The sequence below is a fragment of the Lactuca saligna genome, chromosome 8, assembly GCF_052625555.1.
Source record: "Lactuca saligna cultivar CGN05327 chromosome 8, ASM5262555v1, whole genome shotgun sequence".
NCBI classification, from domain to species: domain Eukaryota; kingdom Viridiplantae; phylum Streptophyta; class Magnoliopsida; order Asterales; family Asteraceae; genus Lactuca; species Lactuca saligna.
This window is the reverse complement of record NC_136424.1, coordinates 205,673,261-205,745,349: the sequence shown is the minus strand read 5'-3', so window position 1 is coordinate 205,745,349 and position 72,089 is coordinate 205,673,261. Positions and strand designations below refer to the sequence as shown.

The window sequence follows — 72,089 nt, the reverse complement described above, 5'->3', positions numbered from 1 at the left end:
TTCGTTTAGTTAGATGAAACCTAAAACTATGAGTTAGTGTCTTACTTTATGGATTATATGAATTTGTTTTATGCATGTGTTTGATTATCATTACCTAGCATGTTAAAGTTTGTAACTTTGTTGCTTAATTTCAAGTGTAGTGTAGCTTAGTGACCATTAAATTACATGAACTTGATTACGTAGTGATTTAGTGACCATTAAATTGCTAGAGCTAGGATCGACCAAATCTTAGATAAGTAATAAAAATAACAAATTTAGATGTGTTAGAGAACATAATTGTGACCATAATGGTGTTTGTTTAGATAATCTTACATAACCCATCTATAATGAATAACTGATTTTGTGTTTTGCTTATGTATGAACATACAAGGTAGTTTATGAATTGATGAAAATGTTAGTAAATTTGGACTTGAATTGCTAACTACAATAACCTGGTAACCAACTTCATTAGTCTATAAATAAGAACTAAGCATAGGAAAAGGGTGGATTCGAAACTAAACGGAAGTGTTTTAGTATATTGATTACAATCGTTTTTATTTGAGTGCTTAAGTTTTTCTAAACTTGTAAAATCAGATAAAACCCCCACTTTTAGTTGTTTTATTAGTTTAGTTTTTAGTAATTATTTTATTAATTGAATATCGTTCCCTGTGACCAACACCCGACTTACCCAAGCTATACTATAATCTGACTAGGTACACTGCCTATAGGTGCATAGTTAGTATAAGTTTGTTAGGTTATAAATTTAAAAGTTGATAGGTATATTTTGTGCACATCACTTATTTGAGTTAAGATGCTCTTAACTCATTTTTAGGGGCTCAAAAGCCCAAGTCTACTCCTTCCCAACGTCTTGATGCATAAATTTCCCATCTTTATTAATTAAGACACTCCATTAAGACAAGATCTCAACACCTAGGTCTTAAAGGCTCTTTAAGATGTACAATTTATCCATTAAGTCCTTAATCACATGAGATGCAAACCCAAACTATCTAGAAAGCTATAAAGGGTTATATTGGTCTCTACAAATGTAAACATTATGGAAATGCATACCCCATGCATGCCCTTCCTCAAATCTAGGTCAAAATAGGAAAAATAGACCCAAATCTCATGAAATACACCTAAATAGCAATACAATCTCATATCTATGAGCTATAAGGTTGTTGGGACTCCCAACAGTCATAAGGATGTAAACTTTATCTCTTTGCTCCACCTAAAATCCAATGAACGAGCTTATTTAGCAAAATAACCATAGATCTTTAACAAAAAGATAAAATATTGGATCAAGATCATTACAAATGATCCAACAAGATGCTTATGGAGGTTGGGGAGAGTTACTTGTTGGTCTCTCACACAAGATCTTCCTTTACTTCCTTCAAAATCATGAAAAACAAGCAAATGAGCTCCAAAAAGTTCAAAGAGGTGATAGTTAGGGTTTCTGAGGGTTTGAGAGTGATGGAGGTTGAGGGTGAATAAACCATAGTGTAACGACCCAAATTTTACGTCCGAAAATTTCGTTTTAAAACATTACTTTAGAGAACATTAATAAATAAAACATTGTTTGATCAAATCGCAACATCACGCAAATCATGTTTAAAAGCCAAACCATACAACCCATCAAAATATCAGAGTACAAATCCCAGTGAATCTCGTAAATGCGGAACCCAGAGTGTGTGCATGATGTGCCACTACCGCGCCAGCTCCTTCCCCTTCGGTGAAGAGGTACCTGAACACAAAACTGAAAAACGTAAGCACAAAGCTTAGTGAGTTCCCCCACTGTACCACATACCACATAATCACATAACATACATAAATTTGTCAGGCATATCTGGGTGCCCGACCTACCCCTTCGGTCCTTTCGACCGGATACTGCCTAGCATATCTGGGTGTTGGCCTCCCCTTCAGTTCTTTCGACCGGATACTGCCTAGCATATCTGGGTGCTGGCCTCCCCTTCAGTCCTTTCGACCGGATACTGCCTAGAATATCTGGGTGCTGGCTTCCCCTTCGGTCCTTTCGACCGGATACTGCCTAGCATATCTGGGTGCTGGCCTCCCCTTCGGTCCTTTCGACCGGATACTGCCTAGCATATCTGGGTGCTGGCCTCCCCTTCGGTCCTTTCGACCGGATACTGCCTAGCATATCTGGGTGCTGGCCTCCCCTTCGGTCCTTTCGACTGGATACTGGGGACTATTTCACCCCCTACTACTACCACATAACACATATATCACATAGTCTAGCAACCCTAGATGAATATCACAAAGACAATCATCTAATCACACATCTCCTACTGGTGGGCCGACATTGTGGCCTTAGACCCACCGCTACTGGAAGGCAACTCACCTCAAAGTAGTTGCTGAACTGATCGGGAATTGACTGACCGCTGCTGCTGCCCCGGAACTCCTCCGACTGCAATTCCCACAACATACTCAATCACACATCGCTAACTGTCCTTTGGGTAAAATAACCATTTTACCCCTGGTCTAGCCCTAAGTCAAAGTCAGAGTCAACTTTCAGTTGACCCGACTCGCCGAGTTAGCTCACCAACTCGCCGAGTTCCTATCCAGACGATTGTCCTGAGTCCCTGATTGTACTCGTCGAGTTAGGCTAAGACTCGATGAGTTCTTCTTCTAAACTGACATTGAAGTTCTTCGTCCTACTCGCCGAGTTGTATGAACAACTCGTCGAGTTCATCTTCATCCGATGAACACTCATGCTTAGACTCGCCGAGTTGTATGAACAACTCGCCGAGTCTGTTCTTAATCTATGAAGATTGCCTTGGACTCGCCGAGTCAGGGCATTGACTCGCCGAGTCCTAACATGGGTGAGTTCAGCTTCCAACTCACCGAGTCACCCCCTGTGACTCACGGATCAAACTCGATACATCATAAAGGGACCAATTTGGTGACTCGTGAGCGGACTCGCCGAGTCACATAAACGACTCGCCGAGTCGTCGCCATGCATCCATCAAATACACCGATTTGCTCGATTCCAGTCCATGCCATTCACAGATCTGGGCTTCTAGGACACGAATCACACGTAAAGTTTCCAACTTTACGTGTAGATATTCACCAATATGGATTTTAGGGCTCAAAGTGCACCAAAAGAGGTAGATCTAGGGCTTTCATGCAATATGACCCCATAAAGGCATTAGATCCAAGCTCCAGAGACTAAATCATGCCTAGATCTAAAGGCTAACAACTTATTACAACCCACAATGCACAAACAAGCTTGGGGAAAAGCTCAAGAAGGACTTCCATGAAGCTAAAAGAGACTACAAGCTTGAAAACAGAGGGGAAACGAGCTATACCTCAAGGAAAATGTTGAGATGACTTAAAGATGCCTGGCCTCCTTCTCCTCTTCTTGATCTACTCTTCTTTCTCCTCAAAATCTTCAAGAACACACCAAAACACTTCAATCTCTCAAGGAAATAAGGGTATAAATGATGTTGGGAGCTCTGAGGGTGAATGGGGGCGAGTTTGGGGCGGAAATGAGGGTTTAAATAGGGTGCAAACCCTTGAAATTTAGGGTTTCATCTAGCAGCGGTGACTCACGTGTCCTGAGTCTCGTCCCTAGTCGGCGAGTCGGACGTATGACTCACCGAGTCCAAGGGTAAAATGGGAAAATACTCAAATAAGATTTACATACTGGGAACCAGGTGCTACAAATCTCCCCCACTTATTTTAGACTTCGTCCTCGAAGTCTGCTGCTCGATCCTGAAACAGCTCGGGGTAATGCTCCATCATCTCGTCTATCGGCTCCCAAGTCCACTCCGAACCCTTGCGGTGCTGCCATTGCACCTTCACTAGTTCTACCCTCTTGTTCCTCAAGTCCTTCGACTTCCTGTCGTGTATTGCGACTGGGCGCTCAATGTAGTTCAAGCTCTCATTGACCTGAATATCCTCTAACGGTACTACCGCTGAATCGTCCACCAGGCACTTCTGCAGCTGAGAAACATGGAAAGTGCTGTGGATCTGACTGAGCTCGGCTGGCAGATCCAGCCAGTACGCCACCTTGCCCACCCGGGCTACAACCCTAAACGACCCGATGAATCTTGGGCCCAATTTGCCCCGCTTCCTGAATCGAATGACGCCCTTCCAAGGCGACACTTTCAGGAGAACCATATCCCCGCCTTGGAACTCCAAGTCGGATCGACGCTTGTCGGCGTAACTCTTCTGCCGACTCTGAGCAGTCTGAAGTCTGCTCCGAACCTGCTAGATCCTCTCGATCATCTCGAGCACCACATCGGTGCTTCCCATGACTCTCTGGCCAACTTCACCCCAACATATCGGGGTTCTGTACCTCCGCCCGTACAACATCTCGAATGGTGGTCGGTCAATACTCGCGTGGTAGCTGTTGTTGTATGAGAACTCAGCCAAGGGAAGATAGGTATCCCAGCTACCACCGAAATCTAACACACACGCCTGCAACATGTCCTCCAAAGTCTGGATGGTCCGCTCACTCTGACCATCCGTCTGCGGGTGAAAGGTGGTGCTAAAATGCAATCGAGTGCCCAATTCGTCATGAAACTTCTTCCAAAATCTGGAAGTGAAACGCACATCCCTGTCCGAGATCACCGATACCGGCACCTCGTGCTGCGCCACGATCTCCCTGATATAGATATCGGCCAATTTCTCAGCCGATATGCTCTCCTGAATCGGAATAAAGTGAGCACTCTTGGTCAGTCGGTCCACGATGACCCAAATCGAATCCACTCCACGCACGGTCCTGGGAAACTTTGTAATAAAGTCCATGGTGATATCTTCCCATTTCCACAGTGGAATGTCCAACGGCTGCATCTTACCATGTGGTCTCTGATGTTCGGCCTTGACCTTCCTGCAAGTCAAGCACCGCTCAACGTACCATGCCACATCCCGCTTCGTGCAGGGCCACCAATAGTTCAGACGGAGATCCCTATACATCTTCGTCGCCCCGGGATGAATAGAGAATCGGGACTTGTGCGCCTCATCCATCAAAATCTGGCAGACGCCCCCGTGATATGGCACCCACACCCTATGGTGTAGTGTCAATAGACCCCGGATATCATAATCAAAGGAGGACGCTTGACCCACCACGCGCTCGCTCTTCCGATGCTCCTCCTTGATAGCCTCCTGTTGAGCCTCCCGAATTCGCTCCAGTAGGGGAGTCACTACGGTCATCCTCATGCATACGTACCTGATCGACGCCGCCTTGCAGCTAAGCGCATCGGCCACCATGTTGGCCTTCCCCGGGTGGTAAAGGATCTCGCAATCATAATCCTTCACCACATCCAACCACCTTCGCTGCCTCATGTTCAGATTCGGCTGGTCCATGAGATACCTCAGGCTCTTGTGGTCCGTGTAGATGGTACAACGAAGCCCGTAGAGGTAATGTTGCCAAATCTTGAGGGCAAAGACCACAGCTCCCAACTCCAAATCGTGCGTCGGGTAGTTCGCCTCGTGAGGCTTGAGCTGCCTCGAAGCGTAGGCAATGACATGCCCCCTCTGCATCAGAACTACGCCCAACCCTGAAATGGACGCATCACAGTAAACCACAAAATCCTCTACACCCTCTGGCAGGGCTAGGATCAGCGCCTCACACAATCTCTGTCTCAGCATCTCAAATCCAGCCTGCTGCTCGGGTCCCCACCGAAAGACCACGGCTTTCTTCGTCAGCCGCGTCAGGGGTACGACTATCTTGGAGAAATCCTGGATAAATCTCCGATAGTAGCCCGCTAATCCCAGGAAGCTCCGAATCTCGGATGGAGACTTCGGGACCTCCCATCTCATCACAGCCTCGACCTTGGCCGGATTGACTAGAATCCCGTTCTGGTTGACGAGGTGCCCAAGAAATTGCACCTCGCGCAGCCAGAACTCATACTTGGAGAACATGGCATACACGCTCTCCCTCCTCAGGGTCTCCAACACCTCCCTCAGATGCTCCTCATGCTCCTCCTAAGTCTTGGAATAAACCAAGATGTCATCGATAAAGACTATCACAGACTGATCCAGAATCGGTCTGCAAACACGGTTCATGAGATCCATGAACGCGACAGGAGCATTGGTGAGCCCAAACGGCATCACCACAAACTCGTAGTGGCCATAACGTGTCTGAAACGCGGTCTTCTACGTATCCTCCTCCCTGACTCTCATCTGATGATAACCCGAACGCAAGTCAATCTTAGAGAACCAAGATGCTCCCTGAAGCTGGTCAAAGAGGTCATCAATCCTCGGGAGTGGGTAACGGTTCTTCACCGTCACCTTGTTCAACTCCCAGTAATCTATACGCATCCGATGCGACCCATCCTTCTTCTTCAAAAATAGAATCGGGGCTCCCCAAGGCGAACTGCTCGGACGAATGAATCCCTTGTCTAGCAGCTCTTGCAGCTGCGTAGACAACTCCTGCATCTCGGGAGGAGCCAACCGGTATGGTGCTTTGGCTATCAGAGCCGCACCGGGAATAAGGTCAATCCTGAACTCCACCTGTCGCTCCGGAGGTATCCCAGGTAGTTCCTCCGGGAAAACATCTGCAAAATCTCGAACCACCGGAACCTCGCTCACGGTTGCCTTACCCGCCTCCCGGGTATCCATCACATACACGACATATCCCGTGCATCCCTGCTGAAGATAGCGCCTAGCCCTTGCTGCTGAACACACAGTGGGTCCACACTGCGGCCTTTCACCATGAATCACTAACTCTCCCCCGCTCGGGGTCCTGACTCGCACCAGCTGCTGCGCACAGTCTATCACCGCCCCATTAGGGCTCAACCAATCCATGCCAATAATCACCTTGTTCCCGCGCAATGGAATGGGAACCAAGTCTACCAAGTAACGCTCCTCAAACAGTCGCAGAACGCAATCTCGAAACACCATCAATGCTTGCACCGATCGACCGTCAACAATCTCTACCTCTAACGGGCAATCCAACTCGCCTGAAGTATCATGAAACCTCTTGCTAAGCGCAAGAGAAACGAACGATCGGGATGCACCCGAGTCGAACAATACCTGAACTGGGATGCCGTTCACATGGAACGATCCTAATGCATATATATACACATGGAGCACATATCAATATCATAACATCATAAAACAAAAGATAGAAGGAAAGAATCATACCCGTCACCACATCGGGCGCGGCGCGTGCCTCCTCGGTAGTCAGCTGGAATGCTCGGCTCCTCATCACCGGAGCCTCTGCCTTGCCCTATCGGCCATCCGTGATCCGCAGGGTCGCTGGAGCTGGCGCCTTCACCGGCGCTGAAACTGACAACAGGGGACAATTGGCCTTCTTGTGGCCCCTCTGGTTGTAGTGGAAACACAGCAACTCCGATGTCTGAATAACTGCCGCAGGAGCAGTGCAATCCCTGCTGATGTGCCCAAACTTGCCGCACTTGTAGCAGCCCAAGGATCCCATCCTGCACGCCCCCTCGTGTGCCTTGCCGCATTTCCGGCAGCGTCCCCGTCCCTGTTGGCCTTTCGGCCCCATATCTGATCCCTTGGGCTTCTTTCCCGAAGCCCCTCCTGTCTGTCCCTCCTCTAATTTCCATTTCCGGATGTGCTCCAAATCTATCTCCCTCTCCCTTGACCTGGCAATCATAGAGTCTAAGGTAGGGCAAGCCGAAAAGCTAACATGCTCCCGGATGTCAGCTCGAAGCATATCGTGATAACGAGTCCTCCTCATATCCTCGTCACCAGCATACTGGGGCACTAACAAAGCCCTCTCCCAGAACTTGGCGGTGATTTCCGCCACAGTCTCTGTCGTCTGTCTCATATCCAGAAACTCCCTGGGCAGCTGCTGAAGCTCGATAGCCGGTGCAAACTCCGCCCTGAACCTGGTCACAAAGTCCGACTAGGTCATAGTCTCGATAGCTGAGGCTCCCAACGAGTCACCCACTGACTCCCACCAATCCCGGGCTCGGTCCCGTAAACACCCCGCTGCATATCGCACCTTCGACCCCTCGGGGCAGAAGCTAGTCAACTGTGCAGACTCGATGTCTGCAATCCATCGCCTGGCAGCAATGGGGTCCTTTACCCCATGGAAATCCGGAGCACCACTGCCCCTGAAGTCCTTGAAGGACAGTGTGCGTGACCCCGACTGGCCAGATGCCAAATCGCTCCTGAATGCCCGCAGGCGATCCTCCATCAACTCCATGATCTCTTCCTTGATCGACCCGAAGATAATGGGAGTCGACTCAAGGATACCCCTGGTGATCTCTGACGCGATGAACTCATGTAGCCCCTCATCTACCGGCTCAGAACCCGATCCCGAACCCGATCCCTCTCCGCCATCCACCGGCCTCGATCGAAGTACCACCATTCTGCAATACATCACAACAATCATTAGATATACTGATGCTCCTTGAGGGATCATAGCTACTTACAAGTTCCCTGGTCTTGTCTTGGCCTTCCTTGGTTCGGGTACGGATCCTCTGCTTTCAGTAGTACGGGCCCATACTACCTTCCACATCTATCCGTACCTTTTTCAAGGACTGCCTTGACTCCACCAGATCCCTTACACTAAGGCTGGTTATTACTATACTCATCCCAGGCTCGCCCTATGGAAATCTCCGGCTCCACTCGATTCAATCCTCAGCTACTGCAGGCCTCCTTGTAATACCAATTAGCCATCACCCGAACACCATCACATGTGACGAGACTCAGATAATCCTTCGAGTACTCGACTCGTCCCTACAACGGTTGGACTCAAACAAGAGCTGCGCAGTAGGATCAAATCCGGTACTCTAAGATTATTCAACTCTGATCACATGTGGTGTGACGTATTCGCCTAATGGCTAATTCCCATTACTCGGAGTCCCACTTAGCACGAAGCAAGTAGCATTCGGACAAGGGAAACGACTTCAAACAATTCCGCTCTCATAGAGAGGAACTGAACTAGCACACCGTGTTAGCTTATACTACCAGACATACCCTAACAGGATACCCTACCGCTGTCTACACTACACAAGCATGCAATTCACATATAGGTGGAACACGTAAGACAGGCACATAAGGCATCATTCCTAGATCCTTAGTCCTATTCTAGCATGCTGTTCTACAAAAGCTGATAAACATAACATAAACTGGTATGGGTACTTTGGGGAATACTTACTTGAGCTCGGCCGGTCGCGCACATCACACACACTTTCGTTCTTTCTTAAACTCTTTTCTCCTTGTTAGAAAACATTTTCTTTTAAAAATCTTTTAATCCCTCGATTTGAGTTCAGACACCCCTGAAGGTGAGTCCGAATCCCTCAAACCAGGGCTCTGATACCAACTTGTACCGACCCAAATTTTACGTCCGAAAATTTCGTTTTAAAACATTACTTTAGAAAACATTAATAAATAAAACATTGTTTGATCAAACCACAACACCACGCAAATCATGTTTAAAAGCCAAACCATTCAACCCATCAAAATATCAGAGTACAAATCCTAGTGAATCTCGTAAATGCGGAACCCAGAGTGTGTGCATGATGTGCCGCTACCGCGCCAGCTCCTTCCCCTTCGGTGAAGAGGTACCTGAACACAAAACTGAAAAACGTAAGCACAAAGCTTAGTGAGTTCCCCCACTGTACCACATACCACATAATCACATAACATACATAAATTTGTCAGGCATATCTGGGTGCCCGACCTACCCCTTCGGTCCTTTCGACTGGATACTGCCTAGCATATCTGGGTGCTGGCATCCCCTTCAGTCCTTTCGACCGGATACTGCCTAGCATATCTGGGTGCTGGCCTCCCTTCGGTCCTTTCGACCGGATACTGCCTAGCATATCTGGGTGCTGGCCTCCCCTTCGGTCCTTTCGACCGGATACTGCCTAGCATATCTGGGCGCTGGTCTCCCCTTCGGTCCTTTCGACTGGATACTGGGGACTATTTCACCCCTACTACTACCACATAACACATATATCACATAGTCTAGCAACCCTAGATGAATATCACAAAGACAATAATCTAATCACACATCTCCTACTGGTGGGCCGACATTGTGGCCTTAGACCCACCGTTACTGGAAGGCAACTCACCTCAAAGTAGATGCTGAACTGATCGGGAACTGACTGACCGCTGCTGCTGCCCCGGAACTCCTCCGACTGCAATTCCCACAAAATACTAACCCACACACTGCTAACTGTCCTTTGGGTAAAATAACCATTTTACCCCTGGTCTAGCCCTAAGTCAAAGTCAGAGTCAACTTTCAGTTGACCCGACTCGCCGAGTTAGCTCACCAACTCGCCGAGTTCCTATCCAGATGATTGTCCTGAGTCCCTGATTCTACTCGTCGAGTTAGGCTAAGACTTGACGAGTTCTTCTTCTAAACTGACATTGAAGTTCTTCGTCCTACTCGCCGAGTTGTATGAACAACTCATCGAGTTCATCTTCATCCGATGAACACTCATGCTTAGACTCGCCGAGTTGTATGAACAACTCGCCGAGTCTGTTCTTAATCTATGAAGATTGCCTTGGATTCGCCGAGTCAGGGCATTGACTCGCCGAGTCCTAACATGGGTGAGTTCAGCTTCCAACTCACCGAGTCACCCCCTGTGACTCACGGCTCAAACTCGATACATCATAAAGGGACCAATTCGGTGACTCGCGAGCGGACTCGCCGAGTCACATAAACGACTCGCCGAGTCGTCGCCATGCATCCATCAAATACACCGATTTGCTCGATTCCAGTCCATGCCATTCACAGATCTGGGCTTCTAGGACACGAATCACACGTAAAGTTTCCAACTTTACGTGTAGATATTCACCAATATGGATTTTAGGGCTCAAAGTGCACCAAAAGAGGTAGATCTAGGGATTTCATGCAATATGACCCCATAAAGGCATTAGATCCAAGCTCCAGGGACTAAATCATGCCTAGATCTACAGGCTAACAACTTATTACAACCCACAATGCACAAACAAGCTTGGGGAAAAGCTCAGGAAGGACTTCCATGAAGCTAAAAGAGACTACAAGCTTGAAAACAGAGGGGAAACGAGCTATACCTCAAGGAAAACGTTGAGATGACACAAAGATGCCTAGCCTGCTTCTCCTCTTCTTGATCTACTCTTGTTTCTCCTCAAAATCTTCAAGAACACACCAAAACACTTCAATCTCTCAAGGAAATAAGGGTATAAACGATGTTGGGAGCTCTGAGGGTGAATGGGGACGAGTTTGGGGCGGAAATGAGGGTTTAAATAGGGTGCAAACCCTTGAAATTTAGGGTTTCATCCAGCAGCGGTGACTCGTCGAGTCGCCAACTTAAACGTGTCCTGAGTCTCGTCCCTACTCGGCGAGTCGGACCTATGACTTGCCGAGTCCAAGGCTAAAATGGGAAAAATACTCAAATAAGATTTACATACCGGGAACCAGGTGCTACACATAGCCTCATAATTCCTTTAAATAGGGTGTAAAGCCCATAAATTATGGTTTCATTAAAATTAGATGTCACGTTGTGGCCCTTATGGCCATGCCATGGCGGGTCATTTTAATCACGCAATCAAGAAAACATTTGCCACGCCGTGGTGATGCCTCACCACACTATGGCCACCCAGAACAGAGACTTATATTGAGGATGGACTAGATCAAACCTAAAATGGGTGTCACTTAGATAGATAGATAGATAGATAGATATAGATCTTTTTTGGGGTTAATAAGTCATATGTACATTATGTAAAACAACGTTCTTTTAATTTCTTTAATAATTACTCTACAATGTGTATATGTTGATGTTAACTCCAACAAATTTAATGGAGAAAAACGTGATATGTAACGTAAACCATATCCCCCAAGACAATATTATACAAAATTTGCTTATGAAAGATGTAAATGAAAGATGTTGTCGACAAACAAAACGAATATAAGTACGAACTAGGCTCAAATTGAAATCTTCAAGTAGTTGTTACCTTTTCGTTATTACCAATGGATCTTGAGTATGAATTTTCCTCATAAATAAATAAAACATACTTCTGCATTAAAAAATGTCTCCTTCATCATTGCTATACATAAGCATATCTCCTTACTCAATTAAATGGGACAATGTTGTTTTCTACAAGTTCTAGTTCAAGTTTCAAGAAAACTGGAAAGTATCTGCGACAAAGTAAACCATAACCAAAGATAACGGATAGAGAGAGAACGCAATGATTAATATCCAGTTCGGAAACTTTGATTTGAAAGATGCTAGAAGTCCCATTATGATGCACACACTTGCAACAACTAGAATCTCAGCAGAGAAATGCCATGTCAATCCACGACAATATATGACCGATACCAGAACAGAAAAACCAAGGATATTGTTCATGAAGACTTTGTGGTATATCTGCACAAGTTCAATTGAGCATGTCAATAACGAGTTACATGTAAGTATTCTGTAAGTATTGATGCTGTAAACAAACATATAATAAAGGCAGGGTATTAAGGATATATCTCATATATACCTTTTGATAATGATATATTTGGTAGTTCATAATTCAGGATAGTCATTAATTGTTGTTATCTTTTCCCTATTTTCTATATTCATATATCACATATACATAACAACATCTATATGGCGAGTTCAATGAGAAAGTTGCATGAGGTTGCAAATATAGTTTTCATTTCATGAATGAAACTCTATCATTATGAGATGCCACTATTTGGTGTTCAATGCACATTGAACTCTTTGATGGGAAAATGAAAGTTTCATAATTCTTAAATATATATTATATATTAGCTTTTGTAATGTTCTATTGAACTTTATAGAGTTCAATACACTGTAGGAAAAAAATGATAGAGTTGTATAACCCATTGGAGTTCAATGCATTATAATTGCCCTAATAAGACATCCTCCAAAATATATGGTGATTCTATGAAACTATAGATAAGGACAAACCTCAGAGAAGGTTAAAGAGGTTATTTGATGTTTCTTCTGCATTGCAGCTCTAATGGGAGCAATGGCTGTTCTAGCATTTGTAGCCAATGGTACCAAGATGAATGACACATAGAAAGGCTCTATTTTTACAGATTCTGAAAACCGTCGAATGCTCTCGACCAAAGGCTCAGCCAAGACTGTTAGCATAATGATTCCGACTATCAGTATCGCCATTCCCTTGTACTTTTCCTCTGTTTTCGCCTTTGCCTCATTCTGATGGTACCTGTCCGTTTCCTACACAACATACTCAATTGCATTATCCTCCAATACCATAGAACAAGGTAGTGTTCTTGAATACTTATCATGACGTTTCTTACTTGGTTGTTATTCTGTGATGGATTTTCTTTGTTGCAAAAAGTATCGAGCCACCCCTTAATCTCGGATTTGAATTTTTGGTGATTAATGTCTCCATTTCCATCAATGTCTAAACCTCTCATTATGATCTCTATTATCTCTTCGTCCATCGGAATCCCATTGTTCACTTCCATGATATAGTTTTTGAGCTCAAGTCGTCTAATAGATTTATCACCATTGGCATCAATGCGCTTAAAGAATCTAACATTTTAACACTAAATCAGACACTCCGGCATCACGCCATTATCAAGTATGCATACTAACATAGCCCAGCCATACCTATCTATGGAAGATTCATCTCGAGCTCCATCTTGTATATGCAATTCCTCTCCTAGACCGTATATTAGTTGTATCATTTTGATTTTATCTTCAAGCAATAGTTCAGCAACCTGAAAAATATAATAAAAAACAATCAATCACTCAATGATAGCTCAATAGCTCAAACTGATGCATGTATATCATGTGATGCTCACTTGATTGTATTCTGTCCCTAATTGATCCATTGAGTACGGATCATCCATTAACTGTCTCGTCTCATCAAGCCAATTATGGAACAAATCATAGAAATTTTCACTGGTCATTAATGTTTTGTCTTCGCTAAGCTCGGGACGTGTCAAAATTTTCTCCATTTCTTTTTGCTTTGTCATAAGATGTTTTTCCCTTTCAAGCATAAGCGCTTGTACTTTGTAAAATGGTACATGCATTTCAATTTTTCCTAAAACTTCTGCATACTCCAGTCTTCTTTTCCGAATCCGTGGATCAGAAGTCTGCAAAAACGGAAAATCATGAGCTAAATCTGCTAACCTACGTATCTTCTTGCAATATTCTATTAAGGAACTGATGTATACCTGATAGTAGAAGTAAGAGAGTAAGCATATAACCGAAACCGAAAGTGACACAAGAAGGACAATCTTGTCTTCTTCATCAGAATACGATAACCCAAACACACTAGGTAACAGAATGACTACAAATGGTATGAGCGAAAAGAATATAACTTTGGCATGATATTTAGTTTCTGCATCGGTAACGACACCAAAACCTATAGTAGTGTACACACATTAAGCTCGCAAGACAAGCCATCAATTTTCAAACGGTCATAAATTGTTACATAATTATCAAAACTGTTAAAAGATACAAAGAATGCAAACCTGTTAATAGTTTTATCCCTTTATTTTTTACTTTCAGCAAAATCAACTTAAACTTTAACATCAGTTTCGGCATGTGTATAACGACCAGAACCTGTAAATACATACAGTTCACCAAGTAATCAGCATTTTTAACAATCTTATATGAGTAATGGAGAATAGAAAAGTACAGCCTTTATAATTGTTAATAGAAAGTTAAGAATGCAAACCGGTTAATAGTTGTGTTCCTTGATCTTTTAGTTCAGGAATAGGTTTTACATAGAATTCTATTCTAGCACAAATGAAGCATACCCCCCATAGAAGTGTGAGAAGCAATATTGACGATCCTGCTAGCAATCCAACACCCGTTACAACGTATTCTTGAGCTTTTTCTTTACTACTTGTCAGTCCTGCTACTGCAATCGGACAATCAAGAGTAGAAAAGTAAGAAAGAAATTCATCTACGATTGAAGTTAAGCAAAAGCATTCAATTCCCCACAACCAGTGGCGGATCCAGACGGAAGTTAACCGGGGTCCATTATATAAAAAAAATTCAATGCTTTGAAATTTTAGTATATTTTTAGTTTTTTTAGACAAAAATTTGTCAAAGAGGGACTTTGCTTGTAAGAGTTAGGGGTGAGCAAAAACCGAACCGCAAACTAAAAAAACCGAAAAAACCGCATAAACCGAAACCGAAATGAAAACCGATGATGCGGTTTTTAGTTTTGCAAAAACCGAAAATACTCGGTGCGGTGCGGTTTCTAGTCTCGCAAAAACCGCAAAAAACCGAACCGCACCATATATATATATATATATATATATATATATATATATATATATATATATATATATAATGTTGATATTTATAAGAACCAAGAACTTATCACAATTAAAATTTCTATAAATGTAAATATCTTCTTATCTATCGGAGGATGACTTTATATTTTTAAGCATACATTTAGTGGTATTTACAATAATAAATAATGTTTATGACATTTTTTTTAATATTTAAATATGAATAGTACTAGTGATATAGTATCATTTTTAAAAATACATTAATTGATATTATTCTATGTACTTGTGAAACAAATATTATATTAAATTCGTATTATATTGAAGTCTTAGAAACATATTGAATGAGTGGTTATGTAATTTGATTTCGAACCAAGATATGGTTGTATCGGTTTATATCCAATAAAAGATTAGCACTTCTCATCTGAGTCAAAGTAACTTGCTAAGTTACTTGAGTTTTAGTAAAAAGACAAAACGAAAAAAATAATAATAATAATAAAAACCACAAAAAAAAACCGAACTACAAAAAACCGTAAAAATTGAACCGCATAAAACCGAACGGTGCGGTTTCTGAATTTCAAAAAATTGAAGTTGCGGTTTTCGGTTCGGTTTTGACCAAAAACCGCACCGGACCGCACCATGCTCACCCCTAGTAAGAGTGAGTGTCATGAAGGTGGTTTCTTAGTAAAAGAAATTTTTTAAGGGTATATTTGGTAATAATATGTTTGTAATCATCTTCCAAGTGGGGTGCTTGGACCCCTCTTGTTACTACTGCCCACAACTCATTTTCAATCTAGAAAGACACATTAAAAATAGAGCATGTTGATATGGTATGGAAAAGATAAAAATGAAAATTACCAAGAAGTATCAAAGATTCTGGGAGGGAATCAAGAAGCTGAGAAAACATTGCAACATAAAAGTTCTTGCCAAGGACACGAAAAATTCCCCCATCACCAGCCGCATATGATTCTCCATGATATAATAGGTACTCGTATATCACAATGAGAAAGATATGGCTCGGGACATTGCTTGAACATGGCAAAAACCCATACATTAGCTCACAATGCTCTTCAGAAGAATCCTGTCCTTTGAGATGCAGAAATGACTCTGAATCGTGTTCTTGAGCAGCACCATCAGACAACAACTCATAATTCAAACGACGACCAGCTGCCACCTTCCCAGCTAATACGAAAAGAATAAAAACTAAATAAGATGTGATTCTTGCAAATACTTTTCCCATTTCGAAAATGATGATGGAATTAAGTTATATTGTATAAGAGGATTCTGTAATATATATAGCAAGGTGGAGCAAATCCATCATCCTTTACCAATCTTTTTGGTCTTTTTAGTCTTTTAATAAAAGAAGTATACTTGTTCGTCTTTCTTTAATCCTATTACTATACAAAAGTCATCCTTGCATATTAATTGCTCAACTTATATTTCGTAACACGTTCCCTTGATTATTATAATATAAAAGATGACAATTGATGCTGAAAATAAAATAAGAAATACTTCAAACAATAAAATAGGATATAGTACTTCATACTAGTATAGCAAGTTTTTAAAAAAGGTAAACTGTGGCCACCGAAATCATATAAAGGTAAATCGTGAAGTGCTAATACTATTTTCGCACAAAGACTTGAATCAATTACCTCATAGGTGACATTTTGCACCTTCTATCTCTTGTCATGTGTTCAACTAGTTTCTTATATATGTTATGAGAGAAGACTACCATCAACAAAGTAACACACACACACACATATATATATATATATACATATATATATATATATATATATATATATATATATATATATATATATATAAGGTATAAGCCACATCTATTACATGAGTTTATTTAAAAATATAAATATATAAAATTCTAAACATTTGAGACGTTTGAATTTATAAAAAAAATAAGAAAAACTATTGAATTATTAAAATTAAAGTGTTTTTTTTCTCTTTTAAATTTAAACAAGTATTTTAGATAAATAAACAAAATAAACTAATGATGCTTTAATTTAGTAATTTTGAATTAGAAAGAACGTTTGTTAATAAACTTGATATATATTTATTATTATATTTAAATACTTTATGAAAATAAATAAAATGAAAAACTCATAAAATGATATGTGGAATAAAAATTAATTTAAAATAACTACAAAACGATATGTGATATAATCAATGAGCATTTGACATGTGACAAAAAGATATATATATATATATATATATATATATATATATATATATAATTCTAAACATTTGAGACGTTTGAATTTATAAGAAAAATAAGAAAAACTATTGAATTATTAAAATTAAAGTGTTTTTTTCTCTTTTAAATTTAAACAAGTATTTTAGATAAATAAACAAAATAAACTAATAATGCTTTAATTTAGTAATTTTGAATTATAAAGAACGTTTGTTAATAAACTTGATATATATTTATTATTATATTTAAATACTTTATGAAAATAAATAAAATGAAAAACTCATAAAATGACATGTGGAATAAAAATTAATTTAAAATAACTACAAAACGATATGTGATAAAATGAATAAGCATCTGACATGTGACAAATATATATATATATATATATATATATATATATATATATATATATATATATATATATATATATATATATATATATATATATATATATCCTTCCTAATAAATAAAGAACTTTTTACCACATGTCCTCTTCTTCTTCATTTGGACACATGATATTTTCTAAAAATTTTGAATTTTGTATTTTCCACTTGTCATTTTATTGTATTTTTCATTTTATTAAATTAAAATTGCACATTTAATATGTATGGTAATATATATGTAAGGTATTTATTAGAAACAGTTTATATATGTAATGTATTCAATACATTAGAGCCTCTTTAATTTTAATAATTCAAAAAATTTCACATTTTTCTTATAAATCCAAACTTTTCAAATTGTTAAAATTTAATATATATATTTTTTTAAATAAAACCATGTAATACAGGGGTCTTACACCTAGTAACCTAATAAATGAAAATGATTTCTACCACGTGTCATGTTCTCCATACATTTGTCACATGTAATTTTGTTAGATGTTATGGATTTCTTATTTTCCACATGTTATTTTTTTTTATTATTTTTTTTACTTTTCTTAAATTAAAAATTTTGGAATTGAATACATAGTTTATGTATGTAAGATATTTAATTATATTAAACTCTCAGAATAATTGCTATACAAACCTTAATTTCCTTCCTTTTTAATTCCCTAATAATATGCATATTTTAGTCAATTTCATAACTAAATTCTATTAAAAATTTCAAAATTATATAATATTAAAGGAAATGAATTCGATACAAATTTCAATAATTTTGGTACTATAAAAAATACTTATGCTTACGATTTTTTATATTAAATCTTTATTTTTTTTTAAACCACTAGTACAAAAATAACCTACAGTGACACTTTTTGAAAAACGGTTTGTCACACTTTTCATTAAAAACTTCACTAAAAAAATTTAGAGACTATTTTTTGGGTACATTTAAATTAGTTTGTGTGTCAATTGTATAGATAATCAAAATTTTAACCACACTTAATTATACCAAATATTACAATTATTAGCCAGACTCAAAGACTACATCTATATTTCACTATCAGTCACATTTATAGATTAACATTACGATACTTTTTATATAAGAGCCAATACATAGATATCTGGTGACATGAGACAATTGTATATGTTTCTGAATCATGATGCCATCATGACACATGAAATTTAATGTAACTAATATGGGATACATATGGTAATATTAAATATTTTTGTGTCCATAGGGTGGCGTTTAGCAGTGAATAAGTAAATGCATGAAAAGAAGTTAATTTTAGTGGTTTATGGTTATTTTCCTTTTATTATGTGTGTCAAAATATGATGAATTGGCTTTGAAAAAAACAAATATTATGAGTGTATGTTGCATTCAGTTATGTTTACAATTATTATGTGTGTCTATAAGTGAATCTGGTTTGAAGAGATATAATCTCCGATCAATATAATTATAGTATGGTCATTGCATGTGTGACTATAATTAGTAATGGTCATTCTTATTGTACTAGATTGTGTATAAAATAAATGGTTAAAGTTACATCTAAAGGGTTCCTTTAAATCGACCAAAATACCCTCTAGAAGGGGACATAAATTGTTACTATGATCTATACTAATTTTTGCATCCAGAACCCCCAAAAATGTAAAAGACCATATTGCCCTTTTATAGTAAAATAGACCCAGTTTTCTTATTATATTCCATTTTAGAGCTGAAAATCCAAACCAAAACAGCTCCCCATAAAGAATACCAACAATAGCATTCAACATTAAAATGCCCCTTTTCGACTTCTAATCACACAATTTAAAAAACAACGAAAATTTGAATGACTAAGTAGATAAATTGTATTAAATATGAATTGGTTGCATTGTGCTGGAAAAAGAACAATTACAAGGATAGAAACATATACTGAAATCTTATAATCTCTAAATATTATTAAAAGATAACCTTAAAATCTAAATTAAAGAAATACGGACCCTTGATTTTATTTCACTCCTATATCTCCACCATTGGATCAGTTTTGATGACAACATCTTCGAATATACAAGCGCCTCAAATTTCACTTACCCTTTTACGTTTCATACCTAATTTCATTCCTCACTTTTCTCTGTACACATCAGCCATCGTCAAAGGCTCTCAAAGCACATCTCCTATGTTTCTCCTTTTTTCTATTGAGTCTCTGACAACCATTTGTTACCACCGCCATCAGTATGTTGTCAATACAACCTACAAGAAGGTAAGCGATCATCCTTTCTTATCTCTATTTTTGGTTTTCGATCATAGATACACATCGTGGTTTTGAATATTTTGGGTGTTTTTTTGTTAGTTGAACAGATGGCAAGAGCATATATCGACTTCACCATGATAAATTAACATCATTCTAAATGAAACAATGTAAACCCTAAAAGATCAAGGAAAAGTGTAAAAAGTAAAAACCATAAATATCTGAATTCTTTCATTCAGGGGGGATGCATAGAATAAAAGAAGGTGGGACTTGAATTCTCTCTTTTATCGCTTCAAACATTTTGTCAACATGAACATGAGCAGGACTACGCTTGAATTGAGGATTCTCATCGAGTACACCATGTGGTGGATCAAGTTCCTATAAATATCATCATCACCCGTAATTTTTTATTATTATTTATTTTGATAATTTTTTACTTCTGGGTATATTACAAATATATGGATTAATTATGTGATAGAACTCACGATTTCTTTTTCTTCAGCATATATTAACCAACCATTTCAATGTGAAACTAAGCAAAAAAGATCCCAATTCAAGCCATTGTTAATGGGCTTGAAGGTCATGATTCTGAGCAATTCCATGAATTTGTTAGGGTTTTAGATGTTCTTCTTAGACAACACGCTGCAAAACAGTAAGTCATATACATATGAAAAAAAGAAATTCTATTTATGATACATACATTAACATTAATCATGGATTGTTTTTTGGTTATAAAGGTTATCTTCTGGTTAGACAGTGTTACTTCCAAAATGACTCACGAAACTTTATAGGAATTGGGGGTGGTGTTGTGGGGTGTAGGGTTTTTCATTCGAGTTTTCGTGCCACTCAATCTGGTTTGATTTTGAACATGGGTAAATTAAAAAAGACTAAAGAATTTCATTTTTTTTTGTTTAATTTTAATAATTATAATGCTACGACTGATTATCAACATACTGATACTTTTATAGATGTATCGACTACAATGATAGTAAATGTAGGGAAAGTTGTGGACTTTCTTTGTGAGAACTAAAATATAACATTAGGGAGATTGATTGGGTGAAGGTTACAAGTTTGATTTGTTCTTTATATGTATTAATAGCTTTTATTGATTCATATATTCTCTATTCTTCATTCTTTTTTGGTGATTAGGCAAAAAGAATGCTCAAGAACTTGCGTGTCAAGACCTTCCCGTCTAATTGTGAGTACAAGATTATTGGTTTAATCGATAAAACATGCAGAGAACAAATGTAGGTTCTATTTGTTCATTTTATATAATGTTTTCCTTTTTATGAAATCTAAAAGATTAATTTCGTAGGTTTTCAATGAAACAGAAGAATCAAAGAGATGGAAATAGCCCAACCGAGACAATTGACATAATAGTGTTACAATACTATGTTGATCATCACGAAAGACGCCTTGAATACTCTGTTGATTATCAACGTCTTAATGTTGGAAAACCTAAGCGACCAGTTTATATCCCACTTGAGGTAATAATATATAAATCTTTTTGGATTTTGTTAACAAAATATTAATCATTCAATGGATCAAATCTAATGTATATCCTTTTTTATAGTTTTGTGATTTGATTTCCCTACAACGATACATGCCAAGGCTTTGTCTAATCTACAAAGAGCTTCACTTGTTGAGAAGTCAAGACAAAAGCCTCGTGATCGAATGCAAGCATCAACTAGTGTAAGATTCTATATCTTATTATTAATAATTATGAAATTAGAAAATGTTAAATGGTAATAAAAAAAACATATTGAATTTTCCTTTTCAGGCACCGAATCAAAGTAACTAGGGTGCTGATCCTCTTATTAATGCCACAGGAATTACAATTAGTACCACTTTCACACAAGTTGAGGGTCGAGTTTTGGAACCTCTAAAGGTACTTTTTTTAATTTATATTATTTTGTGTACGATAGTTTTCTCACTCGCCTGTGTTTGGTTTGGACTTTTTCACGGTTGAAATTCGGGAGAGGTGGAGAAATGGTGCCATGTGGCGGTCGATGGAACTTCAACAACAAGGTCAATATTCTTCATTTTGACAATTTCTTCATTTTGTAAATGATGTTGAATTACAAGCTTTTACCTTTGTTAATCTCTCATTCAGTTTCAAACATAATTACTCCTCTTTTTCAGTTTCAGACCATAGATTTCAGTTATTGCATTGTTAAATGACAAAAATACCCCTTTGATTTGTTATGGATCATAAAATGGTATTACTAATAGGGAAATTCCTTTTTTTATGGTTTATTGAATCTATATGAATTATGTTTATGTATTCCTCTTTAACATATAGACTGAGCTGAATGAAGATACTCAAGATACAAAGTAACTTACTAAGGCAATCCGCAATTTCAAGCCCTTAGAAGATAAAATATCACATGTGACATTTAAGGTCATAACACGGAGCATTGGCATAAATAATTTGTCTCCAGATGTTGTGTTAGCTCTTGCTCCTGATGTAGAATACCAAATACGTGAAATAATGAACGAGAGATTAACTAAGGTAAAAGCTTGTAATTCAACATCATTTTCTTGAAAGAAAAAAAATGAAGGTTTTGGGGATTATTTCTATTATGAGGGTATTTATGTTTTTGCACAGACAAAAGAACTTTTAAGGATTTTTTGTTGTTGTTGGGTGGTAGATTCACAGGAAAATATCTATAAGTGAGCATCTTAGTAGTCGAGATCAAAGAGCTCGGGAAGGACATAAAGAAAGACAATATTTCTCTTGTTGATCAAATTCGTGAAGTCAAGAACAAGAAAGAAGAGATTTTGATGCATCATGGGGTACAATAAAACAATGATCAAGAATTATTCCTTGATGCATCAAGCATTTAGTTGTCAACTTTCTTTAATCTATGTAATAATTGGCTTAATGCTCCGTTTCTCATTTAGATCCAAGAGTTTTTGTGGTGGTTACAAGACCTTTATATGCACATTTGATGATAGTTCTGGAGGCAAATGATGTTATGTGATTTGAAGGTGAATAATGGTTTCAATCTGATTATTGCAATTTTGATTCATAGATAATCAATTTTTCTTCAATAAAGGGCTAATAACATAAAAAGCATTATATTTTGTCACTTTTATCCGTTTGATCTACGAGTATTCCTCACAAACTGTAATGACCCTTGCATAAGTTTATCTATAAGTATTGGAAGATGTAAATTCGTATCAGAGAAAATCGAAGAAAAACTGGAAAGATAGTCATCTCAGATTTGGATGATATTTTTGAATTAGCATGTTCGTCATTGCAACATGATGTTTTTGTAATTATATTTCATATTTATTGAAATATTATATATTTATTATTTCACCTACTTTTATTTGTCAAAAACAAATTTAAATTTTATTTGCATAAATATTAAATATTTATTGAAATATTATATATTTATTGAAATATTATATATTTATTATTTCACCTAATTTTATTTGTCAAAAAAAATTTAAAATTTTATTTGCATAAATAGACAACGTTTACATATGGTAAAAAAATAAAATCATAGACCAAGTATTCAAAATCTATTTTTTTATATTGCGTATATTCCGTCCATAATTATATACATAATTATATGCAGACTTTATTTTTTATCTAATTTAAATCCAACTAGTATTCAATTCGTTCATTCAATTATATACAAAATTTCTTTTTTATCTAATTGAAAACCTTCTAATATACATTGTTCGCATATGGTAACAGAATAAAATTATGTAGACTTTATTTTTTACCTAAAATCATGGAATCTATTTTTGTAATTATATTTCATATTTATTGAAATATTATATATTTATTATATTTTTTTCTTATTCTACAATATTTTCAAATTTACAGTTTTTTATATGGTAATTATTATCTTAAATTAAGTATGATTTTATCTATTTTTGTAATTATATTTGACATGTTATATTGATATTATTTTTGATATCAAATCGTACATTAGACATATTTTAAATATGGAAATGATATTAGATTCTAAAATCTATATGTCATATCACCATTAACCAAATTTATATTTTCCTTATAAATATAGTCTCTACGATTTTTCATTCCAAATCAAATTTCTCTCTAACTAACTATCTCCTTTCATTGCAGATAATAGTATTCCATGCCAACTAACAATGCAGATCAGATCGTGTTTGATAAGGTTGTTGAAATCGATGCATCCAAAGAGTCTTGGAACATACGTGTTAAAGTCATATTGGTTTGGAAGCGGACCTATAAAAACAATCCTAATATGGTCGTGAGTCTGGACATGATTTTAATTGACCAACAGGTATTGTTTCTACAAACTTTATTTTTTAGATTGTCAAATTCTTATGTATGTCTGTTGATTTTAGTTCCCGATCCCTTCTCTCAATATTATTTTTATATAGCTTTCTTAATTTTAATAATCAATTAAGTATGTTGATTTCTTCTTATTATTAATTGTGTAACGTTTCTACAAACTTTATCATTTAGATTGTCAAAATTTTATGTTATTACTTCAAATTTTATGCATTTTTGCATAAACAGGGTATTCTAATAGCTTTTTATATGTTGTAGAAAAATATGGGATGTTTCTACAATATTAATTTTATCTTTTTATTACTTTTATTTGTTTACACTTATCTTTCATTGTCACCTACACGCAGTAGAATACAAAGCAACAATAAAAAAAAATTATTCCTCTATTTGAATCTCTATTCGATGAAGGAGCTGTTAGGGAGATCAGTAACTTTGCTATGGCTAGCAATGAAGGCGAATACATGCTTGTTCCTCACAAACATAAAATCAATTTCTATAAAACCACATAAGTTCATGTATCCACTGATTTTGTTGATATGGTAGATCCTTATCATTTTATCTCTGTCCCATATTTGTTAGCCAGGAACTTTGACACTCGTGTTGCATTTGGTATGTTGTTATTTTGTTAGTTTAACTTATTTCTATACTTCAATATTTAATGTAATACACATTAGTATTATTATTACTAATTTATTACATTTTGTTACATAGATTTTCTTGGTGAAGTTGTGTCAACTGATCTCATGCGAGTCATTGTTGACAATGGAAGAGAAAAAAGGTTAATGAATCTGGTTGCTCAGGATTTAAGGTACACAACTCTTTTATTATTACACTTTCCAACTTTTATATTTATCTTTCATTAATAACCACCATTCATTTTTAGTGGTATGAAAATTGCAGTTGCTTTTGTGGGACAGTTTTACACTGAAGCTGAATATTTACATTTCACAACATCATAATGAAACTGCTCCGGTTATCATACTGCTATGTTTGACCAAACTCAAACTTTGGGGTGGTAAGGATTTTTTTCAACAGATTGTGATTTCAACTTCAAAGTAATTACTGACAATACTATTTTACTTTTTATTTCCAGGTTAGCCTCAAGTTGGTAATTGTTTGTTTGGATCTAGATTGCATATAAATGATGATATGTCTCACATTTTAGAGTTCAAATCAAAGTATGTTTTCTTAATAATTATGAATCCTGTAATGTTTTATGTTTTTATGCGACGACAACTGTAATTATTACATTAAATTAGTTATTTACCATACTTGAGAGATTTAGCTTACTATATCTATACTTTTTTTTAACCTCATTTTTGTGTATATGTAGTCATAATGCTTTGGATATGAATGTCGAGTCTTCTAGCCGTTCATCGCAGCTGAACTCAGATACTGTTGTGGCTAATCCGGAGGATTACTACCTCCATTTTCAAATAAAAAATATTGATGAGATTTCTGATTTGAATGAGGTTTAGTTAACATTTTCATATAAGAATTTCTGCTTTCTATTATTGTTTTGATTTTTTCTGTCTAACATTCATATGAAATAGGATTTTAATATGGTTCCTTTCAAAAAATGTATGAATCAGGAAGTTGGTTTAACCATAATTGCTACTATCATCTATTTTGATATGGATGAAGGCTGGTATTCATTTTATTGTTGTGATTGTTCTAAAAAAGTTACTAAAAATGATGTTGATGTTGATGTTGACCCTTTTCACTGTGATGGTTGTGGATTAGTCTCAGATGTATATGGAAAGTATGTAATTATTAGCTCTTCGACTATGCATGCATTTAACTTTTTTCATATATTTCATTGTGTATGTCAAGCTAAATATAAGTATTATGTTATACTTTTTAGGATTAGGATAGTAGTTCGTGTGCAAGATGAAATTGGTTCTTCTACGTTCGTATTGTTTGAACGTCGTGTAAAAGATCTTATTCATCGTGGAAACCAATGGTTGATGGAAAAAATAGCTAAGGTTTTATAGTATATCTCCATTATTTAAATAATTGACATATATGATTTTTCTTCATTAACTTTTCAACTATTTCGTTGTAATGTAAATTAGGATCAAGGATGCCAACAGATACCTAATAAGTTAAATATCCTTCAAAATAAAAAGTTTGTCTTCAAAGTTCAGATATCCATGTTCAATCTGCAAAACAACTATCGTGCTTACGTTGTGCATAAGTTGACTGATGATGAAAGGGTTCTTGTTGAGGTTTTTAAACGGTCACCAAATCATGAACACCATATTCTAAATGATAATGGTACTCCTATTAACAAGCCAAATAAGGTGGGGAACTGTCTCACATATATTTCCAAATTCAAACCCTATGCCCTCTTTTCATTATATTTTTATTTCATTTTCATGAATTTGTGCAAATATGTTATGTTTTTTTATATTTTACTTTGATCGGATTTTTATTGTTTTATGTGTTTTCTACAGGATAATATTGATTCTATGCATGATGACAATCTTGATGTTGTTGACCTTGAAGCTTCAACACCATCATCCACTATGGGGAAGTGCCCTATAAGTATTGATGCCAACATTGATTCTTTCGAGTGGTCTTCTTCAAAAACTGATGCTATTCCTGCTACCTTGAAGATCCCAAAGTTGGAAAAGTTGGACTAATATGAAGCCAACCAGCAACATTTTACATTTCATCTTCAATATGTTTAGAGACATGTTCTTTTTAATCTTTTGTGTCACACTTTTAATTGTTTGTTTATGGATCTATTGGTTGTTTTTAAAGTTTTATTAGGTTGTTATTTGGTCTCAAAACGATGATATTCGTGCTATTTTTATTGTAACACTTCAAGCTGCATGAACAAAGTCATTTCTGTTGTTCCCAGGTTTTGAAACTTATTTTATAAATATTATATTGTTCTGTTATATTATATAAATTTATATTTCTAAATTTGTTTGCATCAATGCTTTCAGTTTGAAAATCACCATTATAGTTGAAGATATTACCGATTTGGTGTTACTTACTTTATATGATTTTGATGCAAAGAAGCTTATAAAAAAATGCACAAGAGTTGGTTCATCAGTTTTATGAGGTTATACATATTAAATTCATTTACATAAAACAAATTTATTATTTTCTATATCTATTTTATAAACGTTTTTTTAGGATGGTAATAACGAAATCTATCCATCTGCTCTAAATATACTATTGGAGACAAAGATGACCTTCAAAATTCAAATTTCACATGACAATTTGAAGAACAAAACAGAAGGTTATGATATCTCAAGGATCATGTCTAACAATAAAATCATTGATGAATTGGAAAAAATATTGAAAATGGATCGAGTAAAATTCTTTACCGTCAATACTACAAACAATATACTTATTATGATTTCAATTTTGTATGTCATGAAAGATTAAATTTTAAGTTTTTCTAATATTATTATTTTATTAGTTCTTTCTTTTTTAATTATCGTTATTGACTTCTGAACTAATTATTGAAATTATTTCACGAACATCATTAAAAACATTTGCTACTATACGCTGTACAAATAAATATTATGGAAATCTAACATACAACAACCATGTTCTTCATAACTACAACCGTAGAAATAATGTCGTTTGTGGAATTATCATTCAACAAAAAAAAAACCGTGAAGAAATATAGAGTGTTAGTTTGTTCCGTCTTCTACTAGCAACAATCTTGACATTGATTGGCTACCACATACATGTACTATTTTAGCATCATCCTTGTGCGGACTCCTTGTTGAATCCTATGATCCAAATGAATATGTTTCAAAGATTTTATTTGGTATCAAACCAACGACTACATATTTCAAATGGATACCGTTTCCGACCTCTAAATACACTGCGGTAAAGTTTGCTTTGGTAGTTATCAGTTCAAACCCGTTACATTTCAAGGTCATTCGACTGTCATAAGCAAAGCCATCACAAGAGTTTATACGTAGTATATTTTATGTTATTAATTTACTTTATTATTTACTTATATGTTATTTTACTTGTAGTGATATGCTTAAGGAAAAAGTGGGCTACGATTACTACAACATAGAATTGTTTTCATCTACTACATGCCAATGGAGGGAGTTTCAAAATATTCAGTTACCATCATCTGTTTTTCCTATTTCTAATGAGGCAGTTACAAGTGGTGGTGTTGTGTACTTCTTATTATCTAATGATACCATATTGGGTTTTGATATTTATTCAGAAGAACATATACTCATATTTTCACCTTCTATTATTAATGACTTCAAATCGTATGCATCGAGACTGATCAAGTTTCACAGAAAATTAGTATATTTCTCTGTAAGTGGAAATCGTTTGTGAGCTATTTGGGTTTTCATTCACAATCGGTGGGTTAAAGTAGATGTTAGTAACTACAATGAAGGTGCACATGAATAGTGGTGTAGCACCTGATTCCCGGTACGTACTCCTTGTAATTAACATTTTTAAATTAATGCATTTTTGTCTTGGACTCGGCGAGTTGATGGACCTACTCGTCGAGTAAGAGCGGGATAAGATGCGGGGACTGAACTTTGGACTCGGTGAGTAGACCCTGTTTGGGCAAAAACCCTAATCCGGGTGTTTGCACCCTATTTAAATGCTCTAACTTGGCTTCCTTTGTCCTTAACACTTCTAGAGAGCTGAAGAGCGAAACCTTAGCCCCCATTTTGTTCTTGAGAGTGATTTTGGCTATGTGAAGAAGATTTGGAGCTTAGAAGAAGAAGAAAGAGGTTGTTGTGTGTAAGGAGGAGAGGTAGATCCGGAATCTACACTGCAAGAGGCTTCCATTCAGGTAGAAAAGCTCGTACCTTGATCACTAGTTCTTTAAATCTCCTTTTGTCCCTAAAATGGTGGTTTTCATGCCCTAAAACACCATACTCCTTGTGTTTGTGCTTAATGGTCCGAAAGGACTTCAGATCTAGAAAATATGGACGTATTAGAAGTATAAAGTTTCTATGGTTGGAGTGATTGAGGCCCCATTGAGTGTATGAACTCATAAAAAGCTTGGATTTGCCTTTTGGAGCTTGTAGGGCCATGCATGCACGTAAAGTTTGCAACTTTACGAGATAAGCATGCCCTATGATCATAGATCTATGGTTTTGAAGCGTTGCATGTCGTAGATTTGGTCTATATGGGAAATGGGTCAAGGGACTTGGTGAGTCCCAAAGTGGAACTCAGCGAGTTCTATGGTGATGGCCTTAGACTCGGCGAATTGGATGAACAACTCGGCACTCGCCGAGTTGTTCCTGGACTCGGCGAGTCGGGTCGCGAGTTGGTTAAATCGTCCCAAGTAATGAGTTAAGGGTGACTCAACGAGTGAGAAGAAGGACTAGTCGAGTAGGACCGGGTTAATAAGAGAAGGACTCGGCGAGTCTATGCCGTGACTCGGCGAGTCCAGTCAAATGGACATTGAATTTGACCAAGGAGTTGACCTTGGACCAAGGGAGGGTCAATCTTTTGACCTACGGGTATTTGTGGGTGTCTAATCTATGTTGATGATTTATAGCCGGAGGATTACCGGTTCAGCAGTCACGCGCTCAGCAAGCAAACTTTCAGCAGCTACTCCGATGTGAGTTACCTTCTAGTAGCAGTGGGTCTAAGGCCACAATGTCGGCCCGCTAGTAGGAGTTGTATGATTAGATGATTGTCTCTGCGATATTCATCTAGGTTTGCTGCTACCTGTGTTATGTTTATGTGTTTATATCATATGATGCTATGTGCTAGTGATAATAGGGGAGATAGTCCCCACGTTACCGGTCGATAGGGCCGAAGGGGCAGTGATGCCCAACCATGCTAAATAGATAATGTGATATGTGTTATGTGGTAGTGGAAGGGGGTGAAATAGTCCCCAGTATCCAGTCGAGAGGACCGAAGGGGAGACAAGCACCCATATATGCTAGTCAGTATCTGGTCGAGAGGACCGAAGGGGACACCAGCACCTAGATATGCTAGTCAGTATCCGGTTGAGAGGACCGAAGGGGTAGGTCGGACACCCAGATATGCCTGACAATATATGTATGTTATGCGGTTATTTGGTATGCGGTACGGTGGGGGAACTCACTAAGCTTCCTGCTTACGGTTTTTAATTGTTGTTTCAGGTACCTCTTCAGCCAAGGGGAAGGAGCTGGCGCGGTAGCGGCATATCACACACACGCTCTTGTTTTTCCGCACTATGAGACATTCTGGGATTTGTACTCTGATATTATTATGATTTACGTTTTGGTTTACAAACACGAGACATGTTTTATTAAATGATATGGTCGAATGATATTTTGTTACAAATGTTTTCCAAATCACCGAATTAAAAATGAAATTTTGAGCCAATATTTTGGGATGTTACAAGTGGGATTATAGAAACAATACCCTATATTTATTTAAAGGAAATATGATTGAGTATGTGGTTCCGACAGATCCTTCTCAACAAGTTTTTTCAGTCCGTTCTGATTTTGATACAGTGACTATGCCAAGTAGATATTAGTGATTATATATGTTTTAATTTGCATTCGAGCATAGTTGTTTTTTGTAATGAACTATTTAAATATTATATATTACTCTATGATTTATTAGTTTTGTTATTTATTCTTTTAATTGTTATGAGGTTAAAATAGCTATTGTAATGAATTTAACATAGCTATGGTAATGTACTTTTAATAGTCATGCTTCCTATGAAGTAATATATGTTTACAATTCTTTGTTTTTTTTATACGCTCCCCCCGTGTTTAACGCGGATCATAATCTAATTATATCTAAACATCAATCTTTTGAAGTAAGAAAAAATAATAAGGGAAATATTGTCAATTTGGGGCCGAAACACCATACAGAGTAGTTACTAGCATGCATACTGACGCAACCTTCCAAACAAACTTCCAAGCAACATTTATTATCTTTTATTGAAGTAACTATCCTATTTTGAACAATCGAGAGCGAAACAAAAAGTATTGCATGCATCTGTCAAGACCTGCATCGTAATGGTTTATCTTTACCATAAACATACTAAAAGAGTAAAAAAAAAATACATTAAAATAACCATAATGGTGTAGGAGGTTATATGTTTATGGGTTGAAATAACCTTCAAAGAAGATACTACTTACAATCCTTTCACGTCAAAACACTAGGATCAACGTTTGGCCTTTACCTTCTACAAACAAAAGTAAATATTATAATAGCACACCAGAAAACCCAAGGGTAAAATGGTCAAGATATAGGAACACACTCCCAATAGAAATCTCAACATCAAGCAACAACCAGAAGTATAATAGCTATAAAATGAAGTTTATATGAAATTTGCAATTCAAAGCACCAACAAAGTAACACACATTGAACACCATGTAGGGGTAAAATGGTCTAGGTATAGAAAAACTTTCATATCAATAACGTTGACATTGTAAAAAAAGGCGAGAAAATGTAATCTGCTCGAAGTTGTTGTAATATGTATCAATAACTTAGACATATTAAGAAACCATGTGGATGGTTCACTGATTTGCGTCTTTCAATTATCAATTTCTCAAAATTCAGACTTTCATAAATCAGAAACAAGAATTGACAGGGAAATAAAAATGCATCTTTGAAATTTTAGATTCGTCTAGTACAATATAAAATTTCTGAAATAAGAACCGTTGATGTAATCGGTGCAATGGTCAAGGGGTTGATTAGAGGGGAAGTAAAGAAATTGTGGTAATGTGGGATAATGGGGTTTAAAAGTTAAAAAAATAATAAATGAATAATAAGAATTAAGAAATCATGAATTTTCATTTAATGAGCACAAAAGGTGAAACAAATGGTAGAAATATACATCAATCTTTTTCATTATATGTAATATCATAAGAGAGAGAGAGAGAGAGAGTGTTTCAGTCTTCTTCCTCCCCAGTCTCCCTTATTTGTCATATGTAGGTTTTTGTTGAGCTTTGTCTTACTAAGTCTATCCTAGCAAGGCGGAGTCGGGGGGGGGGGGGGGGGGGGGGGGTGGAGCTGCTGCCGGCGAGAAGGGGTGGTGAAGCTGCAACCGAAAAATAGGGGTGGTGGAGCGGTGCCAACGATTTGAAAGGGGTTTATGGGTTTCAAATGGATTTCACGGTGTTAGGTTCTCACGTAATCGTAATATACTAAATTAGGGTTGAAGCAATACAACAGTACCATCAGTAAGTTCGTGATTGAACATGGGGCGATGGAGTAGCGGTGGTGGACAAGGGACCTAAGGGGTGGGAGAATAAGAAAGAGTTCTTGGTACCCTTTTTCTTTCAATTAGAGCTTTGATCCTTGAAAATAAAAAGTAGAGGAAAAGAAGAAACAACAGGAAATATTATGTATGGAGAGAGAACGAAAATTTCAATTTAAGGTAGACGAGGGAGAACGGTGTCGATAGTAGGGGAAAAGGGGTTCTTGTAAAAAATGGTCAAAATCGGTGGAGTTCGGTTAAAATCAGCCAAAATTGGAAAAATACGGATTCGATCAAAATCAAAAAAAACTTGGAAACTTTAACGTTTTTTTTAAGAAAAAATATATAATTGTTATTAATATTCATCTATTTTTTTTTATAGTTTTAATAAACTTGTTATATTTGTTATATATATATATATATATATATATATATATATATATATATATATATATATATAGAGAGAGAGAGAGAGAGAGATAGGTTCAAATGTTTTTAACAAATATTGTGTGTCTAAATGCACCAATCAAAAATTAGCAATTAATTAATTAATTAATTAATTAATTAAGGGTAAATTAGTAATATTACATATATGTATTAATGAATATCCAAAATTAACAACTGATATCCCTTTATTTAAGGGATCCTACGCTCTCATCGGACTCCCACAATATCTCTTTCACCACCACACAATTCTCCAATCCTACAAACTAAACAATCGAAGAACCCTAACTGTATCTCCAATCGAAATAGCTCTTCCCCCTCCACAATCTTTACTTGCTAGCTTCCATTTTTGATGAATCGTTTCAATCAAATCAGGACTTCAGCGACATCAGGTGGGAACGATTTGGCAGCAACGATCGACGGAAGGAAAAGAAAGGTTGGAGGATAGATTGTTCGGTGATTAGAGGTCAAACGCAGAAGGTATCTCAGTTTATGAATACGATCCCCACCATCGCTACTCTATCAAAGGTCTTTATGCCTCCACCTTATCTTAATCTTCTTGATTTTAATCCTGGAAGGTACAATCACCATGGATGTAATTTTGAATCCGAAATGGGAAAAGGTACATTATATGATTTTTCTTGCTTTTTGCTAATCTTTACTTGCTAGCTTCCATTTTTGATGAATCATTTCAATCAAATCAGGACTTCAGCGACATCAGGTGGGAACGATTTGGCAGCAAGGATCGACGGAAGGAAAAGAAATGTTGGAGGATAGATTGTTCGGTGATTAGAGGTCAAACGCAGAATGTATCTCAGTTTTTTTTAGATGTTTGACACTGATCGGTAGAACCCAAATGAGTGTTTGGGTTTAATTCATTTGACATGAAAAAGAACACGAAAATTCAATCAAATCAGGACTTCCCAAAAGACCCAAGTGAAAATCTTATTGAGTTCGGGGTTTGTGTCTGTCTCCTTTGCAGCTACATGTTTGAATGGGTCACAGTTTCGTCCATTGATACCCTTATTAGAAGCCATGCCAAAGGAACTTGGTGCTAGCCTGCATGATATGCTTAATCTGATCACAGGTAATTTCTTGAAACAACATTCTGTCATGGCCTCCATGTGTTCGATAAAATGCCTCAATGAAAAAATAGTTAAAAATCATTAATGTTTTTACTTCACTATGTTCCTTATTCTTTTCAAAACTATACAACTCAATTTAGATTGCGTTGGATGCCATTTTTATAACAATAGGTTGATGCTAGTTCCTTATTCTGTCAGAATTTGCAGTTAAATACATTGAGCATATCGAGAAGAAACACATGGAACCCGAAGAATGTTAGTTCTTTATTCTGTCAGAATAGGTTGATTCTAGTTCCTTATGTTGTTTGTGTTGGAATAGTGTCTAAGGCTATAACTATATTCGGTGGTGCATGGTCCTTTTGGGTTGCCTTCACCATAGCAACTTGAAGGATGATTTGTTAAGAGAGAGTAAATATTATAAGGAATAATATTTAGCTATTTGATTAATATAAGTCATAAATTAATTGGTATTGATTTGGTGACTTAAAGAGATTAATTAAATAAGAGGGTATAAACTGTCAATTGTTTGATAGTTAGACTTTAGACTATAAATCCATTAGGATGGACTTTGGACGGTTTCTAAGAGCTTTAGGATAGCTCAAAATAGTCCATAAGGATATCTATGGAATGGATTTGGATAGCCTTAAGTGAAGATTATCCAATTAGGGTTTAGGGTGAAACCCTTAAGGAGTCTAAAGGTATAAATAGGCCCTTGGGGTGTGGAATTCGTGGACAACCTTTCAGAACCTAAAGCAAGGAACCTCTGGCCGAATTCCATCCCCTCTCCTCTCTCCTAAATCATCTTGCTTGCTATTGGTGTTTGTAAGCCATTAGAGGAGTGACAATTGTGACTCTAGAAGCTCCAAGACAAGAAGATCAACAAGGAACTCAAAGGTATGATTCTAGATCTGTTTTAATGTTGTTGTTTAACCTAATTAGCCATTAGAAGTCTTGGATTCAAAAGCATGTTTGATAGAAAGCCTAGATCCAAGCAATAGGGTTTTGCATGCGCACATAGGAAAGTTCTTATGGCTAAAACCCAACAGTGGTATCAGAGCCTAGATTGGTTTTCTACAAATTGTTGCTTGTATAACTGAAACAAACCTGCAAAATTCGATTTTTTTTTGGTTTTGAGTCACTGAATCGTCGAGTTCCATGGTGGACTCGTCGAGTAGGCCTGACTCGTCGAGTCCCCTTGTGCACTCGGCGAGTCCAAGCGTCAGGAAGGGCCAGATTCGGGATTTCTTTGTGTTTATCTTATCCAAACTTTCCATAAACTAATTAGATCAATATGAATCCGATTTCTTGATAAATATAAGTGTTATCTTGATCTAGTTAAAGGTAATTATCAACTAATTAAATATTTAGTTTCTTTATATGATAATTAATTAATTGTTTTAATTATTTTTGGTAATTATCTTCAAAGAAATCAAGATAAATCAAATAAAGATAATTAGAATATTAAATTGTTAATTGGAATTATTTGTTATTTGATCCTCCATGTTTTTAAATGTTTAAAACCTACCCTATAGTTTTGAAATTTATATTTGTGATTAAAATCTTTAATTTAGACAACCTAAATTTCAAACCCTAGATTTTGAAAAGTTTAAAATACAACCCTATACTTATATGATATTATTAGAATAATATATATATGTATAACTAAATGCTAGTCTTACCGCTAGTAGGCCTCATTCACGAAGCCGATCTATAAGGTGGGTATAAGGTTGCGGCCTATAAAATGGCGCTTAATGGGTGTACACTCACACCCACCGCTTGCTTGATTGGTGGAGGGTCGTTAGCCGAACGGGTAGGATAGGGCAACCTCATCCTCTCATTAAAAGTATAATAAGAAATACGAAGTAACTAAACTTTTTTAAAATTTCCCAATCTTAGTTACTTTAGGAAAAGTGAATTGATGCAATCCCATGAAATTACACTTTGCACCTTGCTAAGATGTTAGTGGAGCGTGTGTGGTTTACTGGCACACTAATTGGTTCTAAGCGAAGGTGGCGAAGGGTGATTCATTGTTTATCATAGTTCGATGGAGCGTGTGTGGTTTACCGGCACATCGAATAGGTGATCGTAACAATGAAGGCACCATGTAAATTTGCATGGTAATTCACACCCGCTTTGTGATCCTCGGCATCCCAGTCACAAACAAGAGGGGCATATCGAGATTTAAACATGCCATTGAATAGTTCAATGAATCTCATCCGAACCTAGGAATTCTCAAAAACACTTAGGACCAAAAGTTTAAGTTTTGTGATGGAGAATTAGTGAATCGTCATTCACTTACCTTCAATTTATTTGCATGTTGGATTACGGCATCCCTTTTCTAGTATGTAAATGTTATTGTTGGATCCTAGCCCTAATTTTTCTTATTGGGTGATAATTAGGGATTCTTGTTCTAATCTATCTTTGTCCTTTCTATAGATGTCAAACGCAAACAACGCTGCTGCTAGTTCTTTCACGTTGATGAGCCTTTGCCAAAAGGTCACCTTCGATGGGACGAACTTTGGTGAATGGATAAGATACATTCGCACTATTGCTCACTATGAGGATAAAGAGTATGTCCTCGACGAGAAGCTCGAGAAAATCAACCCCGAAATTGCTACTCCCGCTGAAATCACCGCCTTTGAAACCCATGAGCGAGATGCGACGAAAGTACATTGCATCATGATCGCCACCATGAACTCCGAGTTCCAAAAGTCCTACGAGGACATGTATCCATACGAGATGCATCAAGACTTGTTGGAGAGGTACCACCAAAACGCGAGACAAGAGCGTTACGAGATCTTCACCAACATGATTTCCGCTAAGATGGGTCATGGAGAATCTCTTACCGTGCACTTGCAAAAGATGCAAAGGTATGCCGACCGCCTTCGCAAGTTAAACGTTGACTTCGGCGAAGACTTGGCGATCGACATGGTGCTTCACTCTTTGCCTCCGATGTATAATCAATTTAGGATGACCTACCACATGAACAAAGAGGAGGTCACTCTAAGTAAGCTCCAAGGTCTCTTGAGGGTTGCTGAGAGCAATTTCAAGGACAAGTCTGTTGCACCAACTCCCAATCCGTCTGCTGCTCCTGTCTTGGCAATTGGTCAAGGGAAGGGAAAGAAGAGGAAAGCTTCTTCAAATAACTATCGAAAGGTGAAAGCCCGAGATGGTTCCTCTTCTAGTGGGACCAAAGTTGATCCCTCTAAGCCCTGCTCTAACCCGAAGGAGGCAGAGTGCCACCACTACCACAAGATAGGACATTGGAAGCGAAGCTGCCCGGACTACCTGCAAGCCATCAAGGAAGGAAAGATCAAGCCATCTTTCGCAGGTATATATGCAATAAAATCTAACGATTCTAATCATGCTATTTCTTGGGTTCTTGACACCGGTTGTGGTTATCACATTTGTTCTAATGTGCAGGGACTAAAAGGAAGTAGGGATGTGGAGCAAGGAAGGATCAATCTAATCATGGGGAACAGAAGATCGTCGCCTGTGACCAAGATTGGAGTGTATTCTTTGGTGCTTAAGAATAGTTTAGTTTTAGATTTGAACAATTGTTGCTATTCGCCAGAAATGGCTAGAAACATCATTTTTCATTTCATGGTTTATATAGACAAGGTTTTAGATTTTCTTTTAATAATGAGAATGGTTCTATTTTGGCTTATCTAAATGGTGTCTTTTATTTTGAAGCTATACCATGTAATGGAATATATGAAACTGTTATGATTGTTGATAACTTAGGAAATGATGTTTTGAATATTGATTCTTCCACTAGTATGGATAAAGCATCCTTGTGGCATTGTCGTCTTGGACATGTCAACAAGAAACGCATAGCCCAACTCCAAAAGGATGGAGTGTTGGAGTCATTCGACCTTAGGGAAGATGACACATGCGAATCTTGTTTACTTGGAAAGATGACTAAGTCACCCTTCACGAGTACTTGTGAAAGGGGTGAGGGACTATTAGACCTAATACATACCGATGTATGTGGACCTTTTAGATCAACCACGAAGGATGGGAACCGCTTCTATGTGACCTTTACCGATGATTATAGTAGATATGGGTATATCTATTTAATCAAGCAAAAGTCAGAAACCTTTGAAAAGTTCAAAGAGTTCAAGAATGAAGTAGAGAATCAATTGGGCAGGAAAATCAAGATGCTTCGATCCGATCGAGGAGGAGAGTACCTAAGTCTTGAATTCCACGATTATCTCAAGGAGTGTGGAATAGTTTCGCAATTGACGCCTCCTAGGACACCGCAATTGAATGGTGTGGCAGAAAGGCGTAATCGAACCTTATTGGATATGGTTCGCTCTATGATGAGTCGTGCTTCACTACCTATCTTCTTTTGGGGGTACGCCTTAGAGACTGCCGCCCATATCCTTAACCGAGTCCCTACCAAGAAGGTTGCCAAAACACCTCACGAGATGTGGACGGGGAAAGTTCCCTCGTTGGCACACATCAAGGTTTGGGGTTGCAAGGCTTTCGTAAGACGAGATACTCACGACAAGCTTGAACCTCGAAGTGAGCGATGTATTTTCATCGGCTACCCGCAAACTTCCTTTGGATATCTCTTCTATAGACCGAAAGATAATGTTATCTTTGTTGCGAGGAGAGGAGTTTTCCGAGAGCGAGAACTCATAAGCCAAGGAGACAGTGGGAGGCAAATCGAACTTGAAGAGATTCAAGAATCGATAGATGAAGGAACCTCTACCGCTGGCGTTCAATCCGAGGAGGAAACTCCGGTTGAACCGATTGACGAATCCTTACCTCTTAGACGTTCCGATAGATTTAGAGTTCAACCCCAGTTTTATGGTTTTCATATTACTACCGAAGGGGACACGTATATTAGTGATGGTACACTAGTAAATCTTGATGAACCTAATAGCTATAAGGAAGCCATGGCAGGCCCGGAGTCTGCGAAATGGAAAGAGGTGATGGATAGCGAGATCCAATCCATGTACGATAACCAAGTTTGGAATTTGGTTGATTACGTGCCCGAACGTAAGACCGTAGGGTGCAAGTGGATCTTCAAGAAGAAGACCGACGTGGATGGGAACGTACACACATACAAAGCGCGATTGGTTGCGAAGGGCTTTACTCAAACTCCCGGAGTTGACTATGATGAGACCTTCTCACCAGTTGCGAAGATTAAATCTATTAGAGTGATGCTAGCAATTGCCGCATTTCATGATTATGAGATTTGGCAAATGGATGTCAAGACCGCTTTCCTTAACGGAAAGTTGGCTGAGGATGTTTACATGGCTCAACCAGAGGGGTTTGTGGATCCGAAGCATCCGAATAGAGTGTGTAAGCTTGAGAAGTCCATTTATGGACTTAAGCAAGCGTCTCGCAGATGGAATCTTTGCTTCAATGAGAAAGTCAAAGAGTTTGGATTTGTACGAAGCGAAGACGAATCTTGTGTATATGTCAAAGCCAGTGGGAGTGTAGTAAGCTTCCTCGTTCTATATGTCGATGACATATTACTCATAGGAAACGACATCCCGACTCTGCAGGAGGTTAAGTCCTGGCTCGGGAAGTGCTTCGCTATGAAGGACCTCGGAGAGGCTTCTTACATTTTGGGAATAAGGATAGTAAGAGAAAGAAGTAAGAGACTAATTGGACTTAGTCAGAATACTTACTTGGAGAAGGTACTAAAATGTTTTAGTATGGAAAACTCGAAGAAGGGAGAACTACCGATACAAGGAAATGCCAAGTTGAGTAAGACTCAAAGTCCGAGTACCGAAGCCGAGATAGCAGAAATGAGCCGAGTACCATACGCTTCCGCAGTTGGCTCAATCATGTACGCTATGACTTGTACTCGCCCTGATGTAGCCTTCGCTTTGAGCATGGTTAGCAGATATCAAGGGAATCCTGGCAAGGCACATTGGATTGCGGTGAAGAACATCCTTAAGTACCTTCGGAGAACGAAAGAATGGTTCTTAGTCCTTGGAGGGAGTGATGACTTGAAGGTGCGAGGGTATAGTGACGCCAGCTTTCAAACCGACAGGGACAACTATCGTTCGCAGTCGGGCTGGGTCTTTACCCTAAATGGAGGAGCAGTGACATGGAAAAGTTCCAAGCAGGAAACCGTAGCTGATTCAACGTGCGAATCAGAGTACATCGCAGCAAGCGAAGCATCGAAGGAGGCAATATGGCTGAAGAACTTCATCGGTGATCTTGGAGTTGTACCGGCCATAAAGGAGCCCATGGAGATTTTCTGTGATAACGAAGGTGCGGTTGCCTTGACCAAGGAACCAAGGAATCATGGTAGATCTCGACATATCGACAGAAAATATCACTTCATTAGACATCGTGTAGAAGAAGGACAACTCGTAGTGAAGAGGATATCATCAGAAGATAACCCAGCAGATCCGCTTACGAAGGGACTGAGTAGGGTTAAGCACTTACAGCATGCTAGGAGTATTGGGCTGAAGGATGATATTAGCATAGATTAGATTGTATTAGAAACGTTTAATAGATAAATGTAATTAACATTTTATGATTAAATAAAGAAGTTTTATTTATGAGTAAAGTTACTATCACATGTTAGTTGTTTAACTATTGTTTCACTTTGCATGTTTTGACTTCCAGAATAATTGAGTTTATTAGGAATAATCGAATTATTCAAATGGTCCACAATCGTTCATATGTTGGGAGTAGATATGAATGAAGATTGTCGTGAATTGGTGTGTAAAGTGTCTAAATGGTGTTAGACATAGCAAGAGTTGCTGTAACGTTCATGAGTGCTTACGAACTGGTTTTGAGCATTGGAATAAACCCGCGCTTGCTGGAATCACCTTATGGAATACGATATAAAAGGTGATCGCAAGACGATAATATCATATGGTCTTAAAACCTAGATATATGGTTTATTATTTGTTAATTGATTGTGCATTGATAATGCGAAAACGCATCAGTAACTTGATGTTATAAAACGCATTGTTGTGTATAGTTGGTTAATGAATAAGTAAATTCATATAAGTCGAAGTTTATCTGTAAATTTTATCCTAAGAGGGTAGAAGAGATATCTTGGCCACTCGATGATTTGATTTGACTTATGTGCCGGGCCCGGTCAGAACTGAATTGATGTGTTCGATTAAGTTCTATGTCAAATAAATCGAAGATCGAGAAATCTAAATGCTAGACTAACCATTCCATAGGATTGTCAGCATGATATCTAACAGAGGACTGTACGATCCCTTATCTAAAGGACAAGATTGATTAGATCAGAGTTGACAGCGTCTTTGAGAGCTACGATTGCAAACCGTATTATACTTGTATAGTTACTAGACTTATCCAAGTGGGAGACTGTTGGAATAGTGTCTAAGGCTATAACTATATTCGGTGGTGCATGGTCCTTTTGGGTTGCCTTCACCATAGCAACTTGAAGGATGATTTGTTAAGAGAGAGTAAATATTATAAGGAATAATATTTAGCTATTTGATTAATATAAGTCATAAATTAATTGGTATTGATTTGGTGACTTAAAGAGATTAATTAAATAAGAGGGTATAAGCTGTCAATTGTTTGATAGTTAGACTTTAGACTATAAATCCATTAGGATGGACTTTGGACGGTTTCTAAGAGCTTTAGGATAGCTCAAAATAGTCCATAAGGATATCTATGGAATGGATTTGGATAGCCTTAAGTGAAGATTATCCAATTAGGGTTTAGGGTGAAACCCTTAAGGAGTCTAAAGGTATAAATAGGCCCTTGGGGTGTGGAATTCGTGGACAACCTTTCAGAACCTAAAGCAAGGAACCTCTGGCCGAATTCCATCCCCTCTCCTCTCTCCTAAATCATCTTGCTTGCTATTGGTGTTTGTAAGCCATTAGAGGAGTGACAATTGTGACTCTAGAAGCTCCAAGACAAGAAGATCAACAAGGAACTCAAAGGTATGATTCTAGATCTGTTTTAATGTTGTTGTTTAACCTAATTAGCCATTAGAAGTCTTGGATTCAAAAGCATGTTTGATAGAAAGCCTAGATCCAAGCAATAGGGTTTTGCATGCGCACATAGGAAAGTTCTTATGGCTAAAACCCAACAGTTTGTTGGGTATATTCTTGATAATACAAACTCTTAAAGAATATTCTTGCATAATACTTTATTTTGTAAGAATATTATTTGTTGTATTCTGATAAAATTGTAGTTAATTATTTGTATGTTTAATGTGCAGGTTTTACAAGTGTATCACTACAAATTACTTGGCAATGAATTTCTGGTGGAAAAGGCTTCAATAATGGATTGAAGACATGATGGGAAAGGGTTGAAGAATGAATTAAAGAATGATCACACTTATTTTTTTAAGAATGTTGTTATTTTTTAGGAATTATACTTGTTTATTCTTTTAGAATGTTTGTTATTATTCAATGAATCACAATCATACAATGTAATTTTTTGATATATTATTAGTTCAAGAATCGATTTTGTTTATTCTTTTAGAATGTATTTACTAGTTTATGTTTGACATTCTGCCATTCTGACAGAATAAAATCGAAAAATGCATTTACTAGTTTATGGTTGACATTCTATCATTCTGACAGAATAAAATCGGATTTTTAAATTTGAATTAATTTAAAATACTCTGATTTTTAAAAAATAAAGGAATTAATCATCCCTAAAAATCCGAAATTTTCCCTTTTTAATATAGGTTAATTGACTAAAATGCCCTTATTCTGAAATTTGTGTGATTATATGGTACATGCTATCCTATTCTACTACCATAGACCCTCAAATCATGACATTTGATTATATTACATCCGATGGTCCAGATCTGTGCATTCTGGCACACAATACTTAGTAAAAACAAAATATCTAACCCTCTATATATATATATATATATATATATATATATATATATATATATATATATATATATATATATATATATATATATATATTTCAAGAAGAATATATATTCAAAAAATTCAAAATTGAAGATTTGTCAAAAATTTCAAAATTGAAGATTTGTCGAAAATTTCAAAATGAATGTATTCTAAATTTTTTAAATTGAAGATTTGAGGATCGTTAATATTGAAAACGTTACTCACATCAGGTTTCCTAATTCGCATTACCCCCAACATAATCTGAACCGCTATGGTTTATTCTTTTCTTTGTTCTCTCATGAGGTCACTATTGCCTCTCTGTTCTTCCACCTTGACTCCGCCACATCACCCCTCATCCGTATCGATGACATCAGTTTCCTTCCGTCTTCAACAACATTTGTCGGAGATCTTCTCACGAAACAACCGCATATTCACATGGGTGTTTTCTGCGTTTTTTATTTTGTTCTTCATCTCGACGGTACAATAGTTTAGAACCCTATGGTCGAGTGTAAAGCTAAGCCCTAAACATGTTTGATATTTCTGATTTTTGATACATTCAGATTTCTTATTCTTAAACATTTATACTGTCTTATTCTTAATTTTAGATTTCTGATGAATACTAAATTTCCTACACATTTACAGCAACTTCGAGTAGATTACACTATGTCACCTTTTTTTTACAACGTCAATGTTATTAATGTGAGTATTTTTCTGTACCTAGACCATTTTACCCCTACATAGCGTTCATTGTGTGTTGCTTTGGTGCCTTGAATTGTAAATTTCATATAAACTTCATATTTCTAGTTAGTATGCTTCTGGTTATTGTTTGATGTTGAGATTACTGTTGAGAGTGTGTTCCTATATGTTGACCATTTTACCCTTGGATTTTCTGGTGTGCTACTATATTGGTTCCTCTGTCTTAAGACTACTTCCAAATTTCATACATTTGTATGTTCTGGTGCTTTCCGCTCTCTTGGTTGATGGCGGTTGAGTCTTTTTGGCTTTTCTGACCATTTTACCCTTGTTGGGTTTTAGTTTCTTTGTTAGAGTTTGTGGTTTGTTTGCTCTTGTTTTCTAGGTTTCTTCTATTGGTTGCTATGTACTTTGTTTTCTAGGTTTCTAGGTTTTTATTATTGGTTGTTCAAAAAAGAAAATTATGTGTTAAATTTGATTGAAATACAATATGTGTCTCAACATGAAAAACTGGAAAAAAAAAAAAAAAAAAACTAAACCATTTACTGAATAATATATATGTTGAAGGGCCCTATTATATATTTGGCCTCGCACCTCAAATTATCTTGGACTGGCCATGATTTTTGGTTTTATTTGTTTATTTTTTGTAAATCTAATTATACATTCTATTGGTGTGATTAATGCATTGTGTGTGTATTCTGATTCTATTTGGTTCTATTTGTTTATTGTTTTATTTGTTTCTTTTGCTCGAATTCAATTTTGATTATATATTTTGAAGCTAGTATGTTACTTTTATAAAAGGGCATTATTTTAATGTTTTAATATATGTATGAATAGCGACTTGTCTTTTATACAGATCCACTGGAACTGATGGTTCATACATGATTGATTATTACTAGAAGAAAACACAAGAAATGAGTATGTCATCACCTCACAAGATCATCAATGTTATATTTTTTTGTACTATTTTTGTTTTTTTTTTTCCGTTTGGGACATCAACTTATTTAGGTAATGGAAAAAACCACTAAGAAAACAGTTCAAACCAAATCTGCAACTAGAATTCCCGATACACCATTGCATTCCCTGAAGTTGGCAACAACAATACATACTTACTATATAGTTTGCAGTAATTTTAATTTATCTTATATATTAAAATATAATTTTACATACATGTCTTAAATCTTTATATTTGGCAAATACAAAAGCCACCAGAAAAGCTGTGAGTCTAAGATTTCCACTATCAATCCTGAGATACCAACAGTTTCACCAAAAAATCCCTTCACCAGGTCATTGTTCTTTTACATGCTGAATATACATTTCTGTCTTTTTTTTTTTTTTTTTTTTTTTTTTTTTTCTAATTTTAATATTACATATCATTGTAGCCAATCAAGTGTAGTCTATCATATTTGGATAAAAGGAACATCGTTACTCGTGGTACTGTTCACGTATCATCAGAAAGACAATTCATTCATGGAATTCCTTTACAAGATGATTGCTATAAAGTGTCCATTGGTGAATTGGTAAAAAATATTCATGTAACCCCATGACACTGCAGAATTGAAAACCATTGAGCAGGCATATAATAGTTTTGTTCCATAGCCAAAACAACTTGTGAAAGCCGATTCAAAGGTTTGTTTATGTTAACTTCTATGTCCATTGCACTTTTTTCCTTCATAAACTACTCTACTAAGTTTTTAATGTACTCATTTTTTTGTTTTAATGTTGTTGGTATAGGTACTAAATATGATATCACCTCAAGATCATGAATTTCAAAACTCAAAGAAACGGAAACGAACTTATATATCATGTGATACCCTTTTCAAGAAGACAAGGAGCAGTACCAACAAGATGAATACCTAGTTATGTCTAGTTTTGGTTTATGATGTTTTAGCTTTATTTACAATATTTTAATACTTGCATTAGTACAATTGTTTTTTGGTATTTTAATTGCGAATTGAATGTATGGATTTGGATTTTAATTATTAATAATATTGAATTCTGAATTTTGATATTGTTTCATACTGTCGGGTTTTGGTTATTTTAATTTATATTCTTTTGAGGTGTCTACAATATAGAAAAAGTAATAATAAAAATTAAATTATTGTGGCTTTAATATAAATTTGGTCATGTTTTATAGTTTTTCAATATCTCTAAAATTATACAATGGTAACTTTACATCATTTTTTGATATGTGGCTAAACAGTTAACAATAGCCATGATCTAAGTAATTATGAGTCTATAATTGTTTCAAAATCATGTTTTTCAAAAAAAATTGTGATGATAAGTTAAACAATAACAATATAAAAAAAAATTGATGTGGCAAATAAATATCATAATTGATTGTTTTTGTGGTTAATTATTAGCAAATCGTCACTTATGAAATGAATTGCATGTGGCCATTTAGCGAACATGATCATGTTCACTGTAATTACATGTTTTGAAAAGATACACAATAGTCTTTATATGACACCTAATAGTCCTTATTTTTAATAAAATGTGTCTTTATAATACTTATGATTGTGTTTCACTTAATTGTAATAGTCTTTATATGACACCTAATAGTCCTTATTTTTAATAAAATGTGTCTTTATAATACTTATGATTGTGTTTCACTTAATTGTATGTCTCCATATGATAGGTAATAGTCACCAAAATTGATTGTTTTTATGACTAATTATTTGCAAATTGCCACTTACGGAATTAATTACATGTAGCCATTTAGCGTACATGGTCATGCTCACCGTAATTACATGTTTGCAAAAGATACCCAATAGTCTTAATAAACTTTAAACTGTATAACAATACATTAGAAAAAAACCATACTAAAACAATATGCATGCCGCAAGTTGGTGATATACAGTCATTATAATTACTAAATAAATGTCTCTACTGGCGGTTTAATGCCACAATATTGGATAAAATGATTGATTTTAGGAACAAAATTTCATACCTAATTGCCACACTTTTATAATATGGCCACATGTTTTCATATCATATGGACACTACATTTTAAAGTGACCATAAGAACCATACGATGGCTTCACCTGCCGTCACACATTCAGTGAAAAATAAAATGTCACTATATGCATATGGTCACACCTTTATGGTGTGTCTGTAGGTCATTTTTGTACTAGAGAACCTGTGCAATATATAGATCTCACACTTAGTATACGCACACATACATACATATATGTATATATACATACATATATGTGTATATATATATATATATATACACACACACACACACACATATTACAAAAAAAACCATGATTTACTATGGAAAAGTGTTACGGAATCAAATTCCATAACTATTTTACTGCGAAATATAGTACGAAATGACATTTTGTATATTTTTTGTTACAAAATTTTCTACGAAATAAATTTGTAGCAAACTTAGAAGTAATTATGGAACATTGTTACAAAATCATAATCCGTAGTTAGTCTACTACCGAATTAGCTACAAAATTAAAATAAATAGCTATTTTGCTATGGATATTACTACGAATCTAAATTCCTTAGCTATTTTGCTATATAATGATATTCCTTACCTATTTTGCGACGGAATTTACTTACGGAAATAAATTCAATATCTATTTTGCTACGGAATGGAATTCTATAACCAATATGCTACAAAATTTTGCTACAGAACTGAATTCCATAGGACCATAGCTATTTTGCTACCATGGAAAATCTTTAGCTCTTTTGTTACAAAATAAAATTCGGAACGAAACTATTTATCTAGTTTGCTAAAAAATAAAATTACATAGCTATATTACCGTTAATGTTTTTTTTATTATTATTTAAATTCATAGCCGTGTAGTATTTTAATGTTTTAATTAACTAATCACTATTCCGCTTCAATTGTTTATAATTAACATAATGTATCAAATATAATGTAAAAATATATATTAAATATATTTGCATTCTAAAAAAATTTAGTATTACACTATACGTATAATTATGTTTAGGTGCGGTGTCAATTTAAGAAGTTTTCAGGTGATGTTTTATAGTGACATTAGAACTAAAAAACGAAGGCAAGTCGATAATGTTCCTAATTATAGTTCATAACCAAAAACTACATATCGTAAGTGGATTATTGTTGCAAATTAGTTTTATACTAGGATTGCTAATGCTTGTTTGGTAAATCCTATTATTTGTACATTGTGATTGGTTATGCCTTGGTATTTATTGATATGATGTTATGATTGATATGTGCTAGTTGACTTTGCATGCGGTGATTATGCCTAATGAATCAATAATCATGCTTGTTTGATGGTATGTCATTTTTGTTAAGGATTATGTTGCCTGAATTGGTTGATTATTTAGCATGCCTACGTTGAATTATGATTGCTTATGCAGGGTATAAGGATATTATGGGTAGAACCTTGAAAGTCTAATCGAATGAAAGAGCTTAAGACATAGTGATTGTGAATTACACGGTCATTCTAGATGACTGTGTAACATATGGTTCACGTTCACCTGTACGAGATCTGAAGTAGTGTTGGATTTATGGTGTGGTCGAATCAAGCATCATGTAGGAATCAGGAGGTGTATTGATAGAATAGGAACTGTTTGTACCGATCCTGAACGACAACGTAAAGTAATTGTAATGTGAATGTCGGAGTAGTGAAAATGGAAGTCTTGGAGTTTGTGTTTCTAGTGCAAGTCATGAGCAACTTAGAGCACTTTACTGGCTGAGCACACGAGTTGTAAATGGGGTAAATATATTAGGTAGGATGACACTAAGAAACCATAAATTAGATAATCGGTTGAAAGGTGATTATATACAATAATCAGTTGAACTGAACTAGTATATGATAATCAGGTGAAAGAAATTATGTATGATTACGGTTAATTGAATTTTATGTAATAATCGGTTGAATTATGTCACAGCTAGCAATTTAGGGTTAAGATGTGTAGCTTGTTCACAACAAATCCCTCTATGTAACCTTGTTACATCTTATTAATAAAATTCAAACTACAATGTTATTCGAATTCATACGTGCATACATTGTGATTCAACTTGAAATAGCCTCATACTAGCTCAAAAACTCGATCCAATAGCTAAGCCCAATCAAGTTTGGGCTTGATCCAAGAATTCTCGGCCCAATACCCTATTGGGCGGAAAACTCTTTCTTGGGCCTTATTGGGCCGAAAACCTTCGTTTGGGCCTTATTGGGCCAAAAACATCTCCTTGGGCCTTGTTGGGCCGAAAACTTCTTTTGGGTCTTCCATTGGACCAAAAACACTCTTATTGGGCCCAAATAAACCCGAAATCCATACACATCATATTCGGTCAAAACCCATTTAAAAACCTTGAGGACCGAAAACCCTATAGGGTTTGGTTAAGGTTGATAAAAAAAAAATGAGGAAAAACACTTGCCACCTCAATATTGTCCTCCAAATAACAAGGCCTTGGACCATCATGTATATCTATGAATGTATCACATCAAACCATCAAAAAGTTAAACATCTTTCCCTCCACTCTCTTAAGTTCGGCCGACCATGTAATGCCCGTGTTTCAAGCCTAGGCATTAATATTAAGGTGATATTCTAGATTAACCTTTGTAACTCATTTCGAAGAAATGAAAAAGGAATTATGTGGATTCTATGTGTTTTATGTGTTTTATACTTAATTACTAGGGCTTAATTAATTAAGAATAAAAATGAGTGTTAAAATTAAATTTTAGATAAAGTCGATATCTATTAAGAAACTTGTAGTGGGCGTGACAAGGATTACGGATATATAAAGAATACCGAAATCCGATTTATAACGAAGAAGTTATAATCTGTCGAAGTTTCGCGATAAACCGGCACGGGACCGAGTGTCGTAAAAAGTGAATTTTTGATAAACTACATTTTAGCCTTAGTGATCTAAACAAAAGTCGTAGTATTCGTTAAACCGAGAAGATCGATAAAAAAGAACGCCCAAATCTAACTTCGTATGAGGAAGTTATGATTTTTCGAAGTTTCAGCTTAGCAGTAGACAACTAAAAACTCAAATTTTAAATCGAGTGATTTTTAGCCGACACAACCTAAACGAGAATCGAAGGTCTCATCATTAGTAGCACAACGGTAAAAAATCTGACGAAAACAGAAGTCGGATGAAGAAGTTATGAACTTTTAACGGATTTTCTGTCCTGGTCTGTTAAAAATAATAATATAAAAATTAAAGTCAAAATTAGCCGACGAACTCTAAACGAAAGTTGTAGAGCGTAATTTTACCTACGCGTGATATAAAGAACGTAAAAAACATAGCTCGTATGCTAAAGTTATGAATTTTAGAAGTTTTTGCACAAAAACCAAGAAAAATCACAAAGTCACGTTTTTGCCACGTCACCCTCGCTCAAAACGTGCCACGTGTCCAAAAATACTGATGAGTCATTCGAGCTGCTGAGTCATCCGAGCTACTGAGCTATCTGAAGTGGTCCACTAGAAGTCTGACGTATGTCCCTTATCACGTGTCCGAGTCTCGCAGGAGGAGCCACGTCCGAAGCCTCAGACTAAACCGCGGTCCAATCAGGAGGCAACAGCGAGCCCCTCGCATGCGCATCCCACGAGCGAAGCCACCTGCCCCCTTCGGATCTGCTGCCACCTGGGAGCTTCTCAGTCGTCTGATCAAAAGCGCCCCCCCCCCCTATAAATAGAAGGCTGGGAGCCTTCTCGGATAATTTTAAGAAATTGTCCATTTTCACCCCTTTTCTCATATTTCTTTCATCTTAACATCCCCCAAAACCCCCGGTATCGATTATAAGCCCCGAAATACGCCACGAAGTGCCCGAGAAGCCCGAAAAATTTATCTTTTCGGTTTTGAAGCCCGACCTTTGCAAAGGTCGGTTTCTCAATAAAACTCTCGGTTTTATTAGAAACGATCGTTTTAGGAAACGAATTGCTGCCCGATTATCATCAAATCAAGTGAGTGTATAATCACCTTCATCTTACACCTAGATATGAAGTATTTTATATGAAATACATGCTAAGATTAATTATATTAATTTTTTAACTGAGGTGACTGTTGAATTGATGTTTTATACAAGTTTTAAAGTGTATATGTATTTTTGTCTACAAATATGTTGGGTAAAACATGGGTAGATAGTGATGTGTGATAAAATAAAAGTGATGAGAGGCCTTGATGTGATTTGAGATCCAGTCATCTAACGGAGTTTGGATGACGACCACAGACTTTCTAGACAGTCTAGTGGAACACTGGCAGACCCGCAACCTGTAGGTGTAATGAACTGTAATGCCGTAAAAATTCAAACAATTTTTCGCATTTTAAAAACCATATATGTTCATTCCCATCCACATTTTAAAACATTGTATCATCATTATCTCAATACAAAACCCCAAGATCAAAACATATGAACTCTAGTATGCGTGTGTACGAGTCATGTCGGCGCCTTCCCGCGATCATCACTGGTACCTGAAACACCACACATAACACTGTAAGCATAAATGCTTAGTGAGTTCCCCAAAATACCACATAAACACATATCAGCCACTCAAGGTTGTAACTCTGTTAACCCTCTGGTCGAATATCTCTGTGGGACCCTCTTGGTCCCATAACTCTGTGGACCCACTGGTCCTAACTGTGTAAACTCTGAACCATGCATATCACATATCACAATAAATCACAACACATAATATCATGCAAATACACTGACATATAACTCTAGAATATTCTATCACATAACTTTGTTACCACACTAGGTAAAGTATAGTGAGAAGACTCACCTCAGATGACTCGGTATATCTCTGACTCGGTGGAAATATGATCTAACCTCCGCCTAATCACACAAAGTAAATATTCTCATAAATAAAACTCTCGGGACTAGACTCATCCCTCTATAAGGGAAAGACCATTTTACCCCTCTATCAGTTCAAAGGCCACATTGTTGACCAAACCCTAAAAGTCAACAAAAGTTAACGGTCAAACTTTGACCCCTCTCGTCGAGTGCACTTGGGAGACTCGGTGAGTCTACATGTGTCTAATAACTCTTTTAGTCCCGCTTGGCACGTCGAGTTCCTCCCCTTACTCGACGAGTCACACCTGGCATGAATCGCGGGGCCACCCCGATTCAACTCGCCGAGTCTTAAGAACAACTCGGCGAGTTCCGCCTTGAACTCCACTCCCCTAACTCTCTCTGACTCACTGAGTTATTTCCCAACTCGACAAGTCTACTCACTGCGTGATCTACGGGAAACCCTCACCCTACTCGCCGAGTCTGATCTTTGGACTCGGCGAGTTCAAGCCATGCACAAACTCCATAGACCTCCTGAGGTCATATCTGTTTCATTGATCCATAGATCTGACCTTCCCAAGCATGATAATCATGTAAAGTTCAGACATTGACACTCATATAACATCTAGATGGTCCAACTTGGTGATTTAGCCCTAAAAATAACATCCTAAGCTCATGGCTCCCAAAATAACTCATAAAGCTCCAAGAGTTAAGATCTCTGGACCTCTTTGGGTCCAGATCCAAAGCATAAACTCGAGAAGGGACCAATTGCTCCACAAATCCATCCTCTAAAGGGGTTAGAAAACCCTAACTCTAAGAATCAACACCAAATCTTAAGAAGGTCCGAATAAATACCTCAATATGAAGTCTATAAACTCTGAAGTCACCAAAATCGCACCTCCTTCAGCCTCCCCTTGCCTTGGTCACCTCTTTCTTGCAAATACACCAACAAATAGATCAAGAATGGCCTCTCCTTCCTCACAAACGCTCTAGGTATCTTAGGGTTTCTCTCTGGGGTTTGGTAGCCGCAAATGACGGTGCTAAGGGAATTTAAATAGGTCCCAAACCCAGGAAATTAGGGTTTCATTAAACAGCATGGACTCGCCGAGTCCACTCATGAACTCGCCGAGTCCAGCTGTGAACCCGGATAAGAATCCGCGACCATACTCGGCGAGTCTAAGCACTAATTTGCTGAGTCCCCTCTCAACATCCAAAAATAAAAGGAATAATTAATATACCTGGGAATCCGGGTGTTACAATTCTCCCCCACTAGAATTAGACTTCTCCCTTGAAGTCTCACTCTGCAAACAACTCTGGATGCTGCTCCCGCGTCTCACGCTCCGGCTCCCAAGTCAACTCCGACCCTTTCCGATGCTGCTACTGGACCTGCACCAAAGGCACCTCCTTGTTCCTCAAAACCTTGATCTTCCGATCCCTAATCGCCACCGGTCTCTCAATATTGTTCAGGCTCACATCCACCTGAATATCTTCTAATGGCACCACTGCCGACTCATCGGCTATACACTTTCTCAGCTGCGACACGTGGAAAGTGTCATGGATCTGACCCAACTCTGTAGGTAACTCCAAACGGTAGGCTACCATGCCTACCCTCGCGATCACCCTGAAAGGACCGATATATCGGTGCCCCCCTCTTCCTGAATCGAATCACTCCTTTCCAAGGAGAGACCTTCAGGAGCACGAAGTTGCCGACCTGAAACTCGAGCTCGGACCGGTGGCTGTCCGCATAACTCTTCTGACGAATCTGAGCGGTCAACAACCTCTTTCTGACCTGCTGAATTTGCTCTGTCGTCTAAAGCATGATCTCAGTACTACCCATCACACGCTGCCCTACCTCTCCCCAGCAAATAGGGGCCCGACACCTCTTTCCATACAACACTCAAAGGGTGGCATACCAATGCTCAAATGATGGCTGTTGTTGGAGGAAAACTTTGCCAAGGGAAAGTACGTGTCCCAACTCTTGCCGAACTCCAACACACATGCTCGGAGCATGTCCTCGAACGTCTGAATCGTCCTCTCACTCTGCCCGTTAGTTTGTGGGTGGTATGCGGTACTAAAATGCAGTCTTGTACCCAATTCCTCATGAAATTTCTTACAGAATCTGGAAGTGAAACGTACATCTCTATCTAATACAATCGATATCGGCACTCCATGTCGCGATACCACCTCTCTCACGTACATCTCTGCCAACCTCTCCGCGGAAGAGCTCTCACTGATAGCAAGGAAATGAGTGCTCTTCGTCAACCTGTCCACAATCACCCAAATTGCATCGACACCTCTCACAGTCCTTGGCAATTTGGTGATGAAATCCATGGTAACTTGTTCCCATTTCCACTCGGGAATCTCTAGCGGCTGCAGCTTACCATGTGGACGCTGGTGCTCGGCCTTAACCCTGCGACACGTTAAGCATCTCTCTACAAACCATGCGACATCCCTCTTCATACTCGGCCACCAATACTCCTTCTTCAGGTCCAAATACATCTTAGTGGCCCCGGGATGGATCGAGAATTTCGATCAATGAGCCTCTTCCATCAAAATGGTACGCATCCCGCCCACAAATGGTACCCATATCTGACCCTGAAAAGTCATAAGCCCTTGGCTATCAGGAACGAATTCCGATACTAGCCCGATAACTCGCTCTCTCTTATGGCTTTCTGGCCTCACGGCCTCAGCCTGGGCCCCACGAATAGTGTCCAACACCGAAGTCATCACTGTCAATCTCAAACAAACATCTCGCATCGGGGCGCCCTCTGCCCTACAGTGCATCAGCTACAACATTAGCCTTGCCCGGGTGGTATAGGATCTCACAATCGTAATCCTTCGCCACATCCAACCATATCCTCTGGCGCATATTCAGGTTGGGCTGATCCATTAGATACTTCAGGCTCTTGTGGTCCGTGTATATGGTACAACGAACTCCATATAGATAGTGACGCCAGATCTTGAGGGTGAACACCACCACCCTAACTCCAGATCGTGGGTGGGATACCTCGTCTCATGAGGCTTCAGCTGCCTCGATGTGTATGCTATCACATGACCCCTCTGCATAAGCACCACTCCTAGCCCAGATATCGACGCGTCACAATACACTACGAAATCCTCCATCCCCTCCGGAAGGGCTAACACCGGAGCTTCGCATAATCTCTGGTGAAGTGTCTCAAAGGAGGTCTGCTGCTCTGGACCCCATGAAAAAGCAACACCCTTCTGGGTCAATTTGGTGAGTGGTACGGCGATCTTGGAGAAATCCCTGATAAATCTCCGATAATAACCAGCCAACCCTAGGAAACTCCTGATCTCGGTAGGTGACCTCGGCACCTCCCAACTCATCACTGCCTCAATCTTGGCCGGGTTGACCAATATCCCTTTCTGGTTCACGAGGTGCCCTAGGAACTGGACCTCTCATAACCAAAAATCACACTTTGAGAATTTGGCATAAAGTCTCTCCGATCTCAAGACCCCGAGGATCTCCCTCAAATGCTCCTCATGCTGCTCTCTAGATCTCGAATACACCAATATGTCGTCGATGAACATGATCACCGAGCGATCCAACATCGGTCTGCACACTTTGTTCATGAGATCCATGAACACCGCCGGTGCATTGGTGAGTCCGAAAGGCATCACCACGAACTCGTAATGCCCATAACGAGTCCTGAATGATGTCTTCTGGACGTCCTCATCTCGCACCCTCACCTGAAGATACCCAGACCTCAAATCGATCTTGAAGAACCAAGATGCTCCCTGCAACTGATCGAACAAATCATCGATCCTCGGTAATGGGTAACGGTTCTTGACCGTTAGCTTGTTCAACTCCTGGTAATCAATGCACATCTGGTGTGAACCATCCTTCTTCTTGACAAAAAGGATAGGCGCTCCCCATGGCGAACTACTTGGCCAAATAAACCCCTTCCCTAGAAATTCCCGAAGCTGGGAGGATAAGTCCTGCATCTTTGGAGGCGCAAGGCGATAGGCGCCTTGGTGATAGGCACAACCCCCGGAACCAAATCGATACTGAACTCTACCTGCCTCTCCGGAGGCACACCCGGAAAATCCTCTGGAAATACATCCGGAAACTCACGCACTATCGGGACCTCATCAACTGACCTCGGTCTCTCTGAATCAACCCTCGCATCCATCACATATTCTACAAATCCCCTACAGCCCTGCTGTAGACTCTGCCTCGCTCTGGCGGCCGAACAAAATACTGACCCAGAATGTGTACCCTTGCCATATACCGTAAGAACTCCCCACTAGGGTCTCGTATGGTCACTAGCTGTCTCTCGTAGTCGATAACCGCTCCCACTCTGCTCAACCAGTCCATGCCCACGATGACATAGACATCCCCCATCGCAATGGGAACCAAATCAATCGGAAACTCGACACTAAAAATCTTGAGTACACATCCTCATATTACCTCGGCGGCATACAACGTCCACTCGTCAGCTATGGAAACCCTCAGAGGTCGACTCAATGCCTCTCGACTAATACTGATGTGTTGACTAAAAGCCAAAGATACAAAAGACCGACTCACGCCCGAGTCAATTAACACCAAGGCAGGTACAAAATTCACAAGAAAAGTACCTACACATAAAATAAAATAAACACTATATCCCAACATCAAAATAAATACAAGAAAGGATACATACCGTCCACAACGTCGGGTGCAGCGCGGACCTCCTCCGCAGTCAGCTGAAAGGCTCTCCCTCGTGCCTTCGGTACCTCGGCCTTCACTGGCTGGCTCTTAGCAGCTCTGATAGCAGCAGGGGCAGATCCCTGAGGTGCTCCTTGAGCTATCCCTCGCAACTGTGGACACTCTGCCTTGCGGTGTCCGGTCTGGTTGCAGTGGAAACACATTGCAAACCCCTTGGGGGCAATCCTTGGCCATAGGCCCCTTCTTGCCACATTTGTAGCAAGATCCCGCTCTGCACACCCCATCGTGGCTCTTGCCGCAGTTACCACAAGTGCGGCCCTTCTGACCCCTAGATCTCGAATCAGCGGGCTTGGCCCGCTTGGCTGCCGGCTGAGACTGCGTTGGTCGCCGATCCCTCCCCTGAGACTCGGCCTCCTCCCTAGCCTGAGTCTTCCAGCTCTATCTCCCTCTTCCGAGCATTTGCCTAAAGCTCAACAAATGTCCAGTACGTCGAGTTCGCCACGAACTCCCGTATATCCCTCCTCAAAATGCTCAGATATCGGCTCATGCGTGCCTGCTCGGAGGACACGTGCTCTGGGCAGAACATCGTCTGCTCATGGAACATCCTCGTAATCACTGTGACAGACTCAGTACCCTGCTTGAGGGTCAAAAAATCCTGGGCCAAACACTCCCTCTCCACCTGGGGAACGTACTCATCTCGAAACAGAACAGTGAACCTCTCCCAGGCAGCAACCTCAGCAGGCGTATAATGCGCCATCACAAACTTCCACCAGTCCTTCGCTCCCAAGCGAAGCTGGTTCAGCGCGAACCGGACTCTCAAATGCTCAAGAGATGAGTAAGTAAAGAAACACCCCTCAATGTCTGAAATCCACCTCATCACTGCAATCGTGTCCTGGGTCCCATCAAACTCTGGTGGTTTTGTGTTGCTGAACTCCTGGACCAGCAACGCATCACCACCCTGCGGTCTAGCCGTAGCTACAGCTGCAGTGGTCGTAGCAACAATAGCATCAGAAAGAGTAGCGTATCTCTCGTCAAATGTCTCTATCAGGGTGGTCTTGATAGACCCGAACATCTCTGGAATCTCAGCGCGGATGGCAGCAGCCACCTCATCATGGATCATCTGGTGGAGCTCCTCATCGCTCACACCCCCTCCACTAGTCCCTGGTCTGTGGTGCGTTCCCACCATGATACCTCTCTGAAATACAACACAAAATATCAAAGACTCGCTCGAGCGTGAACACACTCGATACCCCCAATCCTACTTGGTTCCTAGTACCCTAAGGATTCTTACTTGGGTTGCGCACTGGCCCGGTGCCTTCGGTAGTACGGGCCCAATACTACCGACCACACCGACTCAGCATTCATTCCATGTCTTCCTCCCAGAGTCCCAAGTTTCCAATCACTCTACTCTCTTAATCATGTGCTACTCACAAGCAGATATCTCATAAGCACCTCGCTGCTATCTAAACACTCTCAAACATATCTAGCCGCAACAACCCCTAGACTAAGGCATCATATATCAGACCACTCTAGTCCTAATAAGAATACCTAGTCTACTTTAGCATGCATATCATAATTCGTCATATAGCATAACATAACATATCTGATAGCACTTATTGTAAGGGTATTTTGGGAAATCACCGTTCGGGCGCTGGTTGATCGTACACACGACTCTACTCTGTTTGTCTCAAAACTCTTTTTACTCTTTTCAAAAAATTTACTTTATTATCAAAAATCTTCTCAATTCCTCAGTTTGAGTTCAGATACGCCCGAAGATGCATCCGAATCCCTCAAACCAAGGCTCTGATACCAACTTGTAATGCCGTAAAAATTCAAACAATTTTTCGCATTTTAAAAACCATATATTTTCATTCCCATCCACATTTTAAAACATTGTATCATCATTATCTCAATACAAAACCCCAAGATCAAAACATATGAACTTTAGTATACGTGTGTACGAGTCATGTCGGCACCTTCCCGCGATCATCACTAGTACCTGAAACACCACACATAACACTATAAGCATAAATGCTTAGTGAGTTCCCCAAAATACCACATAAACACATATCAGCCACTCAAGGCTGTAACTCTGTTGACCCTTTGGTCGAATATCTCTGTGGGACCCTCTTGGTCCCATAACTTTGTGGACCCACAGGTCCTAACTTTGTAAACTCTGAACCATACATATCACATATCACAATAAATCACAACACATAATATCATGCAAATACACTGACATATAACTCTAGAATACTCTGTCACATAACTCTGTTACCACACTAGGTAAAGTATAGTGAGAAGACTCACCTCAGATGTCTCGGTATATCTCTGACTCGGTGGAAATATGATCTACCCTCCGCCTAATCACACAAAGTAAATATTCTCATAAATACAACTCTCGGGACTAGACTCAGCCCTCTATAAGGGAAAGACCATTTTACCCCTCTATTAGTTCAAAGGCCACATTGTTGACCAAACCCTAAAAGTCAACAAAAGTTAACGGTCAAACTTTGACCCCACTCGTCGAGTGCACTTGGGAGACTCAGCGAGTCTACACGTGTCTAATAACTCTTTCAGTCCCGCTTGGCACGTCGAGTTCCTCCCCTTACTCGACGAGTCACACCTGGCATGAATCGCGGGGCCACCCCGATTCAACTCGCCGAGTCTTAAGAACAACTCGGCGAGTTCCGCCTTGAACTCCACTCCCATAATTCTCTCTAACTCACTGAGTTATATCCCAACTCGACAAGTCTACTCACTGAGTGATCTACGGGAAACCCTCACCCTACTCGTCGGGTCTGATCTTTGGACTCAGCGAGTTCATGCCATGCACAAACTCCATAGACCTCCTGAGGCCATATCTATTCATTAATCCATAGATCTGACCTTCCCAAGCATGATAATCACGTAAAGTTCAGACCTTGACACTCATATAACATCTAGATGGTCTAACTTGGTGATTTAGCCCAAAAAATAACTTCCTAAGCTCATGGCTCCCAAAATAACTCATAAAGCTCCAAGGGTTAATATCTTTGGACCTCTTTGGGTCCAGCTCCAAAGCATAAACTTGAGAAGGGACCAATTGTGCTACAAATCCATCCTCTAAAGGGGTTAGAAATCCCTAACTATAAGAATCAACACCAAATCTGAAGAAGGTCCGAATAAATACCTCAATATGAAGTCTATAAACTCTGAAGTCACCAAAATCGCACCTCCTTCAGCCTCCTCTTGCCTTGGTCACCTCTTTCTTGCAAATACACCAACAAAAAGATCAAGAATGGCCTCTCCTTCCTCACAAACACTCTAGGTCTCTTAGGGTTTCTCTCTGGGGTTTGGTAGCCGCAAATGATGGCCCTAAGGGCCTTTAAATAGGTCCCAAACCAAAGAAATTAGGGTTTCATTAAACAGCATGGACTCGCTGAGTCCACTCATGAACTCGCCGAGTCCAGCTGTGAACCCGGATAAGAATGTGCGACCATACTCGACGAGTCTAAGCACTAACTCGCCGAGTCCCCTCTCAACCTCCGAAAATAAAAGGAATAATTAATACACCTGGGAATCCGGGTGTTACATGAACTAAGAGTGTTCATTCATTGTACTCCATACCCATCATGGTTGCCCTTAGCACATGTATGGTTGAAGAAACCCCTTAGCAGTAGTGTCCATCCCGATGATATTCTTTAGGCTAGGTCCCTTTTGATAAGTGTTTAAGGACATAAAGTAAGGATAACGGGAATGGGTAATCAGGGTTATTGTCTATTGGTGAACTTAATAGGTTTTTTACTACTGTGGTTTGAAAACCCTATATGCTCACCAGGCTCCCAAGCCTGACCCACCCAGCTTTTTATGTTACAGGTACTGGACCTCGAGCATAGTCGGAGGACGATGAGAGATTTTTGGATTATAGGCCAGTAGTTGTAAATAACTGTTGAAAGGCTTATAATTTCTTGTTTATGCTTTTGATATGTATCGGAACATGACATCCCGAGGTTTTGATATGAAATGAAGCTATACATTTCTTAAATAAAGGTTTTGCTAAACTTTTATCATATTTTGTTTTGGGGACCAATTCCGCAACATCTTTTAAAAGGATTTATCTAATTTTATTTTAAAAAGCATAAATTAAATCAGTCTTTTTTGGCCGAGAAATTAGGGGATGTCACAGTTGGTATCAGAGCATTAGTTTAAGCGAACTAAGAAATTGTAGGATTTCTAGACTTAAACTTAGAATGCTAAGTGATGATTGTGAGATGAGTGTCTACCATATTTTAGACACGAACACTAGTTTATTTTAGGAAAGATGCCTAAAATGCCCTTATGTGCTAAATGCTATGTGTTTGCCATGTGTGCCATTATTTGTTCGGATTTATGGTCTGTTGCCGATTGGATCTGGAAACCTTATGTGTGTAGGATTCTAAGCATATGATTACGAGATTAGAACTAACATGTAAATGTTTCGGAGTGATAAGCGAATTAAAATGTCTAACAAGGATAAAGACCTATATTCGCCTTATTCGTTATATAGATTGTAATGGCCAGAACTCGTAGTGGAGCTGCAAATCCAAACAGAAACAGGGATCAACAGCCTCAACCTCAAGTAGTTGAGCAAGTACCTGTTGTAGGAGCTGCACCTGAACCAATGATGATGGTTGGGGTACAAGCAATGATACAGATGATGTTAGATCGCCAAATGGAGGAGACAAGGTGATTACTACAACAACATAGGGAAGAGACCACAATGCCTGTTGAACAGCCCATATTGAATGAAGGGCAATCAGTAGGAGGGAACTACAGTGGGACTCTTGGTTAACCAACCCACCGGTAGTTAGACAAAATAACCAGGATGGAGGAGTTGATGGATGCAGATGCAAATACAAAGATTTCATGGCATCTAAACCGCCATGTCTATCTGGAAGTCCGACACCGGTGGAAGTCATGAATGGGATCTCCGAAATGGAGACGATGTTTGAAAGTTGTGAGTGCAACAACAAACAAAAGACCGCACTTGCAATTCCTCTGTTAAAGTCTGGTGTGTTGAGCTGGTGGAAGTTACTAGCTGATTCGTTACCCAAGGGAGAAGCTAGTAAGATGTCTTGGGAAGATTTTGTGGTACAACTGAAATTGCAGTACTGCTCTGAGCAGGATCTTTTGGAAATTAATAATGAGTTCCAGAATTTAAAGAAGGGAAAGATGAGCGTTACTAAATACGTTGCTAGTTTTACGGAAAAGATGAAGCTTGTTCCTCATCTAGTTCCAACTGAACTCTCTAAGGTCAACAAGTTTTCCCTCGGATTACCAGCGGACTTTGGTCTGATGGTTAAGCAAGCAACCACTTTGAAAGCCGCCATCTGGGCTGCTAAGAATGTTGAGGTTCAGATCAGAGAGAAGGGTGTGGAGAGGGAAGAAGTTGGTGAAAAGAGAAAATTTAAAGGAACTTCAGGTTCCAACAAGAAAAGAAAATTCTCTAAGTCCAAGAAGTTTAGAGGAGGAGGAGGTGAAGTGAAATGGTGTGAGAAGTGCAAGAAAAAGCACTCTGGGAAATGTAGTGAGGATGTGATTTGCTTCAAATGTGGAAAGACTGGGCATTATGCCAACGTGTGTCCATCCAACAGGAGGGTATGTTTTGAGTGCCATGAAGTAGGGCATGTTTTTAAAGACTGTCCAAAGAGGAAGGATGCAACAAAGCCCAATCTACCACCAAAGCCGAAGGCGAGAGCCTTTCAGATGACACTTGAAGCTGCAAAAGAAGAAGTCGATGTCGCCTCAGGTACCTTTCTCGTAAACGAATTGCCTGCCCAAATTTTGTTTGATTCTGGAGCCAATTACTCCTTTATTTCGCATGTATTTGGTAGAAAACTAGCTTTGCCTATAGATAGACTAGTTAATGCTATAATAGTCGAGATTGCTAGTGGCAAGTTTGTACCTGTTAGACATCGTATGAAAAACATCATCATTGACTTGGATGGGAATAAGTTCCACGAGGAATTATTGCCTATCGAGTTAAATGGTTTCGACATAGTTCTAGGAATGGATTGGATTAGCGCCAATGATGCAGAAATATTATGTAGAAAGAAGATAGTAAAAGTAAACCCGCCAGGGAAAGAGTCTTTTGTGGTGTATGGAGATAAACGCAGAGTAAATTCTGGAATCATTTCCCTAATGAAAGCCAGAAAGTGTTTGGCCAAATGGTGTACATCATATCTAGCGTTCGTGATCGATGCTAAGAAGGAAGAGAAGGAGGTGCAGAATATTCCAGTGGTGTGTGATTATCCGGAAGTTCTCGATTGAACGCTCCTACATATATATATATATATATATATATATATATATATATATATATATATATATATATATATATGCTTAGGTTATTTTGTTTTTGCTAACTATTATGTGCCAGAATGCACAAATCTGGACCACCGAATGGAATAGAATCAAAGGTCATGATATGAGGGTCTATGATATCACAATAGGGTAACATGTACCATATGATCACACAAATTACAGCATAAACGCATTTTAGTCAATTAAATTATAATAAAAAAGGAAATTTTCGGATTTTTAGGGATAATTAATTCTTTTATTTTTTAAAAATCTGAATATTTTAAATTAATTCGAATTTAAAAATCTGATTTTATTCTGTTAGAATGTCAAACATTAATTAGTCAATATATTTTCGATTTTATTCATGCGGAATATATTTGCAATGCATATATTTTTTTGATACTTAACCTGATTTAAGAATTCAACATATATTCTTCATATACATATGAACCTGAGTACAAAATCATACATATTCTTACGAACTAATAGTCTTATACAATTTAATATAGTTATACATATATTCTAACAGAATGTCATCAACAATGAATAAAAATAATAAGAAATAACATTCTTAAATATACAGTTATTGAGCAAATACACTTGATCTTCATCAATGGTCAAAATAATCCGATTGATTCAAACTATGACGAAAATGTGATGTATTATTGTAAGAATGTAATTCTTCGCAAAATATACTTGTTGTTCAACTCAATTCTAAATCTTTCTCTTGTATGATCAATATTGAATTCCTTCTTCAAGCCATTCTAAAAGACTAACATACATTACTCGTTAGTATTACCAGTGAAGCTAATGTACTTGTTTTCACAAACATTCTGAAATACATTCTAACATAATGCATTTATATAAATCAATTATGACAGAATACAAGCATTACTTATTTAATAGAAACTATATAATAGAGAATGATAGCATATTCTAACAGAATGTATTTTATTTTCCCTATCTTGCAATGTTTTTACTTTTCTTATCTTGACAAATAAGAAGATTGAAATCAAATTTTGTCAAAATAATAGACATTCTAAGAGTTTTGACAGAATACATACCACATAACCATATTCTCTTTTAGGAATTTCCACAAACACCTTCCGTGCAATATGTATAGATAATGGAGAATCAAAGCGCAAAGTAAAAAAAAAAGATCCAGCAAGTGAAACGGATTTAAAAAGCAAAAGCAAAATTATTTTGTAGGCATTTCCACAAATACCTATTGTGCAACTTATAAACATAAATATTACTTAAATTTGTTGTTTAGCAATAAGCTTTTAACACCAAACCCACTTGATTATTTATACACACAAATTATAAAATTAAGATAAATAAACAAAAACTACAAAAAAAATACAAAAAAGAAGTAAGTAGCGATTTGGATAGTTCCAGATACTCACTTGTGCATTAGATTACAGCCAATTTTTCATCCCCGAGCTTTCCTAGGCTTTGAAGAAAGGTGAAAGCTTCAACACACCTTGATTATGTGCTTGTTCTTGGTCGTATTAATGAATTGGTTACAATAAACCTAGATCAATTTCTCAAAATCATCATATAAAGATAAAAAAAAGTCAAAGAAGTAATGAAATCACCATGTTTTTAAGACTTTGTTCAAGCAATGTCGCCGGTGGAGAAGAGAACGATGATTGAAGGTCCATCCGATGAAACCCAATTCGTCAATCTACCAGTGAAATATTCAATCATTGGAGACCAGCAGATCGAAATCGAAAGATGGAAACAAATTAGGGGTTTTTTTGGGCATGTGTTAATCACTCCTCGGACCGGCATAGTTGATCAGGCTATGCCACTCCCAAGACTGACCATACATCCCCGAGCTTACCTGTGATATTCAACAATCATTACCTTTGTTTTGTTCTAGAGTGGTGTTGACCTTAATATGTATGTATGCATGTATACCTTTAATAAGAAACTATTTATTTCTAAAAGTATAGTTGTTTTGAAACTTTAAATCAGAGACTTAGTCCCAATGCATTTATAGTTTGTATATCTTATGTGGTTTGATATACTGAGTTCACTATAAACAATGATCTGATACCAATCTGTCACACCCCCAAACCAAGGATGGCGGAAACGTCCGGGGGTGGATGACTTCATGTAGAGTATCACAACGATGAGTATAATAGTGCTCAAAGTAAATACAACCAACACAAATATAATTGAAAACGTTACATCAAAGCACATGTTTACATGATTCACATCAATTACATTATGGTATAAAATGAACTGTTTGACGATTTATCGTCCCATCCTCAAAACGTTGTTGATTTCCTGTTTTCACTGAATTCCTGAGAATACAAGTAGTTTTGAAAAGTGTCAACACAAAGGTTGGTGAGTTCATAAGAGATTTCGTTAGAAAAGTAAATCGTTTTCCTCGAAAAAGCGTTAGAGTATGTATCCAGAAAATCCGATATTTTCTTTAAAACCTGTGTAATGTAGTCTTATGACTGAAGTCCAAAATGTATAAGTAACCCTTCTTATTAGTAGAAAATGTTATGTATTTAAATGGACATGGACGCTTTTGAATTAAATGAAATTTCTGTACGTTCTCATGTTTGTTAATACATTATATATATGTAGTCCTAAATTAGAGGATCGAGTAATAACAAGTATTGACCATACTTAAAGGTATGAATTTGTTTCAAATGATGTGTAGTCGTAACTACCAAAACCAAAAGTGTACAGAAAAATCTGTACTCATAGAGATAAAAAGTGATTTCAAATCGACATAAAACTCATTTAGGTTTTAAAATAAAATCCCGTAAACTTATGGATTGTTATATCCTATGTGAGCCGCTATACTCATACTATGACTATGTGAACCTGCCACGACGTTCTCAGGCGTCGCGAAAATTAAAATGACATTTGTCACCCGTAGACCTGCAGGTCCAACTGTAGCTAGCAGAAAGGTGTAGGGTGTCAAACCCAATATAGATCTATATACAAGTATCACGTTCTCCCTCAAGGAGATTCTGATTATAACTACCAGGAATTATATCCCGCACTCGGACGTACGGGGAGAGAGAGAGAGAGAGAGAGAGAGAGAGAGAGAGAGAGAAATAGAGAAACTCACAATATAGGATAACAAGTTTACGTGAAATGTGTGTGAATATAAATCTTTATTGTATGAATGTACCCTTTTTGTACGAGTGTGTTGAGTCATGTATCATAAACTATACCTATTATAGTTTATCTAAAATGTATGTAATATGTATGAATTCTTTTATGGAAATGTATTAGTGTTATGAATTTATCAAACTATACTTTTTATAGTTAAATAATACGTGTTCTGAATGAATGAATAATATTTAATATGAATGACTTAGTTTCAGTTCATAATGATAAACTAACAAGGAAACACCTTCAAATATTAGAACTTATGATTATACACTTTGCTCAACATACTACAAAGTGTTATGATATTTACAATGCTGTTGGCTAACTTTAGCCATTCTGCCCTGTTTTTGGAAAAATCATAGAAAAATCATACGAAGTCGAAAGCTAGATCCGTAAATTCTGAGAGTTCAAAAAATGTGTCTAGTTTACTCATAATTTTTATCACAATTTATAATGACCTCTAACTTGGGTGAAAAAGTCCATAATCACAGACTGGTCCGGATTGTTGTTTCAAATGATAGGCAGTTTTGTAAAAATCACCATAAATTGTAGAAAAATCGTATGGAGATGTGCAAGTAGCCATTTTAAAGATAAAAACATGAACTATTTGCACCTTGTACAGTTTTGAAAACAAAAATGTTTAAGATGCCCAAAACAGTCCGTGAATGGAGTTGAACTTTTCTGATGAAGGCTGTTAGAAAAATCTAGTTATGTTCTTAGTGTTTTAACTTGTATTCCCCCCCTGAAAACTTGAGAAAACATGAAAATGTAGGGGTATGAACTCACCTTGAGTGATTTCAGTAGATAAGTGTTGAAGAAGAGAAGTGTTCAACCCAAGAACACTTGAAGAATCACTTGAAGATTCGAAGCTCTAACACAAATATAATGGAGTTTGTGTAAGATATCCATGATTTGAGTGGAAATAAGTGAGATAATCATAAAGAGCATGGATTATGCTTACCAAATGTGGAGGAAAAACTCAAGCTCAGCCCTTGAATCTCGAATTTCTAGAGAGAGAAAGTGAGAGAGGAAAGAGTTTGATCTTCTTGTGAAATGAGAGTAAATGAGAGAAGTGAGGAGAGAGGATGAATATTCAGCTCTAAAAACGTGGGAATGAGTGTAATTTGAGTGTAAGGGACATTGAAGTGACCTAGGTAAGGTGGGGAGGTATGGTTAGTCAAAGAGTGGGTGTGGGGTGGTTGCTTGTGACATTGGATAAGGCAAAGTCAACACTCCACCTTTAATAATTCACCCACTTGATTTTCATTATTTAAATAATGATTTTCATCAAAATATGTTTAAATTATGAATATTTAGGGTTTATTATGTTAAAATATAATTTCTGGAGAAAATCCCGCTTTAAAATCACGAAAAACGGGCTTAAAATGTTAAAAATATCAAAAATGGGCTAAAAGTGACAATTTTGCAAATTCTGGCCGAGGCTCGGCCTCCTGATGCTGAACCGAGAGAGAGGGAGGCAGAACCGAGAGGAGAGAAGAAGGAGGGAAGGAACCGAGAGGGGGAGGAGAGAACAGAGGGCGCGAAGAGAACAGAGAGTGAGAAGCGGAGCAGAGAGTGAGAAGGAGAACAGAGAGGTGAGGAGCGGAGATCAGAGACCGAGCGAGAGAATAGAGATCAGAGACCGAGGCTCGGTTCGGCGATAAAAGGCGAGAATGTCAGAACCGAGCGAACTGTAGTGAACAGTAGTGAACAGTACTTTCGATTCGGGTGAACAGTACCTTCGGTTCGGGTGAACAGTACCTTCGGTTCGGGTGAACAGTACTTTCGGTTCGGTTCCTACTGGGCTCGGTTTCGGTTCCTCCTGCTCTTGGGTTCGGTTCCTCCTGCTCGGGTTCGGTCCTCTTACTTTTGGTCCCTAAGAGGACCTTCGGGTCCTAAGGAACTTCGCCTCTTATAAGAGGGTTTCGGTTCCTAAGGTCCATTTTTCTCGTTTTTATCCCGTTTTAAGCCGTTTTTGACCCGGTTAAGGGTCGGAATGACCCGAATGATTCTAAAAAGTTACGGGAAGCTTTTGAGAGAGATTTGGGAGAGATTTCACATACTTGGAGAGATTTGGGAGAGATTTGACATTCTTGGAGAGATTTCTCATACAAAGAGATATTTGAGAGAGGTTTCACATACTTGGAGAGATTTGGGAGAGATTTGACATTCTTGGAGAGATTTCTCATACAAAGAGATATTTGAGAGAGGTTTCACATACTTGGAGAGATTTGTCATACAGAGAGATATTCGAGAGAGATTTCACATACTTGGGGAGATTTGGGAGAGATTTCACATACTTGGAGAGATTTGGGAGAGATTTGACATTCTTGGAGAGATTTCTCATACAAAGAGATATTTGATAGAGGTTTCACATACTTGGAGAGATTTGGGAGAGATTTGACATTCTTGGAGAGATTTCTCATACAAAGAGATATTTTAGAGAGGTTTCACATACTTGGAGAGATTTCTCATACAGAGAGATATTCGAGAGAGATTTCACATACTTGGGGAGATTTGGGAGAGATTTCACATACTTAGAGAGACTTGGGAAAGATTTAACATACTTATAGAGATTTCTCATACAAAGAGAGTTTTGGGAGAGGTTTCACATACTTAGAGAGATTTCAAATAGAGAGAGGTAGAGTGATAACGATTGAGAGAGGTTTCGAGTGTGGCATTTGTGAGTGTCTAGCTTCGCAAGGCAAGGTTTGTAAACCCTGTTAAGCCTTGTTTTAGGATCTTACACACTCCCGATGAGTATGCAACATTGTTTTATCGGTTTGGCTCGCCACGTAGCACAGTTTTAGGTTAAGGAGATCTAGATGTTCGCACTTTTTGCTTTATGATTTCTCATTAGCATAGAGAGTTATGTAGAAGTTTCATAATGTGAATTTTAGTACTCATGGGCAAATTGAGTCAAACGGTTTGACTTGCTGACTTTAGTTGACTTTGACTTAACCGAAATTTGACGGTTGTCACATCATCCCCCCGTTAGAGGGAATTTCGTCCCGAAATTTGAAGTTAGGCAAGGAGTAGGCATGAATAATCAAGCCGAGAAGTGAGGATACTTCCTAATCGACTGACTCACGCGCTCCCATGTGACTCTAGGTCCATGGTTAATATTCCAGCGAACTTTCACTAATGGGAAGTGGCGTTGTTTCATCCGCTTGACCTCGATCCATGGTCACCATGGTTCTTCTAAGAAGGTGAGGCTCTTGTGGAACTCGATCTCGTCGAGGGGAATTGCAAGAGTCTCGTCGGATAGGTACTTCTTGTAAATTTGGGACGTGTTGGGTAGAGTGTACTTTACCAAACTCGCGGGAGAAGATTGAAGGAGCGAGTTACAGGGCTGATTCTGACAAGAATCTCGAAAGACACAATTATATGGGGTGTTGGCTTTCCATGCTTTCCGAAGCGTACTGAGCCTTCCCGGAGTGAGTGTCTCTAGAGGAATTTGATCGGTTATACCGGCGTTCTAAAGGTTTCTTCCTCTTGCTTCTCTTCCTGTCAAGGGTTGCTCCCTTTAGGGTCAAGGTTGGGAGGGGGTTTCGTATTTTTCGAGAAGTTCCAAAGGAATTAAGACAGTATGTCAGCGAGACCCAGAATTTTGGCGTATTTCTGCTAACGCCTTCGGTGTTGACTGTTTCTCAACGGTTTTGATCAGTTGAAAGGGTCCTTATGAATTTCCACCTTGGTAACGATGTGTCTTGAGAATTGAACTCCTCAATTCCAAAACTCACATCTAGAGAACCTCGGGTAATACTTCTCTGATCAAATTGTTTCTGTGGTTTCTTGTAGCTGCTCTCCTTGGTCTCCTTCTTACTACGAGGGTAGATAAGTAAGTCATTTGTAATGATGATGATGAACTAATCCTAGCAATAATGGCATATCCTATTTATTACGTTCATGAATTCTATGAGTGGGTTTGGTTTACGCGACTAGGCCTTTTTGAATGGTAGGACATTTACTCGTCCTTCTGGGAAACCTTAGCCTGAAGTTCATGGCAAGATTCGCACCTGGTTGTATCCATCCCAAGCTTCCTTGCTTGAACTTTGTCTGTTGTATGCATGACCTTCCCGAAAGGTCTCCTGTAAATACTTATGATAGGGCTTTATGAAGTATAACACTCCTCTGGTGCGTGTTTCGGAGTTCCACAGCGAGAGATGACCCAAGGTCCGTGCTGGATGTTTATGAAAGATGATAGTTTCGATGTTCAGGGGGTTAGGCGAAAGGCCCTTTTGTAGTCGTTAAATCGGGAAGATGAGGGCTATATCAATCAAAATTGAATAACGACAACATTATCTTTTTAGATAACGTGAGATAAGTTGTATTCAAAGGAAGAGATCACTAGAGTGATAGAGTGTCCTGTATTTCTTTTCTGTGTGTTTCGTGTTAAATGTTATGATTATTGTAGATGATTCATACTACAGTGCCTAGCACTGGTAGTGGGTGTGTTTTCGATAGCCAGTAATGATACTTGATATCATGATTCCTGACAGGTCTCCTTATGATAGAGCGGTATATGATCGTCGTATGTAAATTGACATCGTGAAATTGTCGAGTGGGTGACCCCACTCAACCCCTAATACTAGACATGGAATCGGAGCCAGGATGGAATTATCTATTTCAAGACTTTAGTATTTTGATTTTAATTTAACCCCGATGTATGGACTAGGTCATCACAACTTACAGGTAATGCTCCTAAGGTCACATATGAATGTCTTTGGTTTGATTTGTATGAGAGAGAAAATATTTTAGCTACTTTTTAGGAAGAAGGTTACTTTAGTAAGTGTACCAAATTCATTACAAACATATAGTACTTAAACGTTTTATCGTTGGGGACATTACAAAAGTCCTAACATGGTTCCCTTGCTACTCCTGTTGGTGTGTTCATCACATTCCTCCTGTTCCTTCGTCATTCTTCTCAGTTGGACATTTTCTCTTGAAGTGTCCCATTTCACCACATAGGTAGCATACTGGGCCTACCTTGGTGAAGTTGATTGAAGGGAGGTGATGGGCCGAGGCCCTACAGAAACGGACGATATGCCCTTTCCTGTTGCAATTTTTACAGTGTATCTCCCGGCACGCCCCATGGTGATGAAAGCCACATTTGTTGCACTTTGGGAGTGATCCCTCATAGGGTCTGGCAGACATTTGGGTGGCAGAACCCGAGGCTAGTGTCGAGGCATGTATCATGACTGCTGTTCTAATGGTGGGGGCGACCCTAGGTTGTTGTCTTTTAGTGTATCCTTTAGATTGGTGGCGCTCTTTCATGTCCCAAAACTTTCTCTTCTTGTTCGTAGGTTCGTGGCTTGAGGTATTTTTGTTGGTAGGTACCCATTAGTGTCCCTGATTGTTACCACAATTTGTATTGTTAGTATCGCTTCCACCCCTGTTGACGTTGTTAGTATTGAAATGCACCATGACGGCTGCCACGGTTGCCGTGACTGCAGCTTGAAAAGTAGCGATGTCTATCTGAAGTGTTGGCGCCTTGCTAGTTGGTTTGTTGCCTCTTGGTGAAGACATATCTCTGTTTCATGACGAAAAACGACTTCGTTAGCGGAAATGATTGTCTTAAGTGCATCCTTACAATTTATATTTACGCATATAAATTTTTGCACATTGCTGTACTATTCTTAGTGTTTTCCAGCTAATGTTCCCGAGATGGAGTTATGGCAGTAGGTAGGAGTAGGTTTCATATGGACGTTAAGCTTTACTCCTCTTAGAATCATGTTCGCCCGAACACCTTGGCTGAGGAATTTCGATGGGATTCCGGTGCATTAGTGTTGGTATGATAGCACCCATAGGTTTATGAAGAAGAAACTTCTCAACTAATGTTTAAAGGTGAGACGATAATGAGTTTATAGAATGGCTATATGTCGCGAGTTTTCTAACTAAGTTTATCTCTTATCGATTTGTATCAAAGTTCGGTTGTTTAGGGTGTTCTGAAAACAATTATAATGAGATTCTTTGTATAATAAACTCATGTATTTGAGTAGTTCGGTATCCAAGTGAAACCTTATACTTGACCCAAGCTAAGTCCTTATCACGACCTATTGATGTGTGCTTAGTTATATAATTAAGGCTAGATAGTCCTTCGAGTCTGATAGGTACATCCTAAGCCCATCTTGTTAATATGACTCTAGAAATCATGGTTTCAGTGAAAATTTTGACCTCAATGCAGGTCTACTTCACATTTGTGCATGGGCGGGTTTTGATAGAGGATAGATTTCTCGATTAGAATGACCACTTAATTTGTTGTGTCGCGATTTCACTTACAATAGAGTAGCACCAGCGCATATTTATGAAGCTAATTTACCAGGTCTGGTGAGTGGTACGAACTCTACTTACGATGATCCATCCCTTGTGATGCCTAAGGCAAGGTCGATGTAGTTTTGTAGCTTTGCCAATCAACGCTTGGCTACAATCATCCTTTCTCTGAATGCTGTGTGTCCTACCCTGTTACTCTCTTTCCTCTTCACGAGTGGCGATAAGGTCCTAAAAAGATTTGGTCTCGGGAATAGTAGTATAATTCTGAGTCACCGGTACATGAGATGGTGGGGTTTACAGTAGTGCGCAGTTTTCTGAACTCAGATTGTAGTCATCCTGTTTTGATCCCCAATGATCGCGATCCGCCGGGTCTTTGCCGGGAGGGCTCTGTCCGTCAGTCCCCCGTGGTTGAGGTCATAGCACCCTCGTTGGTCTCCACGTGGTGGTTGTTGGCATTGTTGTCGACATTCCACTCTCGATCACGATTGCCC

At 38.1% G+C, this 72,089-nt stretch overlaps 1 protein-coding gene and 1 long non-coding RNA gene across 3 annotated transcripts; one reads left to right on the top strand and one right to left on the bottom strand.

The window, feature by feature from the left end:
* Positions 1-11,935: 11,935 nt before the first annotated feature.
* On the bottom strand, positions 11,936-16,383 carry LOC145012384 (sodium/calcium exchanger NCL2-like). Its single transcript, XM_078971182.1, has 8 exons — positions 15,995-16,383; positions 14,575-14,760; positions 14,069-14,259; positions 13,694-13,987; positions 13,500-13,609; positions 13,184-13,421; positions 12,828-13,100; positions 11,936-12,275 (listed from the first exon to the last, which is right to left on the bottom strand). Exons 1-8 carry the CDS (start codon positions 16,374-16,376, stop codon positions 12,027-12,029), a joined length of 1,923 nt encoding a protein of 640 aa, XP_078827308.1. The 5' UTR covers positions 16,377-16,383; the 3' UTR covers positions 11,936-12,026.
* A 26,617-nt stretch (positions 16,384-43,000) lies between these two features.
* LOC145011818 (uncharacterized) lies at positions 43,001-45,468 on the top strand. 2 transcript variants are annotated; one of them, XR_013664281.1, is made up of 5 exons: positions 43,001-43,455; positions 44,306-44,367; positions 44,655-44,735; positions 44,832-45,078; positions 45,184-45,468. It is a non-coding gene; the product is annotated as an uncharacterized LOC145011818 (long non-coding RNA). The 2 variants fall into 2 exon arrangements; XR_013664282.1 differs by having other exon boundaries at positions 43,001-43,234; positions 44,306-44,735.
* The last annotated feature ends 26,621 nt before the right edge of the window (positions 45,469-72,089 follow it).

What these genes read in the sequence shown, in the direction of transcription:
- LOC145012384 (XM_078971182.1), bottom strand. Translation starts at nt 16,376, where the DNA reads ATGGGAAAAGTATTTGCAAGAATCACATCTTATTTAGTTTTTATTCTT. An exon ending in TCTCTTACTTCTACTATCAG is followed by an intron (nt 13,988 to 14,068) that starts GTATACATCAGT and finishes CCGTTTTTGCAG; the next exon opens with ACTTCTGATCCACGGATTCG. An exon ending in GATGAATCTTCCATAGATAG is followed by an intron (nt 13,422 to 13,499) that starts GTATGGCTGGGC and finishes TTAAAATGTTAG; the next exon opens with ATTCTTTAAGCGCATTGATG.